Genomic DNA, 72,089 nt, shown 5'->3' with positions numbered 1-72,089 from the left:
TAAGGCTTTTTAGGCCTAAACTTTGGAGATCTGGCCTAAATCCTACCTGGTGCCCACTAGTAAAGCGCTTACTACCTATAAAGAATTAAGTTAAAACGGGAGCGATTTCCGTAGTATAAACTGTATAATAAAATTAAGATATTATATAAGGAAAAAAGGTAAGGAAGCAAGGAGAATGGGTATATATTATTAACTTAGTTGCTTAGTTAACAAGTTACTACGGTCCTAGTAGAATTTAGTAGATTTAGTAGAATTTTGCAGAATTTGGTAAACTTGGTAAAATTTGGTAGAATTTAGTAGACTTAACAGAACTTAGTAGAGGTTATGGATATTACTAATATTGCGGGTGTTGCGAATATAGGATAATCTTGCGGTGGTAGGTAGAATATAGCAGAATGCGGCAGATTGCGGCAAAATGCGGCAGGTAGCGTATATAAGGTATTATAGGGTAGTCCCGTAACAGAAAGTATAGAGTCCCTATATTAGGCTTCCCTAGTCAGTATAGGCATGCTTTACTAGAAGTTTAAGTTTAATTAAAGTTATTCGGTTTCCGAGGTATTATAGTAAAGTTTTACCGTATCTAATATCTATTGACCTAACTGTGCCGTTTATAACTTTGCAAAGCCATAATTATATATATACTACGCTGCACCCCTACAAAAGGAGTGGTTAGAGTAGCTGTTAGGTAGAATACCACTAGTAACTAGGTAGGTTAATAGAATCTTATATACTACTAGCGCCGAAAATACTTTATTATTAACGCTAAATAATAGATCTAATAGAGGCCGGGAGTTACGGTTAAATAACTGTATTATTGCGGCCATAGGGTATAGACGATCTCCTAGTACAGCGGCGATCTAGATATTGACGCCATTATAGGTTTTATTTATCTTGCTCTGTTTTAGGTAAAAGACTATTAAATAGCTATTAGGGGCGATCCTAATATTATTACGGAGGGCCCTTATAGTGCTAAAGTCCTTAGCTTTCCTATTTAGGTACGTAATCTCTCCTATATATAGGAAACCCGTAAACGCTATTATAAATGCCGCGTTTATGTTTATATCCGCCTTATAGAGTTTAGAGGTAATAATCTTGTCTAAAATATCCTTTATAATCGGTAGTTTAGTCTTTTTAGTAGATAGGAATAGTAATATAGCCTCCGCTAAGGCCCTTTTAATAGTATAATCTTTAAAGGCGGTAATTAAGTAACCTAGGTTTATATAATAAGATTAGATTATAGAGATATAGTTAAAGAGGGTTTCTAGCTTAATCCTACCTATTAAAGGGGCGGCTATACTAAACGCTTGTTAGGCAATCTACTCCCCTAAGTTTATCCTCTTAGCTAGATACGGTAATAAACCGTTTAGGGCTAAGAAGGCCTCCTAGCTCTTAATAGCGGAGAAATAGCCTTTCCTTATATTAGCTGCTAAGCTATACTATATAAGTAGTAAAAAGTAATAAGACCTACTAATCTTACTCTAGAAGGTTAGGGGGGGTTAATTAAATAACTTTGGGTTAACTATAAGAGTTAGCAGCCACCTAGAGGAGAGATATTATTTTTCTAGCAAGAAGCCTTTATTTATCCGGTAAGAAGCCGTCCTTTATTCGGTAAAAAGCCGTTATTTATCCAGTAAGAAGCCGTTATTTATTTGCCACTTAGGGCATAGTAATAATAATTTCTCGCGGTTAAATCGCGAGAGAGTATTAGTAAGCCTATTATTGGCGCTGGAGACCTATATAGTTATTATAGTAATATTATTTATTATTAAGGATATAAGTATCTTTTAGAGTAATTGGTTTCTAGAAACTTTTACAATATTATTCTAGATGCCGCTGTAAGTAACTATATTATCTATATAAATATAAAAAAACCTATACCGCCAGACCAATAACCACTTTTTAAATGCCTTCGCAATAGTATATATCTCTTTTAGGTTAATATAGTTATCCGCCTAGTCTAGTAGGGGATAATAGCTAAAGGCCTAGGCCTAGGGTAGGGAAGCCGCGTAATTAGGCTAGTAGCCGTTCTCTCCGCTAAAGTAAAAGCCTCTATAGCCTTTAAGTAATAAGGCGTCGGTAAACAAGTAAAACTGCGGCCTCTCCTTATTATTAAAAAATAGTATACCGTTACTTAATATAAGAACCTCAAGCTAGAGGTTAAGGTCTTTTTTTAGCTCTAGGGGGAGGCGCTAGGGCATATTTTTTAATAACCTAGTAGGCCATTTTATTATAAAGTCCTATAAGGAGCGAGAGTACAAGCGCCTAAGGCGGATAACTCTTATACACTATGCTAGGCGGCCCGCCAGTTATTAGGCTTGCTATAATAATAGCTAGCCCTTCTAAAGGGCTTCAGTTACCTAATTAATAGCTTTCTATTGCTTAGCTAGTAAGAGTTTTATCTCTATTGCTATAGTGTTAATAGTATAACCTAATACTTCCGCCTCCGTATCTTTAATATTCTTTATATTATTTTAGGGTACCCCTAGCTGGTTAGTAACCGAGAGGTATACCTCCCTTAGTAACGGCAGTATAGTTAGACACTTAACCATGAATATAAAATTATTAAGGTAGTGCTTAATAGCGGAGTTAATCTATTATGCTAGGATCTAGTAGAGACCTTTAGCAAATAAGTTAAAAAGGAATGGGGCTGTTCGTAAGCTAAATGGTAGACAGTATTTAATATATATAACTCCCTTCTAGATAAAGCCGAGTAGGTAATATAACCGCACTAAAACGGGCACCATCCGGAAGGCATCTTTAATGTCTTATTTAACTAGGTAGCAGCCTCTACTAGCTATAATTATATATACTAGTATAGTCTCTATCTAGGTATAGTGTAGTGCTACCTAGGCTGGGTCAATAGAGTCATTAACTAAGAAGCCCTTAGGTAAAGAGAGGTTGTAAATATAGCGGAAGCCGCCATCTGCCTTAGGCACTAGGCCTAGGGGTAAGGTAACTACAGAGTTAGTGGCCTGTATACGGCCTAGGGCTAGGTTAATAATAATCTTTTTAGAGATAAGGTCTTTGTTATTATATAAGGAGAGGTGGTTTTTATAGATATTAGGTAGTATAGGTAACAAGGGACCTATCTCCACCCTATAGGTAAGGATGCCTTATAAAATTGCTAGGAGATTTCTAGGGTACCTATAAAGGAGCGTACTCTAAGCGAGAGATCTTAGAGGTAATAGTGAGTTAGCCAAAAAAGTCATTTATAAGTAAGTTTTAAAAAGAGGTACTAAATTAGGCCTGCCTTAGAGCCTTAGCGTCTATAGCAGGTCTATCTAGATAGTTAAATCTAGGAAGATATCTTTATCTACTATTAAATCCTAGGTCTGACTACTTACGGCGGTAAGCTACCTAGGGCACGACTTTAATGGGTGGTTTTTGTCGCATTTAGAGCATGCGTAGCGGTAACGATATAGATCTTCTTTATAAGCCTACTGGTTATTCTAGCTGTAATAGGGCTTACTAGAGGGGAGGGGAGGGGAGGTATTCTTTCGCGATCTTTTTAATGCTATACCACGGACTTCAAGTCCCTGGCTCTATGCCTTTATATTAGCTGCCCGGTAGTATAGGGCCTTAAACTAGGTAGGTATATCCTAGTTACTAGGCTTAAGCTAATTGCGATCTATAATATACCCATAGTAGTTAAGCGTAAGGTCTAGAATAGAGGTCCAGTTATAGGTCGCGGAGTAGTTATGGATATTATTTATCTAGAGCAACATTCTTATATAGAGGTTAGTTGGGCATATATAGAGAGTGCTTATAATTACTACGTAGTTCGTAAATCTAGTAAACTAAACCTCCTTATTCTTGTAGACCTTATAGCTAGTAGTAGGTCTCTTTAAAATAAGCTTTCCGTTTTTAATAGTAGCTATATTAAAAAGGTCTAGGCGGCTAGAGTGTACCTATAGACGGGCTAGGTTCTTTAGGTGGAAGGATCCTTTCTATATATTATAAAGGTCTCTTTTAGCTAGGCTAGGGAGGTTAAGCTTAAGCGTGCCTAAGCCTTCCGGTAGGTTATAGGACTTACCTAGTTTATCTACCTTAGTAGTAGAGGTGTGCTTTAGTGGAGTAGGCTGCTTTAGAGCGGCTAGCCTTGCCTAGTAAAACTCCTCTTCCTATTCCGTCTTTTGGATCCGTGCTTATTCCTCCTACTCTCTCTTTTAGATCTCTAGGTTATAGAGTTATTAGGCCCTCTTATCTTATTTTCTAGCTCTTTCTTCTTCTAAAGATAAAACTATAGTATATTTAGTAGATGGGATGGTTATAGATAAAAAGGTAGATAATAGGGCGGTTAAGCAAGGAGTTTTTAAACAGGTGCTATTAGCTAGAAAGTCGGTCATGGGCCTTAATAATTATCGCCACTATGAACACTAATCGCAAGCAATCTATGATGAAAAGAATAACCTATTGAGTGCAGTTGCAAGCGATGATGTTATTGACCGTGTTGAACATCTGGTTGAATACCTAAGTTGTAGGGTTTTCGGCCAAGCAATGTATAGACACGTGACATCAATTGATTTAATGTTAAATATCCACCAAATTCAATTGCTTTATCCATGCCTCGTGCTTTTAATGGGGTAAGATCTTAGTAAGGCCGTTGGTAGGCATCTTATCTATAGGGACCCATTAAACATTAATCTTTTTATCTTAAACTTCCTGTCTTAGCTAGTGCTAATAGACGTTAATATATTGAAGCTTAGTGTCAAGCTTTAGTATATCCTGTCTTAGGAGTCATACAGTCTATATATTGTCGCAGAGCACGGTAAAATCGCGTTCTAAATTAAAGCCTATTACTTTAAAGAATCGTTGCTACCAGATAATTTTAACGGCAGTAGTAGATAGGGAGAGAAGCTCTACTTTAGTAGTTAAGCGTATAATAGATTGCTATAGGGTTGCTTTCTAATTAATTAGTCCTCTAAATAGGATAAATAGATATCCTTAAGAGCTCCGTCTAGTTTCTGTATAGTCCGTAAATGCTACGTCAGATACTCCGTAAAAGGTGACGTCTTCTCCTTCGGGGTTTCTAAAGTAGACGTAGGCTCTAAATACTTTGCCAGAGTATTTAATAGCTGTAGATTTTATTCCAAGACAGTAAGTAATAGCTTGGTTTGCTACATTAAGGTGTTATTAATTTGGATTAGTAAGGAATTCGGCCAGCTTAGAATGCGTCTTAGTAATATTAGGTCTTCTAAATACGGCAAGGTGTGTAAGTAACCCTACTCGTTGCTGGTAGGCTAGGGTTCTTTAAGGGTTCGTCTGCTGGTTGGATGGAATTAGTTCTTTGGTAGGAAATAGTAACTTAGGGAATCTTTCTGGTGGTTGAATATTAAATCGATTGGCTATCTTTTTGATATAGGAGTCTTAGTATAGCTAGAGCTTCCTACTTGCTCGATCTTAACTAATTTAAATACCTAGGAACTACTGTAGGTCTCCTAGTGCACGGATCTCGTATTGGTGCAGCAATTTTGCTTTAAATTCTTTAAGTTTTAAAAGGTCCTTCTTGGCAAATAGGACGGCAATATTATCTACATAGAAGAAGATAATAAGTCGTCCGTTGGTAAATAGGCAGTTAGTGCCTAGTACTAGTTCTAATCCGAATTTAGCCAGTATATTGGTAAGCTCTTTATACCAAAGTAGTGGTGAGATTTTTAATCTATATAGCGCTATAAGTAGCTTTAGGATATATCCGTTTTAATTAAATCCTTCTAGGTAGTAGCAGTAGATTGGTTTACTAAGCTTGGCGTTTATAAATGCGTTTACAGTGTTATACTATTGAATTTCTAGGTCAAATGCGGCTGCTATAGCTATGAGAGCACGGAATATTCGAGCAGCTAGGGTTACTGCATAGGTCTCTTCCTCTATAATCTGTAGGTCTCCGCAGACGTATAGTCTAGCTTTAAGCTTCTGTAGGTAGCCGTCGCTATTAAGCTTATATTTAAAGACCTATTTTAGTAAAAGGATCTGCTTGTTACCTGCTTCTGCTTTTGGTACAGTCTTAAATGTCCCTCGGCGTTTTAGGTCATTGTATTCTTTTTCTATGGCCTTTTAAAAGCTAGTAGTTAAAGGGTACTTTCTTAGATCTTTGAGATTCTTTAGTTTAGGAGGAAGGTTGTCCTGATGTAGAGATGAGGATCTAGTTCGGTTAATATCCTTTACTAGTCCTGTGGCAAATCCAGCGTAGTAACCAAATAGGGTAGATAGATTGGTTAGTGCTGCTGTATGCGCTTAACGTCGAATTCGTTTTGATTCTTCTGGTAGGATAAGGTTAGCAGAAGGTTTGGCCAAGACTTTGTTAGCTCGTAGAGCTGTATTGATTGCTCTGTTGGATGGTTTTAGGGAGCTTAGCTAGGTAGGGGTTGTCTTAATTATATCCGGGATGTCGTCTTGAAGTCCTTGTGGTAAGGTGTTCGATTTTAGTAAATCTAGAGATACCGTTCTACTAGGTGTTGGTAACTGCTCAGTATCCTTTGTATGAAGCTTTACTAAATCATTCAATTTAGATATAGTCGTTTAATCTATACCTGAGGTAGATCTTTAAGGGTCCAGATTAACTGTGTATAGGATTGATTCGTCCTTAGATTTGTCCTTGTGTAGAGGTTCTAGTAGACTGATTGTCTAGAGGGTGTCTTTTAATGCTTTCCTTAGCAGGTAGTTAATATCTTAACCCTTGGGGTTATAGAACGAGGTCTTGTTAAATATGACGTCTCTAGTTCGAATGACCTTGTAGAGACTTGGAATCCAGATTCAATAGATATTGGTTAAATCGTAGTTAACTAGGTGTCTAATTAATGTATAAGGAGCTAGTTTATCTCCCCTTTTGATTCATTTGTCTAGTGTATAGGTTTTATAGCTATATACGTGTATATAGGTAAGTGACAGTGGCTTACTGTAGGCGATCTCGTACGGAGTTTTCCATCCTAGTTGCTTATTTGGGGTTCGATTAAGTGCGTAGCCAGTAGTAAGGAAAGCCTCTAGTTGTAGAGATAGGGGTAAGGATGCTTCTAGCTGCATAGCCCTTGATCGATCTATAAGGGTTCGTCTAGATCGTTTAGCTCTGCTATTTTGTTCTTCTGTATACGGGGCTCGGCATTTAAAAGTGATGCCTTTGTCTGCACACCATGTATATAAGGTGTCTCCTATTTGTCTAAAAGCACGTTTGTTATCGCTCTAGAAGAAGATAACGTCTTGGTGGAATCGTATTTTGATTAAACAGTAGGTCTTGTGGATGGTAAGTAGGACGGTAGCTTTATTTTTATTCTTGGCGGTGAATATAAAATTAAATTTGGAATACGTGCAATAGAAGTACATTACGTATCTATCGCCGTTATACCCTGGTTCTCTAAGGGTAATAATATTAAATACTACCCGCTTGAATGGTCGAGTGGCTAGAAATTCGTGTTTTTGTCTTTGAGAGATCTGCTGCGTGTGCTTTGATATTGAGCAGACTTTGTATTTGATTTTGAGCGGTGCTCGTTTGTCGATTAGCTCTTCGAGCTCTGCGCCATTGATGTGCTTAGGAAGCTGCTCAATAGCGTTAGGTCCTGCATGGCCAAGTATTTTGTGCTATTTTGTAGCTATAGCTCCGACTGGTTTACGGGCCATTCTGCTTGGTTGATGTCTTCTTATTAAGAAGGTCGATTGATTTGTCGAATCTAGGGTATTTATAGGCTCTCGGTGCATTAGTGCCCAGTAGCCCCCTAGTCGTTTTGTATAGTATACTATTTCGCCAGTTGCTAGACGGTATAGTAAGTTTCGTCCTAAGTCGAAATGGATATCGTTATCAGTAGCTCTTAATAGTGCTATAATATTTGTGAATATGGTAGGTACTAATGCTATATGGGATAGCTTCATTTTTGAGCTCCTAGTAGGTGTATTAATAGTAATCGTTACTATTCTGTAGGCTTAAATCTTTTTAAAATTTCCGCTAGCAATTAGGTAGTCGTCTTCTGTAGCTAGGTGGGAGAAGGTAAAGTCTTCTTGGTTATTACAGACGTGGGTATTTGCACTAGGGTTAAGTATCTAGGTGTTCTGGAGCTTAAATGGAAATTAACTAGTACTAAACGCGGCAGCATGGCTAGTAGGTGTCTTAGACGGTAGGGTTTTAGAATTAAAATCTATTGTAGATTTTGTGTTCTTCTTTGCTTCCTATTCTCTTTTTTAAGATAAGGTTAATGATGCGTTTAATCTAAGGTATAGATAAAATTGCTTCTTCTACTTTCTTTTGGATGTTTGGGTTTGGTTTCTATCCTTGAGGGCGCTTCTGCTCGACGATGTAGTAGCAGCTGCTGAATCGATGTTTGAAGCCGCATATGTATTCCTTATTCCATTTTGAATTTGAATTAGAATTGGAATTGCCTAGGGTTGTAAAGGTAGAGTTATTAGTAGGGGTAGTAAAGGATGCTACTTGCTGCATGCGGTAGTGCTCCTTAAATTCCTTAATTAGATCGATGATAGATGGGGTATCTTTATCCTTCCGTTCTTTTTTAATAAGGTCTACTTCTAGTGCTCCTGCAAAACTAGAAGAGATGGATTTAATAGCTTAAATAAAGTTATAGTATGGCCTAAATCCTTATATATCTGGTAGCTTTAATTACTCTGCAAGCTTATAGACATTTCGCCAGTTATTTAACTATTTATCAATGCTCTGCTTTTTATTGTAGACTTTTAAAGCCGTGTACTGATTTAGGACGTCTCGTTTTTAACCTAAGGTAGTAGGGGCTAGTGTAGTCTTAAGTGCTTGAAGCCGTTCGTGTACCGTGTTAAGGTCGTTAATAAGTAGAAGGTAGGCTACTAATATAGTGCGAATGATATAGTTACTGATATCGTTTATAGCCCATTTTTGCTTCTTGTATGTGCGAAGATCGTCTTTATATTTAGTATAGAGCTAGTTATATGTGGTGAGCTGACTTGGGTCTAGCTTTGCTATTGATGTAGCCGTAGGTAGTATATCCCTTGGTGTGGGACGACTTGGTTGTGCTAGCTTTAGACGCTCGCCTTTTTTAGATGGGTTAATGTGCTCCTATACCTCGTTAGTTTTAGCAGTGTCTTGGATAATAAAGAACCACTGTGTCTAATCAAAAGGCTGGTTGAGGATGAGGTTGACTTTCGATTCGCTTGTGGTTGTCATTTTTAGGATTTAACAGGTTAGGTAGGGTCCAATTGGCGTCTTAGCAAAAACCTTATTTTGATGTTTCGAACTTTTGATTTGATTCGTCAGTTCGTTTGTTAGTCGGGTACGTACGTTAACTGGGGTTGATTGTCCGTTCGTTTGATAGGTGAAGAAGCTCGAGACACTATAAAGGTAGAAGTAGTGACTTCTTAAATAAAGTAGTAGATTAATTAGTTAGCAGGTGGTGCGATCCGGGCTTATAACTATAAGCTTTATAGTGCGAAGAATTGAATAAATAACTTGATTGTGAATGTAGCTCTAGAGGCTCTATATATATACGAAGAAGGTAGAAGTAATGGGGTAATAGATAGCTGAAATGGGAACGGTAATCTGCCACTAATATTGATCTGCAACCACTATATTGGGTGGCGTTGACGCCATCTTGGAGCCTTCTAAGCGGTGATCTTGTGTCTTAACGCAGTGTCGGTAGTCGGTTATAAGCATACTAGTAGCATCTAAGCTATTTTCTGAATCTTAAAATGATTAGATATTTATAAACGCTAGAGACTAGTTTGACTTATATACCTAGGCTTAATAGGAGCTTAGTAAGGTTACTAGCGTCCTACCTAATACCGCTAATATAAAGGAGCTAGATAAGCTGGCTAAGAAAATAGCTAACTTACGGAGCATTATTAATTTAATAAAGCCCTCCCGTCGCCTCTTTAGTAAAGAGTATAAGTTATATAGTAAACATATACGCCGAATAAATCTCGACGCCCTAGTTAAGAAGTTACTACCTAATATTGGCGGTACTACTTAACAGTACTTTAACCGGTGGATTGCCGCAGTTAAGAACCAATTTAAGGTTAATGACGCTAACTACAACTGTAAGCAATGCATGCGCTAGGCTATTAAAGGTCTTATAAAAGAGAAGACAATTACCTAACTGGTTTATCGCCGGTTAGGCACTAAGGATAAGGGTCCTTTACTATAGGATGAATTTAAGACTATAGTCTAAGACTAGATTAGGAACCCTATAGTAAGACGCTTTAATAACGCTATAATATACTATATGGCTGTTATAAAGGAGAACTAGAGGTTTGACGTCTTCCTAGCCTATATATATAGCTTAAAGGACCTCTTCTTATATACCCCTTTTGTTAATCCTAAATAATAGGTAGACTTTTAGTTCTTATGTCTCCCAGCCTACCTATAAGTAGAGCTCTTCTGCTAGAACTTCGCCTAACGGGTAAGAACTGCTAAAGACCTCTTTAACAAAATCCGCTGTGTAGAGCAATTGCTCGATACTATAAAGCTCGTAGAAGATCGCGTAAGTAGCAGCGGCAAATTATTGTGTACGAAGCGCGGTCGTAGTATAGGCTCTATAGACTTAGGCTTAGGGAACAGAACCTAAAAAGGGCGACGCTTTTCTAAGTAAACTCCTAGGGAGACTACCTAAAAGCCAAATGGCTTAGGGGACCCCCTAGACACTGGTGCTATATAGGCGAGTTAAAGGACCATAGGCGGCCACTGTAAGGAATACTGGAAGTAGGCTAATAAAGAGAAGTTAGCTTAGGCTTTAGAAAACCTAAAGCCCTAGTAGTATATCTCTCTTAACTGCAACTAGGGCCTAATATAGAGGGAGAGAAGAAACGCATTGTAGTATATATTATAATAGATACGCCCTAGGGCGAAGTCCGCCTATATACTTTATACGACAATAGGTGCTAAATTAACCTCATTAATTAAGATGTTGTCCGTAGGTTTAACCTACCTATACGCTACGCGCTACGTTTACGTAAACCTATTATATATTTCCTTAATAGCAACCAGATAATAATTTAGGATACTTATAATCTAATAGTTACCACTAGCAACTCCTAGGGTACCTCTCGTACTATTAGCCCGCAGACCTTTTAGGGCGGCTTATTTAATAGTTATAATATAGTTCTTAAATGGGATTGGCTTATAGAAGCAGATCTATTAATTAGCTTTTATTCTGGATAGTTTATCTAGGGTACTTTAGACCCTAAACGCCTTTAGATAGTCACCCTTAACACTCTCCTGGTAGATATTAAGGCTAGCGAAATAGTCTATTTGCTATAACCAGAAGACTCCTTCTTTACGCCAGTTGTAAATATAATAGAGGACCTATTATTACTGGTAGTGAGTACCTGTGTAGACCCTTCGGATATAGAGATACTGGTTATAAATATAGTAGAGGACCTGCCGTTACTAGCAGCGAGTACCCGTAAAGACCCTCTAGTGCTAGCGCAGATTACCTATATATAAGGGGGAGGTAATTAAAACCCCAAAACTATTAAGTATACTATAGCAGAGCTATATATACTCTTAGTGTAAGTATACCTATAAAACGCATATTGGCCGCACCTTTCTTTTTACTAGCTCCCAGAAGTATACTACTACGTAATAGTTGCTTTGACCTCTGTGGCCCCTGGCCTACTAGATATATATAAGGAGGAAATTAATATCTTCTCTAATGAACTAGTAAGCATACTACCGCAGAACTCTAAGTATAACTATATGATCAACTTAGAAGAAGGCAAGACGCCACCGTAAATACCCCTCTATAACCTCTTATAAAAAGAGTTGTAGATCTTATAAGAGTACCTAGATAGTGCTCTTAAAAAGGGCTAGATTAGGCCCAATAAGTCGCCTGCTAGAGCGCCTATCCTCTTTATACTAAAAGCAGATAGTATAATACGGCTATATGTTAACTATAGATGCCTAAACAAAATTACAATTAAAAATTGGTACCCCCTACCGCTAGTCGGTAAACTCTTTAATAGGCTTAGCTATATAAAGATATTTATAAAGCTAGATCTTTATAATACGTACTATAGGATTTATATTAAAAAGGGAGACGAATAGAAGACCGTATTTAAGACATGCTACGGTCACTTTAAGTACCTAGTGATGCCCTTTAGTCTTATTAACGCCCCTACGATTTTCTAGAGCTATATTTATAAAGCTTTAGAAACCCTAGTAGATACTATTTATATAGTTTACCTAGATAATATTCTTATCTACTTAAATAACGAGGACAAGCACGTTAAGCACGTTAAGTAGGTACTATAACAGCTCCGCGCTTAGGGCCTATACGCCAAACTATTAAAATATATCTTTTATACTAAGAACGTTGAGTTTTTAGGCTTTATTATCACCCCTAGGGGTATTATAATGGACCCTAACCACGTAAAAGCTATTAAGAAATGGCCTAAACCTAAGTCCTATAGGGATATCTAGGTCTTCCTTAGCTTTGCCAACTTTTATAGGTGATTTATCTAGAACTACTCGGATACCGCATACCCCCTACACGCATATCTTATATGGGCACATCATAACCCAACGTTAAATAGGGAGAAGAAGAAGAAGCGTAAGTTAAAAGGGCCTACTAAATGGCATCAGCCTTGGTCCTGGCCCGATAACGCACAGCAGGCGTTTTGTAAGCTACGCGCTACGTTTACATAGGCTCCTCTACTTCGCCACTTCAACCCTAATCTACCCCTAATAGTAATTACTAACGCTTCCGATTATACCTATAGTGGTATACTTCTGCAGCCTTTAGGGTAGGGAGATTAACTCTACTAGTACCTAATTACTTATTACAGTTAGAAGCTTACTAGCCTAGAAGTATAGTATAATACGTATAATAAAGAACTACTCGCTATAGTGCAATGCTTTAAAACGTGGCGCTATTACCTTAAATACGCCGCGCATGTAACGCGCGTGCTCTGCGATTATAATAATCTTAGGTACTTTATAACCACTAAGAGCTTATCTACTTACTAGGCCCAGTACGCCAAGGAACTAGCTAAGTTTAATTTTAAGATTAAATATAAGCTAGGTAAGATAAATCCTACTAACGCACTATTCCGGCACCTAGATTATACTAAAGGCTTTAAAAATAGCAGTAAGAGGATAATCCTTAATACTATACTGCTTATATTATAGTAAAAGTTACGGGTTATGGGCCTTATAGGCGGCCCTAGTGCTACTATATTAAACTAGCGAGTAGTATATATATAGTATATAAGCGACTCTTGCGAACTTAGCGCCGGTAAACTAAAGCGTCCTACTATTTTCTTTAAGACTACTCTAACTAACCTAATGGCGCTTAACCCTAGGGAAGACCCCTTAGCCTAGGCTACGGTCCCCCGCGATAACCCAGTGAGTTACCTATGTATTATATATTACTTCACTAGTACCAACTTTGCGTAGAGTCTCGTGCCACGGCAAGAAGTAGTAGTAGCTACTTTAGCCAAAATGGCGTTCACGGAACAATCCCCCAAGTTACTAGTTAATTTTATTTATGGAGTATAAAAAAGGGACGCCTTTATACGCTCTATATATAATTAGTTAACCTAAAAATAAGTTCCTACCGGTAATAAGAACTATACCCTTAATAATTAAGGACTCCTAAGGCAAAATAATAAGGTCTAGGTGCTAAATTGTATACTACTATAACAGGAGATCCTTAAGCGGAATTATAACGATCCTATAGGCGGCCACTATGGTTTTAACCGTACTTTTAAGGTAATTGTATAAAAGTATACTTGGAACGGCCTTACCTAGGACCTCCGTAAATACCTAGATAATTATAATGCCTACTAACGCTCTAAATCGCGCCGCTATAAACCCTATAGTAAGCTATAGCCTTTTTAAGCCCCCACCCGAGCCTAGCGGTATTATTTACTTAACTTTATTACGGATCTCCTAGAGTCTAAGACTCCTAATAGCGTAGAGTATAACTTCGTCCTTGTTCTTATAGACCGTTTTATAAAGCTAGTGCGCTACTATCTAGTGCGTAAGATAATTAATGCTACGCAACTCGCAGAACTCTTATTTAGAGTCTTTATATAAATAGGGCCTTTAGATAATATTATCTTTAATAAGGGTAGTGTATTTATAAGCGAGTATTAGAGCACTATATACTACTATCTCTGCGTTTAATGTAAACTTAGTACTATATTCTACCCGTAGATAGATAGTTAGACGGAGCGTCAGAACTAGGAGCTTAAGGTATACCTATATATATTTACAAACTGGGAACAGTCTAATTAGGCCTTTCTACTTAAAGAAGTAGCCTTTGCCTATAACTTTAAGGTCTATACCATAACAAAGCGTTCCCCTATTAAGCTCGCCTATGGCTAGCTACTAAACGTCCTAAATAGAGTCCTGGATAGCGTTTAAGACGCCTAGTAAGATAGGGAGGGGTCTAAGTTAATAAATATCTAACTCGCAGAGACGTATCTATAACGCCTGCGCCTTATATATAAGGTAGCGGCGGCGTCAATAATATATGCCCAAAAGCTTTAGGTAAAATACTATAATCGTTACCACCTGGCCAAGTATTTCGCCGTTAGTAAACGAGTCCTGCTTTCCTCTAAGAACATCCGCACGAAACGCCCCTATAAAAAGCTTAACTATAAGTTTATAGGACCGTTTTAGATCCTAGAGCGCGTAGGGCAACAAGTATATAAGCTAGAGCTTCTACCTACTATGGCACGGCTCCACCTAGTCTTCTATATCTCCCTACTAGAGCCTTATAGGTTACGCTCTGGGTTTTAACCCCTGGCAGTAAAAGAGCTTAAGGAAGGCAACTAGGAAGTAGAAGCAATTATCGCCTACTAAAATTATGCTAGACAACTATAGTATCTTATTAAATGGCTAGGATGGCTAAATAAGTATAATAAATGGAAATATAAGACAGAACTTAAGAATTGTTAATAACTGCTAGATAAGTACCGTAAGCGGGACACCCTAGCCTTATAGCCGAAGCGTAGGCGAAAAGTAAGCGCCGCTGTTAAAATATAACCTGTATTAAAGCGAAATAGAGGACGTCTAAAGGGATTAAAGAATAAGTAACGATTGCTGTGACTTGTAGGCGAGGCTACGGTGTATACTGGCAACGAAGCTTAATTTAGAAAACACCCTTCCTAGACCTAATCCGTTACTTTATGCCAGCTAAGCAGATTGCTTATATATTAGAGAATAGGCCTATTTATAACTGGGGTCTATTTAACTAGGGTCCACAACCTGCTAGTAACCCGCTAGTGGTAACCTATACTAATAACTTATACTATTCCACGTATATGCTATACAGATAACGCGCAAGGCTAAAGTATAGGTTAGTAGCGGATTTAACGGGTATATAGCCTTGCCGTCCTAAACCTGGCTGCATATAAGTAACCTATAACCTACCCATAAAGTATATACGGCGCTACGCTAGTATAGCGTAAGGCTAAAGTAGGGTTAGCGGCGGATTTAATAGGTATATAGCCTTACCGTTTACGAATCTAGCTGTATACGAATAACCTATAACCAACCCACGAGGTACTAGCGACCTGCCTATATAAGTAAGCTTTTAGAATATTTCTGGTCTACCAAATTTAGGCGATGGTATTGAGCTCTACTAGCTCTACTTGTTAAATAGACTAATTAGGATTTTCTATGCTGGGTATACAAAATTACTACTAGCTTGGTTAAATGTGGGGGAGTCTTAGCAAGGCAAATCTGACTAATTAGACAACTTTAACCGCTGGTCGAAGTTCCTTAATATCTTCGCGCCGTGTACGTGTATTACCCGTCTCTCTATACGCAAAATCAAAACGCTCTTTCCCCTCTAAATTTTTTCCTTACTAAGGTTTTTTATAGGGTTTTATTAAGGCTTAAGCATATAAAGGATTGGGGACGACCCTTTTTAAAGGGGGGGGCATTATTAGGTAAAACCTAAGTAGATAGTTATATAGCCGTAAGGTACGGGCGACCCTAGGGCAACCTAGGGGTGACTCGCCCGTAAGGCACGTGCTCTATATATACCTACGGAAAACCCTTCCTACCTCGCATACAGACTCCTCCTTTTCCCTTAAGGATTCGTCTCTGTCTATACAATATACCCATTATTCTATCATTGGACTCCCTATCTATATCCTTACCTCATACTATATAATAAAGGAAACTAGACTAGTAGAAGACATATATATATAAAGGAATAATAGTGTACTATAAGGAACAAAAGAGTGTTTAATTAGAAGCTTTACGTTTTATTATAACAACGTATACTAAATTTATAAAAACGCTAAATATAGCGCGAGCTATTAGCTATAGGAGCTAACAACCTTAAAGTATAGAGGAACTAATAAACTAGTTTATAGATCGGATATTAAGGACGATAAGTTTAATATAGGCGAAACATTTTATAACAATAAGGCAATAAAGGCAGTTTACTAAAAATATATAAACCTTAAAGATGTTATATAGGAAGTAGAGGATAATTCCACTACAGAGTAGGGAACATTAGTAGGGATTAAGACCCCACTAGATATAATGTCTATTACTTTACACCACCCTAGCACATTTCGCTGTAAGTGCCTTATTAGCGCTGCTAATTATTTAAAGAACGCTGTCTGTTTTACTAGGCAAAATGGGGTTAGTCTCTAACGGATCAACACGCTTAGAAAGACGCCCATATTAAAATCAAATATAGCTTTTCAAATTAAGCGATTATAAGGGATTTTACCTATATACTAATTTCTATAGAGGAGCAATTAAGCAATTATCAAATTGCTAAATAAGTGTTTAATTCCTTTCTTTAAGTTCTCACCTAAATCTACTACTTAGTTATGCCCCCTTTAGCTGCAATTATATCGCGTATATATTGCCTTATAGATATAACAAGTTGGTATAAATCTTCTTCCGTAATCTTATCCTACTTCTCCTAAATTACCTATTATATCTGCTCCTCCGTATAAGGCTTATTGCAACGCTAGGTAATTTATTCCTTTATTATCTTCTAAAGAGCTTTAATTAGGTTAAGATTAGGGCTATTTAGAGGCCAATTAAGTAGTTAGATTTAGTTAGCCGTAAATTTAGCTATAGTAGATCGAGCTTTATATACGGGTGCGCCGTCCATTTATATAATAGATAGGGTAGGATTAAATAACTAGGGGGGGTTAATATATATATAGTACTCCCTATTATAGTATTCGTAGAAGTTCTTTAGGCTTAGGTAAATATAATCTTAGAAGCCTTAAGCTATAATATTACCCCATTCCTACTTATTCCAAAAGACTAAAGGCCCTTTCTTAATACCTATAAAGTAAGCCTAAATTATTATATAAGGTATATTGCGGAGTCTTAGCTAAAGGTAGTAGGGGTAAAATTATTTATAAGGCCGTCAAGTTATAAAAACACGCTAGTGGCCACTATAGTATATTACAGATTCGTCTATCCATATAATCTTAAACTAGTCTTTAATCGTCTATAAGCTTATATAGTAGGCGAATGCAAGTCGCTCTTAGCGCTGCCTTTAGGTAAGCTACAGTTTTAGGTAAGCAACACATTACTAGAAGCTTTCCTTTTTTAGTAATTACCTAATTATAGAGTTGGAAGCGTAGTGTCCTATTTTAGCAGAGAGCTTAATATAGGTGGCAGTACGGGCCCAATTGTAAGATTTAATAAAGTTAACTAGGCGTTAACGCGTAGGTATATTATACCCAAGGCGATTTCTAAAGCCACTATATTACGGAGTTAATAGTTTATTATAGATGGCGTATATAGTTAATAGAGGCTCTTATAAAGTAGTTACGATAGTAGTAAAAGGCATAGAGAGAACGTTTTAGAAGGCTTTAATTATATACTATATTTTATATAGTACGGAGCCACATTAGCAAAGATCGCACGCCTATACAATTACGCTCTACCAATACTCATTAATATAGCGGTAGTATTACTTAATCCTCTGGTCTTTGTGCCGTAACTCTCTTTAGGCTTTATATAAGGTATTCTAAATAATTTAATTATAAGCTCGGCGCTCCTAGCGATTAGGCGTTAAAGGAGATACTTAAGGAGAGGGAGATACCTAAGGGAAGGGAGATGCCTAAAAGGAGGGAGAAAATGGTGCTGTAGGTACATCTAGTAACACTATATTAAGTATTATAGTTGCATTAAAAGCAGGTCCAGTAAAGGCCTAAAAAGGCGAAATTAAACGGAAGATAATATTAGAAAAGCTAGGTAGAGCTCTTTAATTTGGCTAAATATTGCGTTTAGTATATAAGGGAGGAAGGGTAGAAGAATATATAGGGGGAGGTATACTTAGGGATTAATTTTCGTCTAAATTCTCGTTGGAGGCTATATCTAAAGAAGTATATATAGATCAGTATTAGAAACGATTAATTCTAGTATAAAAAGGGCTAATTTTAATAAGAGTAATATACTGTCCTTTTATATAACCTTAAGCTCGCCATACCTACCAAAAGTTATCCCCTAAGTCGTCCCCTAAGTCGTCCCCTAAGTCATCCCTCTAACCTAATTACTTACCCAACCGCTTACTACCACCGTCACCACCTCTCTACTTTGTTATAATCTCTACTATTACGGATAAGGCCGCTTAAAGAGGCGTATAAGTCTTTCTATATAAAGAAACGCGTTAAGTATTAAGAATATTAGTTAGTAATATAAAATTAAGAAGAGCCTCGTCACGACCGTACCAGGAGAGCACCTGATCGTAGAGCTGAAGAAAATGAGTCAAAGGCGTTAAAGGCGTCGCGGTCGCATCACGAGTTGAGGTTATTCGGATATTTCCATTTGATATCGCCGATCGATCCATATACGGCTAGTAGGAGGCTTGATCGACACGCACTTACAACGAGATGTGACAAGGTGGTGTATAAGACGTAAAAGAAGTAGGACAGCGAACTACTTCGGCACTTAATAAAGGCAAAAGGCTAAAGGCTTAAGATTCTTAAGAAGAGATAAAAGACGACCAAGAATCTTAAAGTAAGATAAGATAAACCTAAGGACCTATAATAAATAGGAACCGATAGAGTAGGGCAGTAGCTTAGTCTAAAAATATATAAATAAGCTTGGGACAAAGTTTCCCACAAGCACAAGATTCTTAAGACAAGATAAGTAAGATTTAAGATTCTTAAAATAAGATAAGAACACTAAGTAAGCCTAGTTAGACTAAGGTAAAAGTAAAGCTTAAGTCAGAAGCAAGCTTAGGATTAAGAATCCTATAAAACTAAGATTTCGAAATATAAACAAGGGCTATTAATAAGATTAAAAAGCAAGACAACTTTAAGGATCTACTTATAGGGCAAAAACCAAAGGAAACTATAATAGAATTTAGGATAAGAATCATTACATAGTAACAGCAAAAGTTAAATTAGAGAACTAATACACTAGGACATACTAAGGATAGAGCACCTATATAAAAAGTTACTAATAGACCTAGGATAGGTACACTAAGAGCTAAGTGGCTTACTAAACTAGAAAATAAAGAGAATTTAGGGATTCCAACTAGGTTCAAAGAACGATATACTAAAGGCTATTATAACGCAGTAATAAGAAGATACTTCCTTACGGACAAACTGTATATACTTTAGTAGCTATACTAAAAGTAGTATAGATAAAGGCATAATGATAAATAGGAAGATTTCTATATATAGTTAGATAAAAAAGTTATCTAAAACCACCCAATTACGGAAAAGGCGATAAGTTATATTAAAGGGGCCTTAATTATAACGTTAAAGGATCTAGAGGAGCGTTTAGAGGACTAAAGAAGCAAGAGATGTATCTTAGTACCTATAAATAAGGTTATAACGCTTAGATTAACACAATAAAGGTTTAAACTTAAGGATAAAGACAAGCTAAGAGTTAACCTAAGATACTAAGCATATTATACGTTAGTATAGATTGCATATATAGATAATACGTGCAATATATATAGAGCACCTAAAAATAAGTATAGGAAATACCCTATAAGAATATATTAGATAATAGAAGAGAAAAAGTATAGAAATATTAAGTATATATATAGCTGGCACCTAATAGAAGTTTAGGAGTTAGGGGACTTAATACTTTAGCCAGGAAAATTCCTTATAAAAAAAATACCTAGACGGACAATAATAGTGGGAATGCTTAGAGAACACATATCTATAGCATATTAAAGATAAAAAGCGGACTAAGTCTTAGCTAAAAGAGGACTAAGTATAAACGGGATTAAGTAGCTAATAGTTAGAAAAAGTAGAGGCCTATAGAACTAAAGGGAACTAGTAGTAGAGCCTTAAACCCTTAAAGGAATTTAAGAACAACACCTAAATCTACAAGTTAAATAGCAAGATTAATAGTTTAAAGCGTTAATAGATAGTAAAGTAATAAGGAACTATATCTTACTAATAGTAGTTAAAAGAATGGGATTACTATATAGAAAAAAAGAGCACCCTTACCTATTAGTAACAATTTTAGGAAACCTAATAGCCTATAGAGGAGGTATTATTAATCTTAAAACAGGACCTATTTAGCTAACTATTAAAGGGAGATAAATTAAGATGTCCTTTAATATACTACTATTAGGGAACAATAAGGCAGTATTAGGGATGCCTTAGTTATAGGAATATAATCTAAAGATTAATTAGATTATAGGTTAAGTCAATATTAGGGATACTTAATAACGTAAGATGTAATAGCAGGCTAAGTTAGTATAGTACTAAGTCAGAGTAATATATAAAGAGACTAAGCGAGGCTTAAGTTATATACTAAAGAGATACCACAAGTATAGTAAAAAACTATAGTTACTAGAGAGTGAAAAGCTGTTAAAATATATAGTATAGGACTGTAAGATAGAGTTAGAACCAGGAACAAGTTTAAGGTTCTTTTTAACTTATAAGCTTACTAAAGAAGAAGGTAGAGCATTAAAAGAGTTTATCTAAGAAAATCTATAAAAGGGATATATTAGACCATTGCAGTTATTAGCGGGTTATCTAGTACTATTCGTACCAAAGATAAATAGCAAATTAAGGCTGTATATTAACTATAGACAGTTAAATAGTATTACTAGAAAGGATAGGTATCCTTTACCCTTAATTAGCGAAATCTAAAATAGGATAGGCAATGCGCAAATTTTTACAAAGATAGATCTAAGATAGGTATACCATTAAATCAAAATTAAGAAGGGCGATAAATGGAAAGCAGCCTTTAGGTTAAAGGAAGGACTATATAAACTATTAGTTATACAATTTGGGCTTATAAACGCACTAGTAATGTTCTAGAAACGTATTAATAATATATTAGGAGAATACTTAGATAAATTTATTATAGTATATCTTAACGATATTATTATCTACTTAATAACTAAGGAAGAATACGAGGAATACGTTAAATAGGTCTTAAAGAAACTATAAGAATAGTAGATACTAGTAGCAATTAAGAAATGCAAATTCTTTACTAGGAAGATATATTTTGTTAGATTTATTATTAAATTAGGCTAACTTAGTATTAACCTAAAGAAGATTAAGGCTATAGTAAATTAGTAGGAACTAAAGAATATTATATAGTTAAGATTATTTCTAGGTTTTTATAATTACTATAGAAGGTTTATAGCGCAGTAGTTAAAGGATATTAAGCCATTTACGCGATTAATAAAGAAAGAAGAACTATGGGTATAGGGAGAGGAATAGCGGGAATTATTTAAAAGAGTTAAAGAATTATTTACCTAAGAGCCAGTTCTTAAGATTTATTAACTAGAACTAAAGACGGTTATAGAAATAGACGTATTAGATTATATACTAGGGGCGTACTTTATATAGAGATATTAAGACGGATGGTACCTAGTAGTATATTATAGTCGGAAAATAACACTATTAGAGTTAAACCACGACATCTACAACAAGGAGTTATTAGGTATAATCGCAACGCTAAAAAAATAGAGAGCATTCTTATAAGGTATAAAGAAACTATTTATAGTTAAAACGAATTATAAGAACCTAATAGGATTCCTAATAACAAAGGAACTTAACTAAAGATAGGTTAGATGGATAGAGATACTTATAGAATACCATTTTAAGATTTAGTATACTAAGGGCACAGATAATATATAAGTAGACGCTCTAAGTTAAAAAGCTAAACTATAAAATAATAAGAAGCTATTAGGAGCTTTACTACAAAAAGATATAGATAGACTAATTAGGTACAATTATCCAAAAATTATAGCAACTTAAGAAGACAATAAAACGGATAGAATTTATAAAATACTAGAGAGCTTTTAGGCATAAAGGATCTTTAAGGTACAACTAGAAGAACAGTTAAAACACCTAGAAGAAGAAATACTGTATAAGTATAGAGAGGTAAAGTATATCCTAAAAAGCATAGCAGAACACTTTATAGAAGATTTTTATAAAGGGATAACTTAAGGACATAATAGAGCTAGGGGCTTAGTGTTAAGGCTCTAAGAGGAATATAGTATTAACGGAATCTAGGGGCTAGCATAAAAAGTTATTGTTCGTACTAACTTAATAGCACGAGTGAGTTAGATCTAGGGGCACGAAATACGTATAGTATCGTATGCTCTTTTGGATGATGGTGACTGTCGATTGTATGAAGCAGACTACGTGGTCTATATACTGATGCACCTCCCCCCTAATTAGTTAGTGCTTTATAAGTGCACCAGACGCGTAAGCGAGTGGTTGGTGCACTGAACGCGTAAACGCGTACCTGGTGTACCGAACGCGTAAGCACGCGGTTGGTATAGCAGGTGCTGTAATTATACAGTTATAAAGAAATATCTAGATTACTAAAGGAATAAACTAATAAGGCATAAGCTATATAGAGGGCTATAACCTATTAAAATACTAGAAAGACTATAGGAGGTTATATTATAGGACTTTATTATTAAATTACCAAAGTTAAGAGATCCTATTACTAAATAAGATTATATCGCGATTTTAGTAATAGTAGATAAGCTTATAAAGTAGGGATACTTTATAGTATATATAGAAGAAATATTAGTAGAAGATATCGCTAAAATCTATATTAAGGAAGTATTTATAAGGTACGGAGTATTAAGTAAGATTATATTAAATAGAGATCTAAGATTTATAGTAGTATTCTAAGAGGTATTCTTAGTGGAATAAGGAGTTAGAGTAGCAACTTTTACTATATATTATCCACAGACAGACAGCTAAATAGAAAGATTAAATTAGACACTAGAGTAGTATCTAAGGCATTATATTAATCACGTACAGAATAATTAGGTATCGCTATTACTAATTATATAGTTTATATATAATGCAACACTATAAGAAGAAATAGGTATATTACCATTTAAAGCAAACTATAGATATAAACTAAGGACATTACTATTACTATAGTAAGTAAAGAAAATAAGTAGTATAGCTAAAGAAAGAATAAAGACGTTAATAAATCTTTATATAAACCTTATAGAATCAGCAAAGGAAGTATAAAAGAAAATAAAAAAGTACTATAATGCTAAGAGATTTAAAGGACTAGATCTTAAGGAGGGAGATAAAGTATAGCTATTATACAAAAAATTTAAGAGTTAACGACTAAGTAAGANGTTAGACTATGTTAGACTAGGACCTTTTAAAATTACGTAGAAGATTTCACCAGTTATATTTAAATTAGACCTACTAGCTAAAATAAAGATCTACCCTATACAGTATATTATAATACTAGAGCTAGTATATAGGAATATTAAGCTACTAGTTTATAAAGCAGACATATATAAAGGGTAAGAAAAAGATAAATAGTAAGTTTTAAAGATTATTAGTTATAAGGATATTAATAATAAAATATAGTATAAGGTTAAGTAAATAGGCTACACTAAGACTACCTAGGAGCTACTAGAAAATTTAAAGAATACTATAAGAAAGGTATAGGAGTATCGGAAGAGATTAGGTTAGGCAGCATTAATAAAAAAGGATTATAAAAAAATAAGTCACCTAAGGGGGACCTAAGAAGAGTAGTTGCTAAGCTACTTAGATCTATTTCCTTCTTAATTAAAGGAGAGTCCGTTTTCTTATTACTAAGCTCCTATAAACCCTATTCTATAAGTTTCTACTTCTTAAAATAAACCTTCTTACAAACTTTCTTAAGATGGATTAACCAAGTAGACGCCGCTAGACGAGACTTAAGGGCCTATTACTAAGTATTAGCAGCCTCTTATTTAGCGTTCTAGGAATAGTATAACTCTACTAGAGTAACAGATAGTTTATTATTTAGTTATGCAGTAATAGATTAAATATAAGACCTTAAGACAAATTAATTAAGGAATAAGACAACTATTAAGAGTAATAGGTTATATATATTTAGTATTAGAGATAGAGTAAATGTTATAAGACGAATAAATATTTGCTTTAGTATACTCTAAGTAAGAGGATAGTTATTATAAGGATAGGTTTACCAACGTAATATAAACTAACCCCTTTTTTAGGCAACGAGAACACGGAGACGGTATAATCTCGCTAAGAGATAATATTATAGCAATAGTATAAATACAATAAGTGGTTAAGGAAGAAGAAATTGCTTTAGGTATAATAAGTAATAATATTAACTAAATTAATTAGATAGATATTATACCTCTAATAAACAACTTAGAGATATTAGGAATCTTTAAGGATAAAAATAGATAGAAGGGAAATAGTATTATAAACGCTTTAAGTATAATATTATAACTACTAGGAGAAGAGTTAAAAGAAGCTAGTTAGTTAATTTAAGTACAGTCTAGAATAGAGCCGATAGAACTATATAATAAGGAATAGTAAGTAAGGTTATATAATATAATTTATATAATCTATAGGATCTATATAATCCGTAATAAAGTAAATAGAGTACGCGTATATTATATATAGGGAGGATTTTATAAGAGTATGGTTGTGTATTTAAGGACCCTTAATCCCTACCTAGATNGTTCCTTCCTTATAGTAATTCTTAGAATATAATTAGAGTTAATCTATTAGGCAACTACTCCACTAGTTATTATTACGTTGTTAACTTTAATTTATATCACCTATATACCTAGCCTAATAATAAGCCTATTATAGTACTTACTATAAGGTTCCGTTACACTAGGTAAATAGTTTCTTAACTTTTTTTAAATACCTCTTCCTATTCTTTTCCCTACGCCTATAGTTTTTCTTTTTTTGTTAATTGCGTAAATAGTTTAATATCCTTTAACTATTACGCTATAAACCTTCTATAGTAATTGCAAAACCTTAAAAACAATCTTAACTATATAATATTCTTTAGTTCCTACCAATTTATTATAGCCTTAATCTTCTTTAAATCTATACTAAGTTAGCCTAGTTTAATAATAAATCTAATAAAATTNGTCTTCCTAGTAAAGAACTCGCATTTCTCAATTACTACTAGTATTTGTTCTTCTTATAGTCTCTTTAAAACCTATTTAATATATTCTCCGTACTCTTCCTTAGTTATTAAGTAGATAATAATATTATTAAGGTATACTATAACAAACTTATCTAAGTATTCTCCTAATACATTATTAATACGTTTCTAAAATATTACTAGTGCGTTTATAAGCCCAAATTGCATAACTAATAGTTTATATAGTCCTTCCTTTAACCTAAAGGCTGCCTTTTATTTATCGCCTTCCTTAATCCTAATTTAATGGTACGCCTATCTTAGATTTATCTTTATAAAGATTTATATATTACCTATCCTATCTTAGATTTCGCTAATTAAGGGTAAAGAATACCTATCCTTTCTAGTAATACTATTTAACTGTCTATAGTTAATACAAAGTCTTAGTTTACTATTTTTCTTTAGTATAAATAGTACTGGATAACCTGCTAATAACTATAATAGTCTAATATATCCCTTTCGTAAGTTCTCCTAAATAAACTCCTTTAGTACTCTACCTTCTTTTTTAGTAAGCTTATAGATTAGAAAGAATCTTAAACTTATTCCTAGTTCTAATTCTATTTTATAGTCCTACGCTATATACTTTAACAGCTTCTTATTTTTTAGTAACTATAGTTTCTTACCATACTTATAGTATCTCTTTAGTATATAATTTAATCCCTTTTCTATTTCTTTATAGGTTGCTCCTACTTAGTACTATACTAACTTAGCTTATTATTATATCTTACGTTATTAAGTATCCCTAATATTAACCTAACTTATAATCTAATTAATCTTTAGATTATATTCCTATAACTAAGGCATTCCTAATACTACCTTATTATTCCCTAATAGTAATATATTAAAAGACATCTTAATCTATCTCCCTTTAATGGTTAACTAAATAGGTCCTATTTTAAGGTTAATAATCCCTCCTCTATGGGCTATTAGATCTCCTAAAATTATTACTAATAGGTAAGGGTACTCCTTTTTCCTATATAGTAATCCTATTCTTTTAACCGCTACTAATAAAATATAGTTCCTTATTACTCCACTATTTATTAATACTTTAAACTGCTAATCTTACTATTTAACTTTTAAATTTAGGTATTGTCCTTAAATTCCTTTAAGGGTCTAAGGCTCTACTACTAGNTCCCTCTAGTCCTATAGGCCTCTACTTTTCCCAACTATTAGCTCTTTAATCCTATTTATACTTAGTCCACCTTTAACTAATACTTAGTTTGCTTTTTGTCTTTAATATATTATAAATATATATTCTCTAAGCATTCTCACTACTATTATCTATCTAGGCATTCTTCTATAAGGAATCTTTCTAGCTAAAGTATTAAGTCCCCTAACTTTTAAACTTTTATTAGATGCTAGCTATATATATACTTAGTATTCCGGTATTTTTATTCCTTAGTTATCTAATATATTCTTATAGGATATTTTTAATACTTATCCTTATGTGCTCTATATATATTATATATATTATCCACGCATATAGTTTATACCAATGTATAATATACCTAGTATCTTAGGTTAACTCTTAGCTTGTCTTCGTCCTTAAGTTTAAACCTCTATCGTGTTAATCTAAATGCTGTGACTTCATTTACAGGTACTAAAATACGCCTTTTATTTCTTTAGTCCTCTAAACATTCCTCTAAATCTTTTAATATTATAATTAAGGCTCCTTTAATATAACTTATCGCCTTTTCTATAATAGGGTAATCTTAGATAACTTTTTTATCTAGCTATATATAGAAATCTTCCTACTTATTATTACGTCTTTGCCTATACTACTTTTAGTATAGCTACTAAAGTGTATATAGCTTGTCCGTAAGAAAGTATCTTCTTATTACTACGTTATAATAGCCTTTAGTATATTATTCCTTGAACTTAGTTAGAATCCCTAAATCCTCTTTATCTTCTAGTTTAGTAAGCTACTTAGCTCTTAGTGTGCCTACTCTAGGCCTATTAGTAATTCTTTATACTAGTACTTAGTCCTTAGTACGTCCTATAGTATTAAATCTCTTATCTAATTTCTGTTCTTGCTATGCAATAATTCTTACTCTAAATTTGGTTATAATCTCTTTTAGTTTTTATCTTGTGAGTAAATCCTTAAAGTCTTCTTACTTCTTAATTTTAGTTTATTTAATAGTCTTTATCCTTACTTAGAAGTCTTAGTTCTATAGGATTCTTAATTTTAAGCTTACTTCTATTTTAAGCTTTACTCCTACCTTAGTCTAACTAGGCTTACTTAGTGTCCTTATCTTATCTTAAGAGTCTTAAATCTTACTTATCTTATTTAGAGAGTCTTATGCCTATAGGAAACTTTATCCTAAGCTTATTTATATATCCTTAAACTAAGCTATTACCTTACTTTATTAGTTTCCATCCGTTATAGGTCCTTAGGTCTACCTTATCTTATCTTAAAAATCTTAATTATCTCTTATCTCGTTTTAAGAATCTTAAGCCTTTAGCCTTTTGCCTTTATTAAGTGCTAAAGTAGTTCGCTATCCTACTTCTCTTACGTCTTATAAAGTAATAGACATTATATCTAGTGGGGTTTTAATCCCTACTAATATTCCCTGTTCTATAGTGGAATTATCCTCTACTTTTTTTATAATATCTTTAAGGTTTATATACTCCTAGTAAGCTGCCTTTATTACCTTATTATTATAAAATGTTTCGCTTATATTAAATTTATTATCCTTAATATCTAATTTATAAACTAGTTCGTTAGTTCCCCTATACTCTAAGGATTTTAGCTTCTATAGCTAATAGCTTACGCTATACTTAGTATCTTTATAAATTTGGTATACGTTATTATAACAAAACGTAAAACTTTTAATTAAACATTCCTTTATTCCTCGTAGTATACTACTATCCCTCTATATATATATATCTTCTACTAATCTAGTTCCCTTTATTATATAGTAACTCTAACTATCTTTATAATCCCTTATAAAGTAACCTTATTTTCTATAATTTATATAAACTCCATCTTTAAACTATTAACTTTACTATAGAGTCCGCCTAAACGTCTTCTACTACTAAGATCCCTAGTTTAGTCTTTGCTCCTTAGTCCTATAATTACTAAATCCTTAACCTCTAGGTTTTTATAGCTTTTTACTCCATCTCTTATAGGCTTTTTTAATACTACTTAGGTCTATTAGCTCTACGCCATACTATAATTTTTAATTTAGCTTTAGTTATTACATACTCTACGCCTTATATAATTATAGAATTCTATCCTAACCTTTCTTAGCCTATTCCCTTTAGTAGATCCAATTATTAATCTTAATTACTTAATCTATTAATTCTTTTAGGGCGTCTATATCTTCTATTAGAATAATTATATTCTAGACTTTAGCCTTAAGTCCTTATTTATACTATACTATAAGCGCCCTATTATTCCACTTAACTTATATAGCTAACGTCTGGAACTGTGTTATATACTTAATCGCTAAAGTTTATTATATAATATCTTAGAGTTTTCTTCCCGCCGTAGTTACTGCCTTTAGGTCTCTAAATATTTATGTAAGTTATTACGTAAACCCTTTCTAGCTTAAGAATATAAACTATACCTCCTAGTTAGTAGTCGTTATTCCGTTTACTTATATCTCCGTAAAGTAAAACTTAAACTATTTAAGTGCTCTTCCTAATAGAAATAGTCCTATATAAGCTATTTAATCTATAGGTATTAGCAGCTTTGCCCCTTTTTATATAACTTTAAAGTATATTTATATAAGAAATCCTTTAAGCTTTAATCTCTCTCCCGAGTACCTCTTAATTAATAATAGCTTAATCCTTACCGCTTTTATCCTATTAACCCTTTCTTCTAGCGCTATATTATTTATTATTAACTAGTTAACTACCTTTTATAAGTATCTAACCGTTATAGGTTGCTATAAGTTAGTATCCGCTATACTAGTATTACCTCCTAACCTTAAAGTAGTTGCCGCCGTTAATGGCGTTATAGTAGCTGCTTTTAGTAGTATATTATTTAACTTTCTATATTTAAAACTATAACTAGGTAGTAATTATATAATAGAACCTTATAGTAGAAACTATAATAGGCTTATTATTGGGCTAGGTATATAGGTAATACAAATTAAAGTTAACAACATAATAATAACTAGTAGAGTAGTTGCCTAATAGATTAACTCTAATTATATTCTAAGAATTACTATAAGAAAGGAACTATCTAGGTAGGGATTAAGAGTCCTTAAATACACAACCGTACTCTTATAAAATCCTTCTTATATATAATATATATATACTCTATTTACTCTATTGCGGATTATATAGATCTTATAGATTATATAGATTACGTTATATAGTTACTATTCCTTATCATATAGCTCTATTGGCTTTATTTTAAACTGTGCCTAAATTAACTAACTAGCTTCTTCTAACTCTTCCCCAAGTAGTTGTAATATTATACTTAAAGCGTTCGTAATATAAACTATATTACCTTCCTTAAAGTCCTATATAGGAGCTTATTCTTTATTTATATGCCATTCCTATACCATTTAAGCGTATGCTAGTTTACTTTATAATAGTTCCGTTAACTACTTTATTTAATTAGCGAATTTATATACGTTAATTAGTTAAATCCTTTTAATTATAGGTCCTATTATATTAATTTTAGATTATAGTTTAAATCTAATTTAAGGGTTTTATCCGTAGGTTGTGTAAAACGGCGTTACGCCTATTAATTCGTTTTATATATTATTCGCAATAAACTTAGTTAAAGATAGCCACTTTTTCCAGTTATTTTATAGGTAGGAGTAATATATTTATAGGTATTATTTTATAGTCGCGTTTATAATTTTAGTTTAACCGTTTATCTCTAAATAAAATACAGTTAAGAGTTATATTTATATACTTAATTATTTATATAGGGTTTACTAGAAGTCTAAAATAAACTAGCTTCTATAGTTAGATATTATTAAATTAGAAAGTCTATATAACTTAAAGACGTACTTAATAAAATATTCGGCTACTAATATTACATTAATTAAGTCTATAGGAATTATATATCGCATTTTTATAAAACGGTTAATAATTACTATAACATTTATAAACCTATTACTATTAGATAGGTTAACTATAAAGTTAATTAAGATATCTCGCTATCTTTATATTAGAATTAGTAATTGTTAAAGTACTTCTTACTTCTTTATATAAGAGGTCTTCCTATATACGCACATTCTATATATTTAAACGTATTTTTATATATAGTTATATATTATAAGCTAGTACTATACTTGTTAGATAATCTTATAGGTCTTTATATAGCCTAGATACCCTATTATAGGGGAATTGTATATAAATTTAAGTATCTTAAATTATAAGGGTTTAGAATTTAGGATTACTATCTTTTATTAATAGTATTGTGGTGGTGTAGATTGGACGTCGCCTACTGTCTTGGCATTTTCCTATATTTATAGAGCCTTCGGCTTCCTTCCTTCTTCCCTTATTATATACATAACACGACTCTACCAGTTACCGGAAATACACTCTTTTCTTTCTTTCTTACTGACTGTTCTACTGACCGACCGACCGACCAACCGACTGACCGACCGACCGACAGACAGACTGACTAACAGCACCGTGACTTTCCTATCTTAGAGAGGTCGTACCCTCCCACATATTTTAATACCTCCCCCACTAAGAACGTTGTCCCCTAACGTTCTACAATATAGAAGAATAGCAAAATAAGAGTATAGCAAAAGCAGAATAGATAAAGGAAAGCATATCCCTAAACAAACGTAGGTAACTATATCCTTAGCCTTCCTATAGAACTGTTCTACGGTGTCCTTTTGTTACCTATAGCTAAGATCTAACCTTCCTACTAGTAGCAACTAGGACAGCAGTAAACCAGAAATAATAGCGGCAGTAGTAATAGTAGCAATAGTAGTAACAGCAGCAACAGTAACGGTGGTAGCAATAGTAATATGGCAGATAGTTAGCGCGGTAAAATAAAATAGAATAGTCGGCGGTAGAACACGCTAACAGTTAGTAAGCAGTAGAATATCCAGCAGCAGAACTTTTAGTAGCAGAAATCTCGGTAGCGGCAGACGGTCAATAGCAGTCAGTCAGCAGCAGTCGGTTAATATAGTAGTAGCAGTAACAGCAGTGACAGAACAGTTAATAATAGAACGGTCGGTAGCAGTTGGTCGGAGGCAGCTAGTCGGGTGGCGGCGGGGCGATTAAAACGGTAGGGTATGGCGGTTGGGAGAGCAGCAGTAGAATAGTCAAAACAGCATTAGGCCTAGAGCAGGTCGGTTAGAACAGTTAAACGGCATAAAAAATTTAGCAGACCTGGCAGTAAAATAGATCTAGCAACGACATAGATCTAGAACAGTAGAGACAGAGCAGTCGGTTAAGACAGTAAGGACGAAATAGCTGGACGGAATAGTGACAGCAGCAGCGGTAGCGGCAGGGTAGTTAATTAAGATAGTAGAGATTCTGGCTTAATCTAATTATTTAGTTGGCTGTTTAATATTAAGACTCTACATCTAGCACTGCATCGGTCTGCATCGTACGCAGCTTCTTAGTTAAGGCTCCGCCCGTGGCTTTGTATTAGGCCCTGCATCTAGCTATATGTCTGGCTATGCGTCTGGCTATACATCTAGCTATGCATTAGTAACTCTACATTGCATATTCTGCGTCCATATCTACGTGTAGGTCTACATGTCTGCTTTAACTGCTAGCCGAAGACTATCTAATCGGTCGGCGACGACGTGCTGCAACTAATTGTTCGGTTGTTCGATTAAGGTAGAAAGTCGGCCCAGTTAAAGGCTCTAACTGTCCTGATTTGAATGTAAAGACGGCGTTTAGCTAATTAAGATTTAGTAAGGCCCTGGCTTGACTTAAGGTGTCTTCTGCTATATATACGGCTAAGGCTTTGCACCCGTAGACAATTGATTAAAACTTCCGCATAGACGTACGGTTGGTCAAGGCTCCGCATCTGCCGTTCAATTAAGGCTTCTCCTATATAGGCGTCCAGTTAAGCTGCCGTACTGTTGTCCAATCAGGGCTCTGCACCTATATACTCTATATCCGTAGACTCTATATACGACTCCGTGTAAGACTCTGTGTAAGGCTCCGTATCTATATCTGCAGGAAAGATCGTTCTAGTTAACCAATCCGTAGGCGTTGGGACGGGCGATCAATCAATAAGGGGGTGGGCAGTTAAGGGAAGAGACTCTCGCAGAGGCTCCAAAACGTTCTTCCGGCCGTATACTGATCTCCTGGTTAGGCCTAGTGCCTGCATGCCTGCGTGTCTACCATTATAGGATCTTTGACTGCTGATTGAAGACGTCTAACGGCAACGGGTAACTAATTTGATTTAACTATAACCATACAATTGCCTGACGTTTAAATAGGGTATTAGGTCGGCCCGACTAAAGGCTCTAATTTAACGACTTAGCTTATATAGGCGGCGTTTGACTAATCAGGATTTGACTAGCTTGACTTAAGGTGTCTTCTGCTGTATATACGACCTAGGTTCTACATCCGTAGGCTCTATATCTACGGATAATCGATCAAGACTTTAGCTGTGCAGTCATTCTGTTAAAGCTTTACATCCATGTAGTTAATTAATTAGAGCTCTGCATCCGTAGTCAGTTAAGGCTCTTAGTATCCACTAGACGTCTAATTTAGAGACCTATTTTAAGACTTTCTTATAAGCATAAGCGGCAGCTTCTAGTAGACCATTTTCGCAGGCCTAGTGCTTTTTTAGGATGTCCTTTGTAGCTGCTTCTTTACCCTTACTGCTGGCTATATACTTACGTATCCTTAATCTTCTTCTAGCTTAAAAACCTTCTTAGGGTTATCTTCTGCTTTTAGTCTCTTTGTTATTGTCCTACTAGCTCTACGCTTTATCTAAGTCGTCCTTAGTATCTTTAAAGCTATTTAGTAACAGCTTCTTAGTTATTGTAACTACCTCCATTATATATCCCTTGCCCTTATATCTATAATATAGTCCTTTTATTAAGACAATCCCTAAGAAGTGCTGGCTTCTACACGTCCAATGCCTACTTCCCTTATAATCCTTAACAAAGTCCTTTACTAGCTTAGCCAGACACGGCTTAATCCTATCTTTAGTCACATAAGGATAGCTTAGGCCTAAGGTGGTTAGCTGTGCCCTATATATAATCTTTTATAGAGTATCCTTGTCTTCTCTTATCTCGCAGTGCCTCTTTATATACTACTTTACCGTTTCCGCGGTGCTTGTTTTCTAATATTATGCTACTGCCCTTATACAGGTCCCCTCCTTGCCGTAGTATCCGTTCTCGTCGTACAGCTAGCGCAGTACTAAATTCGGATGGCAGTGACAGTTGTGCTACGATCAGTCGTCGTTTAATTAAGGAACAAGGTCGGCCCGGTCAAAGGCTCTAATTTAACAACATTTAACTGATTTAATTTAGTAACGGCGACGTGCTAATATCAAGGCTCTGCTTAATTTAATTCCTCGACTAGTCGTGGCCCCTATATAGTTAATCGTTTGACCAAGGCTTCCGTGCAGTCATTTAATTAAGGCCCTACGTGTAGCTCTACGTTATACAATCGGCTCTATATCTATGTAATCAATTAAGGCTCTTAGTATCCGTTCTTATCGTGTAGCTGCATCATCGAGTTCTAGGGGCGGTGTAGAGTTCTGCCAGCTCTATTGCTAATTGGACCAATTAGGATTTTCCATCCCCGGGATAGAAAATCGCTATTAGCTCGATAATAGGCGGTAAGCTGAACTAACATCTCTGTAGCAGGTCGTCGTGATTAACGCATCTTAACGCATTATAATTAAGAAAATAAATAAGAAAAGGAGCTTTAGGAAATACAGTAATTAAGCAGATAAATAAAAATCTTTTTATACGGCCGTTACCTGCACCCTCTCCCCCACCTTAGAACTTAACTATCCCTTAGTTAAATATTCTACACCTACTGCGGAGCCTGCGGGTTAATAGCTAACCTGGTTAAGCGTCCGTCTCCAAGACCATCTCTAAGGGTTAAACAATTCATTCTTCTTCTAAGCTTTAGCCGTCTTATCCGTAGGCCGTGACCTAATCTAGATAGAATCTCCTGATCGTACATTCTTCTACGGCGGAGCCTGCGGTACCTACTACGGAGCCTACTGCGAAGCCTACGGCTTAATGATTGTCCTAGCCGTACAGCTGTCTCTAAGGGTCGGGCGAGTCTGCGGACGTTGCTAGCTGGGCGTTACTACTAAGTCTATAGGCCGTACTTAATAGCAGTCCTCCCAGTTCGTACGCATTTTGTTACTGTTCTTTAGCACTACTCCGTTATAGAAAGCCGGTTGCTGCGTCTGTTCTTTCCTTAGCCTATTTAGGTTAGTTCCTTAGTACGTACGTAGCCAGTTCTTAATACCCTTTAGCTGTCCTTTATTGCCAAGCCGCGGGAGTTCCGGTCTAGGTTAATCGCGTATCCTAGCTGCTAGTCTTCCTTAATTAGATAAATGCACAAATCCTTACTAAACGAGATCCTTTAGGCCTTGGCATTTAAATTTAGTAAAACGGTGACCTCCGTATCTAAAACAGGTCTGCCAGCCTTGTCTTCATGTGCCTTGCTAACCCTATACGTCCCACTACGGCCGTCTAAAGGCAGTAGAATCTTGCGGATATCGACAGTCCTGCGGATATTAAGAACCTTACGGATATTAAGAACCTTGCGGATATTAAAAGCCTTGCAGATATTAAAAGCCTTGCGGATATTAAGAGCCTTATAGGGGTCGAGGGTCTTACGGAGGTTGGGTGTCTTACAGAATAAAGGGAGCTTAGGTGCTGTTCTGCCAGTCCTTATATCTTTATGCTAGGCTTTAAGCTATAGCCTAATCCGCGGTAGGTAACTGCTACTATATTAGAGCTCCTCCGTATACACCTAGTCTAGCCAGGTTAAGAAGTCTTCCTTCCCTTTAGCAGTTAAGCTCATTTCTTTGCTGCCGTAGCTCTTGTATTAGTTGGATATTTAGGAGCTCTTTTTCTAAAAAGACTTCCATTCACTCGGCGCCCTCTATAGCTATTAACTTTAACTCTATAGCCTCCTTTAGTCTTTCAAATATAAGGGTACTAGGCTCGTCTGCTACGGCCCCTATCTTCTCTATTATATACCTACGGTATTTAATAGGGAGTCCTCGCATAAACCACCACCCCTTCTCTCGCTTAGTAAGGTTTCCTGCGGCTACTGCTTTAGCTAAGATACTAGTGAAATTTTGCATATAGTAACGTAAGTCGCCCAGTTATTCTGTAGATATTTAAATATAAGCTTCTACAAAGTCTCTTATCTCCATGCGTTAGTAGTAGTCCTTAGCTTAATATTTAGTCCTAAGCCTTCTTATAAGCTCCCTCTAGTTACCAATTACGAACTTAGGTAGGCTTCGGATCTATATCCCTATCTAGTAATCGCAGTACTCCGGAAGGCCCTAGTGCTTCTCCTTACTCGTAACGTAATATTAGGCGTATAGTCGTTTATATTGCTTGATAAACTGTAACACATCCTATTCTATAAAGTACGGAGTTCCAATAGTCCCTAGGGCTAGCATAGGCTGGGTCATAACGTAGATCCTATCCTAAGCCGTTAACTACTAGTTATAGGGTAGTGCATCTAGAGCTTCCTCGGGAGCTTATAGGTGGTCCTTACAGCTCACATCCTTCGTCTACTAAGGGTTATCGGTCCTAGGTGTTATAGGTGAACGCTGCGGTAGGTCTACTTGTATAGCTATAGTCTTAACAGAGGGTGTCCTAGATAGCTGTCCTGGCGGGACCTTAATAGGTATATACTGCGGCTGGTCTACTTATACAGCTATATCCCTAACGGAAGGCACCTGCTTCTTGACGCCTAAGGGGGGGTCTTCCTAGAAGAGTACGGAATCTTTATTACCTACTGCCACCGGGTCTCGGTACGTCCATCTATTTTAGCCTATCGTTATTCCACGCGGTAGGGTGCTACTAAGCCTCTTGCTTTTACTTATATCTACTTCTTTACGGAACGCCTCTAGAGCTACTGCTGATATAATCCGGATAACTTAAAAGAGGATAAAGCTAAGCTAGAATAGAAAGCTTTTAAGGATAGATCTAATCTCGTATGCTTGCAACCTTGCTCGGTATTATCTCCTTTGTTCGTAAATAGCAGTACTAACTTCCTTTGCTGCCAAATGTCTTAAATCTCATTTCCATCTAATTAATTAGCCCTTAGCTTGTTGTCTTTATATCTTTAATAAAGGTCTGGCCATGCTCGGTAGTAGATCTTAGTAACTCTAACCGCCGGTTAAAGTTGTCTAATTGGCTCGCTGGTTCGCCTAATATCCTTACACATAACTTTCCGAGACCCTTCTCTTCCTATAACCAAGTTAAGGTGGCAAAAACATCCGATTTAGGTCAACAGACTTACAGTCTTTTACTTCTTATTGCTACTCTTTGGCCTATGTGTTAAGTCTAGCTATCCTGTCTTTTTCCGGTACTGCCTAGTTCCCCTTACTGTTTAATATTGCCTGGTTCTCTTCTATTATCTCATCTATCTAGCTGGCGGTTCTTCCGCAGCTAGTCGTTCTTCTATAGCTAGCGGTTCTTCTATAGTTGTAGGATGTTCCTACGTATCTCTTATATGTCTCCTGTGTGTCTCCTATATATATAGCACTAGACTTCTAATCCAAAGAGCTTGCCGTCGTCCCTATGTGGAATGCCATAAAATATATAGGAGGGTACGACCTCTCTAAGATAGGAAAGTCACGGTGCTGTCAGTCAGTCTGTCTGTCGGTTAGTCGGTTAGTTAGTTAGTCGGTCGGTCGGTCAGTAGAATAGTTAGTAAGAAAGAAAGAAAAGAGTGTATTTCCGATAACTGGTAGAGTCGTGTTATATATATAATAAGAGAAGAAGGAAGGAAGCCGAAGGCTCTATAAATATAGGAAAATGCCAAGACAGTAGGCGACGTCCAATCTACACCACCACAGTATAACCGATTATTACGGATTTTATATTTAGCGAGTGTAATATCCTTATATTACCATTTCTCTGTTTAAATTGCTTCTATTATATTTACTATCTAAAAGTTATTCTTATATTTGTGTTCTATTAATTTATTTCTATTAAGCTCCGCGTCTAAAAATATAGGGTATAATTTTTTAAAGCGTTTAGGGGGCAGTAAAATTTATAATTAATTTATAATCCGTTCGTTAAAGTCGTTTATAGGTAAGTCCTATAATTATTATATTAATAAGTTAGGCTTTTAATTAAGTTTGCTAGGTTAGTATATAATCTTAAAGTTAAATTATAAAAGGTATTTAGCCTAATAAATTTACCGTTATATTAATTGCTTTATAGTTATAAAGTACTATAGGTTTTTATAGTCTATTAATACGCATATTAAAAACAACGATCCTTTAAGTTCTAGACACTATTATTTAAAGCATTTAATAATTATAAGCAGTTCCTTATTATATATCTTATAGTTTAATTTAGTAGGGTAAGTTTCCAGGAAAGAAAGGCTACTAGGCGTAGCTTACCGTTCTTATTATATTATAATAATACTCCTCTTAGTACATAATTAGATAAGTCTATTTTAACAATGCATTTAAGGTCCAGATTAAAGTAGGTAAGAATTAAAGTAGTTATAAAATAATACTTTAGGTCATTAAAAGCTTATTTATATTTAGTAGTCCATTTAAATCTTATATTCTTTTTTATTAAGCTTACTAATAGCTAAATAATTTTTAAGAAGTGATTAATAAATTAATAATAGAAATTTGTGAATTCTAGAAATCTTTAAATATCTTATATACTACTAGGACTTTCCTAGTTTATAATTATAGTAATTTTCTTAAGGTTTATTTTAATTCTATTATGGAATATAATTAGGCCTAAGTATGTAACCTTAGATGCGTAGAACTTACATTTCTTAATATTGCATTATAAGCCCACGTCTTATAGGCGTTTAAGGACTATTTAGATGTGCTTCTAATACTTAAAAAGCAAAGATAAATAGATTAAGATATTATTAATATATATAATAACAAATATATTAAGGAATTCGCGAAGTATATTATTAACGTATTACTAAAATATACTAGGACCGTTCTTTACACTAAATAGCATTACTAGGTATTTAAAAGGTCCCTATTATATACAAAAAGCTATATACTTTTTATTTCCTTTATAAACACAGATTTAATTAAAGGTAGTAACTACGTTAAGCTTTATAAAGTATTATCCTTTTACTAAGCAGTTAAGCGTTTCTTAAAGCAAAGGAATTAGATATTGGTTTTAAATTATAATTATATTTAGGGCTTAATAATTAATATAGAACCTTAAGCCTTTTTTAGGTTTCTTAATAAATAGTATAGGTAAGGTAAATAGTAATTAATTAGGGTAAATAAATCCTTTCTTTAGGTGCTCTTTAAGGTATTATTATATTATAAGCAGCTCTTTTTACAATATGCCGTATAACGGGCTAAACTTTAGCATTATACTAGGTTTAAGTTCTATGTTAAAATTATATTTATCTTAATACAGGGGTAATTAGTTTATAAATTATTTCTTAAACATATTAATTAGATTATAATTATATAATTATAGCACGTGGTACACAGAACGCGTAGTTACGCGTTTAGTGCACCAACTACTTAGGTGCTGACTAATTAGGGGGAGGCGCGTTAGTATATAGACTATGTAGTCTACCTTAATAGAAAAGACAGTCACCATTTATCTAAAAGAGTATATAATACTATACGTATTTCGTGCCCCTAGATATGACTTAATTATATTATTAAATTAATATAAACACTGATTAGTAAGCGCGCACAGATCAGTAATTACTTAATACCTCCCCTAAGCGATACATAATAGCGACCACCCGTTTAATCCTAGTATAACCTATTAGAAGGTTAAAAGTTAGGGATTACGGACTATTACTAACTCTGTATACTTATTTAAGTCTTAATACGGTTTCCTAAAAGTGTAATAAACGCGAATATAGACCTTTATAGAACCCCCTACCTTTAAACCTTAAACCCCTATTCCTACTACACCCTCTCTTAATACCCCCGACCTCTTTTCGGACCCTTTACGGAAACCCCCCGCCCTCCTATAAATGTTACGGACCTGTTAACCGCCTTTACGGACCACTATAAGACCTTTTCCACCTGCTACGTATTATACTATACAGTATGGCAGATATAAGTAAGCAGATTAATAAAGGTTAAGAGAAATGGAGCTAAGGAGTTGACCTTACGTCTATAACTAACATTAACAACTATATTAAATATAAAATCCTTAAATACGGATATTTTAAGCTTATAAATAATGACCTATAGAAGTAATATAAGGAAGACTTTATAGACTTTACGGAAGCTATTTTTAAAGCTTATAACCCTACTACTATCTATAACCTACGAACCCTTTTATGTTACTAAGGCGTATAGGTTAAAAGGGATAAACGAGTTACTGTTGTGCGGTCTCTATACAATATACTACGTAAGGAGGACTAAACGGAATAGACTAAAGAGTAGATCTTAGATTATATTAAAACCAGTAACCTCTTTGCCTCCTTTAAACTTAATAGAATCTTTAGCCTTATAGCTAACCTATTTAACCAAATTTGTTCTATAAACCTAAGTAGTATTAAAATTAATCTTACTGGCTAAAGGATACCTAATACTTAAGTTACGGACTATAATACTACCGTAACCTAAATTATGGACCGTAATACCCCTATAAACCAAAATACGGACTAAACCCCTTCCGTTACTTAAGTTATAGATCCGCAAACTACCTAAATAAAGACCTATAGTAAGGAGCTAGCTAACCTAGCTAAGCTCTATACCGACGAATCCAAGTACAGCGNTAAAAACGACAATTTTAACTTTAAACTAACTATCTTTACGGACCTTTGTTAGAAGGCTGATATTCCTAAATAGGAGTTTAGCTAAGCCTACTCTCCTATACTGCGCGGCCTAGCCCTTAACTACTACTACACCAACCTTAAAAGTAACCCCCTTAGTGTCCCCTTTATCAAGCTATATAAAGCTATACGTAACTACTTTAAAGGGCCGGAATATAAGCGTAATATCCTTACCCAATAGAATGCGACTAAGCTACGGACCGTAATTAATAAGAATACTAAAAAGTCGATTATAGAGTGCCTATAAATTCTTATTAAAGACCTCCGGCACCTATAGTACAGCCTTAATATTAAGCTACAAACAGACGACTTCCTATATAATAAACTTATTACAGCCTACTAGGAAGTAGAACCCTATAAATACGCCTACTATAAGCCTGCAGACACTATAGCTGGCCTTATTAATAATTTGCGGTCCTCTATTATAATATATAAAGTTTTAAATCCCCTAGGTAGTACTTAAGCCTTTATTACGGACCTATAAAACCTATAAACTAACTTAGATACCTACTTTACGGACCGCTACTACCGCTAGCAGTATCTATACCGACTAAGTCCTACTCGTAACCCCCGTAGTAACTCCTGTATAAAAGTATACCCCTATAAATAAACTAGCTAGAAGTGCTTTATGTGTGGTAAGGAAGGATATTAGTCTATAAGGCATACCTAGGAAGAACGTAATAAGTTTAAGAAGAGATTTAATAATCGGATTAACTAGTTCATCTTAAACTATAAAGGAGAGGAAGTAGAGGAGTCTCTTAACGAGTTAATAGAAGCCCTTATAATTAACTTTAACTTAAATACTTAAGAATATAAGACCTTAGAGACGTTCCTAACCACTTTTAGACCCTTTACAGATAGCTAAGCCTTTAATACTATGACCACATTAGCTAACCGCTCCTTTATACACTTAATTACGCCTAAAAACCATTCTATAAGTACCCCCGTTACAAATATTATAGATTATAAGCAGGACCTATTTGCATATATTACTATAGAACGCTATACCCCTAAGGAATTCTATAGCGTTATAATCGACATAGGTGCCTCTAAGAAGTCTACTATAGGCTATAGATAATACCTTATATATAGGACCACTATAAATAATAATACGGATATTAATATTATGTAAACTAGGGCGGTAAACGTCTAATTCGGCATTAGCTTAACCGCATTAATTAGATTAGTTAAAGTTAAGACTCTTATTAGCCTAGTTAACTTCTACTTAGTAAAAGCGGATACCCCCTTCCTACTCTGTCTTGTAGACATAGATAGGTTATAGGTATACTATAATAATATTACGGACACCCTAATAGGCCCTATAACTACCTTAGGAAGTAAGTATATTACCTTACTAATTATATAACAATTTAGACACCCGTTCCTTATATAGGGAGAGACTCTACGGACATATATTTAGGAATCTTTTAATTATAACCCGTACTACCTTACTAGTATAGAAATCCACCACCTATACCGCCGTTTTGGCCACCTATTAGCTAAAAAGCTGTATAGAGTCCTTAAACGCTCTAGATATGACGACGTTAATAGGAAGGCAATTAACCACCTAACTAAATACTGCTCCTACTACTAGAAATACGGACGTTTTCTAGGCTGATTTAAGTTTACCCTTTATAAGGATCTTAACTTTAACCACTTAGTATACGTAGATATTATGTATATTAACGGCAGCCTAGTACTATATATAATTAATAAGGCAACCTATTATTAAGCCGCCTACTAGTTATAAAATATATCTATAAAGTATATATAGAATATTTTACGGACCTGCTAGATTAATATATATATTAGACCTCTACAGTATATTACCTACGACGCCAGTAGGAACTTTATTAGTAAGGAATTCTAGCTATATACTACGGCTATAGCTATATTAACAAAAGCTATTCTAGTTAAGGCGTATTAGTCCGTTAGGCTTATTAAGTAAGCTTACCTAGCCTTATAGAGAGCTTAATAGATTATTATAGACGAATATAAGGATATTTAAAAGAAACTGGCTCTATAGATGGCCGTAAAAGCCGTTAATAATACCGCTAGCCTAAACGGACTAGTACCTACCCTTTTGGTTTACGGAGCTTACCTAAGGATAAGCAACCTAGGCCCTTCTGCCCCGTCTATTACGGAATAAGCAGCTATAATACGGAAGGTAATAGCCAAAATAGTCAAATTATAGGCCAAATAAGTAGTTAATAGCGCCCTATATTACCGCAACGGACTAGATATAACTTTAGTTTATAACCTCCTGCTTAATTCTAAAGTCCTTATATAGTGTAAAAGCGGTAATTAGATAGGACCTTACCGTTTACTAGCCGTAGAAAACGAAATATACTATATATAACTCCCTAGCGAACCGACCAGCTTCAGGAGCACGTCCGTAAAACCCTACTTTTGGCCCAAAAACACCTATAACGTTAAACCAGACAAACTAGAAGCGACTACCAAATCAGATAAACTAGAAGCACCCTTGCCTACCCTAAAAGTCCCCTAAAAACCTACTAAACCTACCATAAAGCGTGGCCGAGGACGCCCTTAAAAGCACTCCGTAACTAAGAACCCTATAATAAAGAATTATCTAACCTCCGCAGGAATATCCGTAAGGCAATCTCTGCCTACGGATATATTAGTTCTAGTATAGGAAATCCCGTTTACGGACTTATAATATAAAGAGATTAACGGACTACTTAAAAAGGGTATCTTTATAGTTATAATAGAGAGAGACGTTCCGCAAGGCGTCCGTATATTTAACTTACGCTTTATTAACAAAATTAAGCACCCTAGTACTAATAAGGCCTTTAAGAAATTAAGGCTTATTATATAAGCTTATAACGACTAAGGAAAGGACTTAGTCCTTATATAATCGCCTATAATTTAACGAGTTAGCTAACGGATTATACTTATACTTACGCCTAGCCTATAGTAAAGTAAACCTATAGCCCTCTACTTACGGGATATCTTGTAAGCCTATATACAGTCTAATACCTACCTAAGTAAAGATATATTTATACGACTACCCTATAAGCTTAACCTATAACTAGGAATAATTTTATAGGTTCTAAAACTTCTCTACAGAGTACCGGAAGCTAGAAACCACTAGTTTAAGATATATTACTAGCACCACGTTAGTAAACTTAAAACGGAATAGTTGACCTATAACTCCTGCCTCCTATATACCCAATTAAATGGCCTTAGTATTATTGGGCTCTAAATAGATAATACCCTCTTTTTAGTAAACTAGACCTTTGCGGACGCTAAAGAAACTAAACTATAAAAGGCGAAGTTCTTAGCAAAGCTATAAGAGTAATTAACTAAGTAGACTCCGATTAAGTTTAACGGAGGCTTAATTATATAAAAGGGCAACCTAATTAAGCTAACTTAGGAGCGCCAAGCTAAAAACCTAAAGCCCGTTATAGTAAGGCCTATAGACCTTACTAGCTCCCGTAAAGAGACCCGTAAAACTGTAAATATAAAGGATTAATACGTCGCCTAACGCGTAAGAGGCACCTATATTGCTATAGTCTGCCAACTTAAATCTACCTATAATTTGTTCTTTGCGGCCTAGGCAGTAGATTTATAAGAAGAAAATATTAAGTAGCTTAATAAGCGCATCTAGTGGCAAATTAACAATGCAGCGAGGGGACTTACTTTCGTACTACTAGACCTAAATTCCCTTAACTTACTAGTATTTACGGACGCCTCCTTTACTAATAATAGGGACCTATTATTGCAAATCGGCTTTGTAATTGTACTTACGGACCATAATTAGGATATAAATATCTAATATTAGTCCTTAATTAAATGCAAATAAGTAACCCGTAGTGTACTGGCTTCTAAACTATATATACTAGCTTATGGCTTTAATATAGCAGCCGTAATTAAATTAACAATCTAGAAGATCCTATAATTAGAGCAGTTACCCCTAGTTATATATACTGACTTAAAGTCCCTCTATAACTGCCTAGTTAAACTAGGTATAATATAAGAGAAGAGACTTATAGTCGACCTTATGTGCTTACGTTAGGCCTATAAACGATATAAGATTATAAAGGTTAGATAGATTAGCGGCGGAAATAACCTAGTAGACGCTATAACTAAGGTAAAGCTATATTAAGCCCTTAAAACCCTAATTAACATAAATAAGCTTAGTCTAAAGGTTATAAAATAGGTAGAACGAGACTAATAGAGTACTTATGGTTTGTTTACGGCCTGTTAAAAGACTATACGGCTTATTATACGGCCTATTTTACGGTATAGGTGGAAAACGGTAAAAAGCTGCGGTGGAACTTGGTGGACTCACGTGACCTACTAAATTCTGCCATATTCTGCAAGGGTAGTTAAATTAACCAATTACGATTTTCCATCCCCGGGATGGAAAATCGCTATTGGCTTGCTTAGCACTAGCGCCTTGGCGGCCCTTAAGATCTGACTTATAGCCAGCTTGAAGCACCATTTGGAAGGCAGCCTAGACGGCACCTTAGGGGAAATTTCCTATATATTTTCCTTTGTGTTTTACGGCTCTATTAAAGTAATTACGGAGGTTAGATATAAGCGAGTCATTTCCAAGTGCCGCTAGTGTATAATTATAGCACGTGGTATACCGAACGCGTAGTTACGCGTTTAGTGCACTAACTACTTAAGTGCTGACTAATTAGGGGGAGGCGCGTTAGTATATAGACTACGTAGTCTACCTTAATAGAAAAGACAGTCACTATTTATCTAAAAGAGTATACGATACTATACGTATTTCGTGCCCCTGGATATGACTTAATTTTATTATTAAATTGATATAAATAATAATATTCTTTAGGTATAAGAGGTTGGGGGTTAATATATTACTTTAGTTCTAATACCTTTTTAATATCTTCTAGTGTTATAGCAAAGATCTTATAGTCTTATTTTTTTACTAATAAATAAAAGGGTGTAGCTTGTATTATATAAAATTTAAGGGGTTTTAATATATTATCTTCGCATTCTTTACTATAATTAGCAGTTATAACTTTATTATATTAGTTTGGGGTTTATAGTAAGAGTAATTTGTATTATATTAAATTTAAATAGTTATATATATGTTTATAAGGTAAGTGGTATTTTGAGTAATAACTTCGGCAATAGGTTATACGAAATTTTAGTATTTCTTTAACCTAGCTAATTAAAGGGTTATATCATTTTAGCCATTTATATCTAAGTATTACTTTATAATATTTTAAGGGTGTTATAAATAGGGAAATATATTTAAGGTATTTACCTATTTATATCTTTATAAAAATATAGTACGTTAGTTCGTTATATATTAAAGGCTTACTATTAAAGCCTTATAGGCCTTAAGGCTTATTAAGTTTCTTTAAATTTAAGCATTAAGTTTTTACGTAGTTTATATTAATAAGGCCTATATTAATAGCTCCGCTATTTATAAGGATTTATACTTTCTTCTATTCTCTAAGTTTTTAAATTTTGCTAAGTATATTAAGAGAGTTATATTATATATTAGCGCTAAAAGAGCCTAGACACTTATACTCTTCCACTTCTTATATTAAGGCGCGACTTAGCCTTAGAATAATTTATTTTCTAAACTAACTAAAGGTAAGATACTCTATAGTAACTAAGTATAATTTATAAAATAAGTATAATTTAAGGACTAATATAACGAAGCCTTATAGGAAATACTACAGTAGACTTGTTAATGGGTTGGGTATATAGGTATAAAATAGTCAATAATATGTAATATAACTAGCGGAGTGGTTACCTAATAGATTAACTCTAATTGTATTATAAGATTCACTATAAAGGAGAGAACTATCTGGGTAGGGACTATGGTCCTTTAAATACATAACCGTACTCCTAAGAAATCCCCTTTATATATAAGGTATATATTATATATATTATATATACGTTCCCTTTATATACTGCGTATACTACGTATAATATTATATAACCTTAGTTACTATTCTTTATTATATAGCTCTATCGGCTCTATTTTAGACTATACCTATATTAACTAACTAGCTTCCTTTAACTCTTCTTTAAGTAGTTATAATATTGTACTTAAAGCGTCCGTAACACTATCTCCCTCCTCTTTAGCTTCGTCCTTAAAGATCTTAAATATCTCTAGGTTGTTTACTAGAGGTATAATATCTATCTAATTAATTTAGTTAATATCGTTGCTTATTATGCTAAAGGCTCCTTCTTCTTCGCAGGCGCAATGTTATACTCGCACTATTACTGCGATATTGTCTCTTAGTAAGATTATACCGTCTCTATATTCTCGCTGTTTAAAAGAGGGGTTAGTTTATATTACGTTGGCGAACCTATTTTTATAATAACCGTCCTCTTATTTAGAGTGCACTAAAGTAAATATTCGTTTATTCTATAATATTTACTTTATCTTTAATGCTAAATATACGTAACCTATTACTCTTAATAGTTGTCTAGTTCCTTAACTAACTTATCTTAAGGTTTTATATTTAATCTACTGCTACGTAACTAGATAGTAAACTATCTTAAGCCCTAGCCGAGTTAGAATATTCTTATAACGTGGAGCAGAAGGCTTTTAAAGCTTATATCGCGGCGTCTACTCAGTTACTTTATCTTAAGAAGGTTTATAAAAAGGTCTATTTTAAGAAGTAGAAGCTTATAAAATAGAGTTTATAGAAACTTAGTAATAAAAGGATAGACTTTTTTTTAACTATAAAGGGAATAGATCCGAGTAGCTTAGCAACTGCTCTTCTTAGGTCCCCCTTAAGTAACTCATTCTTTAGTAATTCTTCTTTATTAATGCTGCCTAACCTAATTTCTTTTAATACTTTTATACCTTTCCCCTAGCATTTTTTAGATTTTATAGTAGTTTCTAGGTAGTTTTAGTATAGCCTATCTACTTAACCTTGTACTATGTTTTGTTATTAACGTCCTTATAACTAATAATCTTTAAAACTTACTATTTGTCTTCTTCTTATCCTCTATACATATCTTCCTTATATATTAGTGGCTTAATATTTCTGTATACTAGTTTTAGCATTATAATATACTATATAGGGTAGATCTTTATCTTGGCTAGTAGGTTTAACTTAAATATAACTAGTAAAATTTTTTATATAATTTTAAAAGGTCCTAGTCTAACATAGTCCAACTTCTTACTTAGTTGTTAACTTTTAGGATTTTTATATAGTAGCTATACTTTATCTCCCTCCTTAAGATCTGGTCCCTTAGATCTCTTAGCATTATAGTACCTTTTTATTCTTTCTTATACTTTTTTTACTAATTCTATAAGGTCTATATAAAGATTTATTAATATCTTTATTCTTTCTTTAGCTATGCTACTTGTTTTCTTCGCTTATTGTAATAATAATAATATTCTTAGCTTATACCCGTAATTTACCTTAAACGGTAATATGCCTATTCCTTTTTATGGTGTTATATTATATATAAACTATATAACTAGTAATAGTAATACCTAATTATTTTATGTATAGTTAATATAGTGTCTTAAATACTATTCTAATATCTAATTTAACCTTTCTATTTAACTATTTGTCTGCGGGTAATATATAGTAGAAGTTACTGCTCTAACTCCTTATTCCGCTAAAAATACCTCCTAGAATACTGCTATAAATCTTAAATCTTAGTCTAATATAATTTTACTTAGTACTCTATATCTTACAAACACTTCTTTAATATAGATTTTAGCAATATCCTCTACTAAGATTTCTTCTGTATATGCTATAAAGTAGCCTTACTTAGTTAACTTATTTACTGTATAATTACAGCACGTAGTATACCAAACGCGTAGTTACGCGTTTGGTGCACTAACCACTTAGGTGCTAACTAATTAGGGGGGAGGCGCGTTAGTATATAGACTATATAGTCTACCTTAATAGAATCGACAGTTATCACTATCCTAAAGAGCATACGATACTATACGTATTTCGTGCCCCGGGATATAACTCAATTGTATTATTAAATTAATATAAACACTAATTAGTAAGCGCGTATAGATTAGCAATCACTCAACACCTCCCCCTAAGCGATACTTAACAGTAACCACCTGTTTAGACTCCTGGTACAACCTACTAAAAGGTTGGAAGCTGGGGATTACGGACTATTACCAACTCTGTATATTTATTTAAGTCTTAGTACGGTTTACCGGAAGTTTATAGACGCGAATATAGACCTTTACAGAACCCTTTACCCTTCCGCGAACCACTACGGACCTACTAATTACCTTTACGGACCGTTATAAGACCTTACGGAAACCCCCTACCCTCCTATAAACTGTTATAGACCTATTAACCGCCTTTACGGACCACTATAAGACCTTTTATACCTACTACGTACTATACTATACAGCATAGCAGACACAAGCAAGCAGATTAATAAAGGTTAAGAGAAATAGAGCTAAGGAGTCGACCTTACATCTATAACTGACGTTAACAACTATATTAAATTTAAAATCCTTAAATACGGATACTATAAGCTTTTAAATAATAATATGTGGGAGTAATATAAAGAAGACTTTGCAGACTTTACGGAAGATACTTTTAAGGCTTGCAGTATTATACCTATCCGTAACCTACAAACCCTTTTACGTCACCAAGGTATATGGGTTAAAAAGGATAGGCGAGTTACTATTATACGGTCCCTGTATAACACACTATATAAGGAGGACTAAACGGAATAGACTAAAGAGTAGATTCTAGACTATATTAAAACAAGCGGACTCTTTGCCTCTTTTAAACTTAATAGGATCTCCGGTCTTATTAACAACCTATTTAACTACATTCGCCCTACAGATTAAAGAAGTCTTAGAATTAATCTGACGGGCTAAAGTATACCTAGTACTTAAGTTATAGACCATAATACCCCCGTAAACTACCTAAGTAAAGACCTACGGCAAGGAGCTAGCTAACCTGGCTAAGCTCTATACCAACGAACCTAAGTATAGCGGTGAAAACGATAACTTTAACTTTAAACTAACTATCTTTACGGACCTCTGCTAGAAGGCTAATATTTCTAAATAGGAATTTAGCTAAGCCTACTCTACCATACTGCGCGGCCTAGTACTTAACCACTACTATACTAACCTTAAGAGTAACCCCCTTGGTGTTCCCTTTAATAAGCTATACAAAGCTACACGTAACTACTTTAAAGGACCGGAATATAAGCGTAATATTCTTACCTAATAAAATGCGACTAAGCTACGGACCGTAATCGACAAGAATACTGAAAAATCGACTATAGAGTGCCTGCAAATTCTTATTAAAGACCTTCGGCACCTATAGCACGGCCTTAACGCTAAGCTTTAAATAGACGACTTCCTATATAATAAACTTATTACGGCCTACTAGGAAGTAGAACCTTATAAGTACGCCTATTATAAGCCTACAGATACCTTAGCTGGCCTTATTAATAATCTACGCTCCTCTATTATAACGTACAAAGTCTTAAACCTACTAGGTAGTACTTAAGCCTTTATTGCGGATATTTGATATTTATAAATAGACTTAGACGTCTACTTTACGGATCGCCGCTACTGCTAGTAGTACCTGCATCGACTAGGTCCTACCTGTAACCCCTATAATAACTCCTATACAAAAATATACCCCTATAGATAAACTAGCTAGAAGTGCTTTATGTACGGTAAGGAAGGATATTAGTCTATAAGGCATACCTAGGAAGAATATAATAAGTCCAGGAAGAGACTTAATAGCCGTATTAACTAGTTCATTTTAGAATACAAAGGAGAGGAAGCGGAAGAGCCTCCTAATGAGTTAATAGAAGCCCTTATAATTAACTTTAACTTAAACGCCTAGGAATAGGAGACCTTAGAGACGTTTTTAACCACTTTTAGACCTTTTACGGAAAGCTAAGCCTTTAATATTACAACCGTATTAGCCGACCGTTCCTTTATACACTTAGTTACGCCCAAAAACCATTCCGTAAGTACCCCTGTTACGAACGTTATAGATTATAAGTAGGACCTATTTATATATATTACCACAGAACGCTATACCCCTAAGGAATTCTACGGCGTTGTAATCGACATAGGTACCTCTAAGAAGTCTACCGTAGGCTATAGACAATACCTTATATATAGGACCACCACAAATAATAATACGGACATTGATATTACGTAAACTGGGGCCGTAAACGTCTAATTCGGCATTAGCTTAACCGTATTAATTAGACTAGTTAAAGTTAAGACTCTAATTAGCCTAGTTAACTTCCACATAGTAAAAGCGGATACCTCTTTCCTACTCTGCCTTACGGATATAGATAGGTTATAGGTTTACTATAATAACATTACGGACACCTTAATTGGCCCTATAACTGCCCTAGGAAGCAAGCATATTACCCTGCTAATTGTATAATAATTTAGACACCCGTTCCTTATATAGGAAGAGACTTTACGGACCTACATTTAGGAATCTTTTAACTATAACCCGTGCTACCTTACTAGTACTGAAATTCACCGCCTATATCGCTGTTTTGGCTACCCGTTAGCCGAAAAGCTATATAGAGTCCTTAAACGCTCTAAACACGACGACGTTAATAGGAAGGCAATCGACTACCTGACTAAATACTGCTCCTTTTACTAGAAATACGGACGTTCTCTAGGCTGATTTAAGTTCACCCTTTATAAGGACCTTGACTTTAACTACTTAGTGTACGTAGATATTATGTATATTAATGGTAGTCTAGTATTATATATAATTGACGGGGCAACCCGCTATTAAGCTGCCTGTTGGTTGTAAAATATATCTATAAAATATACTTAGGATATTTTACGGACCTGCTGGATTAATATATACCTTAGACCTCTTAAGTATATTACCCACAACGCTAATAGGAACTTCATTAGCAAGGAATTCTAATAGTATGCTATGGCTATAGCTATTTTAATAAAAGCCGTTCTAGTTAAGGCGTACTAGTCTATTAGGCTTATTAAGTAAGCTTACCTAGCTCTACGGAGAGCTTATTAGATTATTACGGACGAGTGCAAGGATATCTAAAAGGAACTGGCTTTATAGATGGCTGTAAAAGCCGTTAATAACACCGCTGGCCCTAACGGACTGGTACTTACCCTCTTAGTTTATGGAGCCTACCTAAGGATAGGCAAACTAGACCCTCCTACCCCATCTATTACGGATTAAGCAGCTATAACACGGAAGGTAACAGCTGAAATAGTTAAATTACGGGCTAAATAAACTATTAATAACGCTCTATACTACCGTAACGGACCGAATACAACCTTAGTATATAAACTCCCGCTTAATTCTAAAGTCCTTATATAGCGTAAAAGCGGCAATTAAACTAGACCCTACCGTTTACTAGCTATAGAAGACGAGACCTGCTATATATAACTCCCTAGCAGACCGATAAGCTTTAGAAGTACGTCCGTAAAACCCTATTTTCGGCCTAAAAACACCCATAACGTCAAGCTAGACGAACTAGAAGTACCCGCTGAATTAGATAAACTGGAAGCACCCTTACCTACCCTAGAGGTCCCCTAGAAACCTACTAAACCTACTAAACCTCCTATAAAGCGTGGCCGAGGACGCCCCCGTAAGAACCCCGTAATAGAGAATTACTTAACCTCTATAGGCACATCCGCAAAGCAATCTCCGCCTATAGATATATTAGTTTTAGTATAGGAAACCCCTTTTACGGACTTACGACGCAAAGAGATTAACGGACTACTTAAGAAGGGCGTCTTTACAGTTATAACGGAGAAAGACGTTCTATAAAGCGTCCGTATATTTAACTTACGCTTTATTAATAAAATTAAGCACCCCAGTACCGATAAAGCCTTTGAAAAGTCAAGGCTTATTATATAAGCCTATAACGACTAGGGAAAAGACTTAATCCTTACGTAATCGCCTATAATTTAACGGGTTAGCTAACAGATTATACTTATATTTACGCCTGGACTACAGCAAACTAGACCTATAGCCCTCTACTTATAAGATATCTCGCAAGCCTATATACAGTCTAATACCTACCTAAGTAGGGATATCTTTATACAACTACCGCTTAAGCTTAATTTATAACTAGGAACAATTTTATAGGTTATAAAACCACTTTATGGAGTGCCGGAAGCTGGAAACTACTGGTTTAAGACATATTACTAGCATTACGTCCGTAAACTTAAGATGGAGTAGTTAACCTACGACCCCTACCTCCTATACACCTAATTAAATGGCCTTAGTATTATTGGACTCTAAATAGACAATACCCTATTCCTAGTAGACTAGACCTTTATAAACGCTAAAGAGACTAAACTATAAAAGGTAAAGTTCTTAGCAAAGCCGTAAGAGTAGTTAACTAAGTAGACTCTAATTAAGTTTAACGGAGGCTTAATTATATAAAAGGGCAACTTAATCTAGCTAACTTAGGAACGCTAAGCTTAAAACCTAAAGCTTATTATAATAAAGCCTATAGACCTTACTAGTTCCCGCGGAGAGACCTATAAGACCGTAAATATAAAGGACTAATACGCTGCATAGCGTGTAAGAGGCGCCTATATTGCTATAGTCTGCTAACCTAAATCTGCCTATAACTTATCCTTTGCGGCCTAGGTAGTAGATCTATAAGAAGAAAATATTAAGCAGCTTAATAAGCGTATTTAATGGCAAATTAATAATGCGATAAGAGGATTTACTTTTATACCGCTAGACCTAAATTCTATTAGCGTAATAGTATTTACAGACGCCTCCTTCGCTAATAATAGGGACCTATTATCGCAAATCGGCTTTGTAATTGTACTTACGGACTATAATTAGGACGCAAATATTCTATACTAGTCTTTAATTAAATATAAATAAGTAACCTATAGTGTACTAGCTTCTAAACTATATGCACTAGCCTATAGCTTTAATATAGTAGCCGTAATTAAATTAACAATTTAAAAGATCCTATAACTAGAGTAGCTACCCCTAGTCTTATATACTAATTTAAAGTCCCTCTATAACTGCCTAGTTAAACTAGGTACGATATAAGAGAAGAGGCTCATAGTTAACCTAATATGCTTACGTTAGGCCTATAAACGACGTAAAATTACGGAGGTCAAATAGATCAGCAGTGGAGATAACCTAGCGGACGCTATAACTAAGGTAAAGCCGTGCTAAGCTCTTAAAACCCTAATTGACATAAATAAGCTTAATCTAAAGGTCGTAGAATAGGTGGAACGAGACTAACAGAGTACTTATGGTTTATTTACGGCCTATTAGAAGGCCGTACGGTTTATCTAACGGACCGTAAGGAGGACTTACGGTCAGCTAAGAGCACCGTTTAGAAGGCAGCCTAGAAGGTACCTTAGGAGGGATTTCCTATGTATTTCTTTCGTGTTTTACGGCTCTATTAAAGCGATTACAGAGGTTATATACAATTAAGTCATTTTTAAGTGCCGCTAGTATATAATTACAGCACGTGGTATACCAAACGCGTAGTTACGCGTTTGGTATACTAACCACTTAGGTGCTAACTAATTAGGGGGGAGGCGCGTCAGTATATAGACTACATAGTCTACCTTAATAGAATCGACAGTTACTACTATCCCAAAGAGCATACGATACTATACGTATTTCGTGCCCCAGGATATAACTTAATTATATTATTAAATTAATACAAACATCTACTATTACTAAGATTACGTTATACTATTATCCGGTAATAGGATCTTTTAACTTTAGTAACTTAATAATAAAGTCCTATAATATAACCTCCTATAGTCTTTCTGGTATTTTAATAGGTTGTAGCCCTCTATATAGCTTATGCCTTATTAGTTTATTTCTTTAGCAATCTAAACACTCTTTTATCGCTTTTCTTGCGATACTTTAGATTCCGTTAATAATATATTCTTTTTAAAGTCTTAATACTAAGCCTATTGCTCCGTTGTATCCCTAAGTTATTCCCTTATAAAAGTCTTCTATAAAATACTCTGCTATACTCTTTAGGATATACTTTACTTTTTAATTTTCGTATATATCTATCTGTAGATCTTCTAGCTATACTTCTAAAATTCTTTATACCTAAAAGCTTTCTAGTATCTTGTAGATTCTTTCTAGTTCGTTATTTTCTTAGGTTGCTACTAGCTTAGGGTAATTATATCTAAGCTATTCATCCTTATCTTTGCGTAGTATTATTCCTAATAGTTTCTTATCGTTCTATAGTTTAGCTTTTCTACTAAGTGGGTCTACCCTTGTATTTTTAGTTCCTTTAGCGTATTAAATCTTAAAATAGTATTCTATAAGTATTTCTACCCATTTAACTTATCTTTAATTAAGTTCTTTTATTATTAGAAACCCAGTTAAGTTCTTATAATCCGTTTTAACTATAAATAGTTTTTCTATACCTTATAAGAATGCTCTTTATTTCTTAAATGCTATAACTATACCTAATAACTCCTTATTATAGACGTCGTAGTTTAACTCTAGTAGTGTTATTTTTCTATTATAATATAATACTAGGTGCTATATATCCTTGTACTTCTATAGTAAGTATACTCCTAATATATAGTCTAATATATCCGTCTCTATAACCGTATCTAGTCCTAATTAATAGATTTTAAGGATTGGCTCCTAGGTAAATAATTTCTTAAGTTCCTTAAATAGCTTTTTTTATTTATTTCCCTATACCCATAGTTCCTCTTTCTTTATAAGCCTAGTAAATGGTTTAATCTTCTTTAACTATTATGCTATAAACCTTCTATAGTAATTACAAACCCCTAAAAATAACCTTAACTGTATTATATTCTCTAGTTCTTGCTAACTTACTATAGCTTCTAACTTTTTTAGGTTTATACTAATATATCCTAGTTTAATAATAAATCTAACAAAATTGGTCTTCCTTATAAAGAACTTACATTTCTTAATTGCTAATAGCATCTGTTCTTCTTATAGTCTCTTTAAAACCTATTTAATATATTTTCTGTATTCTTCCTTAGTTATTAAGTAGATAATAATATCGTCAAGATATACTATAACAAATTCATTAAGGTGTTCTCTTAATATATTATTAATTTGTTTCTAAAACGTTGCTAGTGTATTTATTAACCCAAATTGCATAACTAATAGCTTATATAGTCCTTCTCTTAACCTAAAGGCTGTCTTTTATTTATTGCCTTCCTTAATTCTAATCTAATAGTACGCCTATCTTAGATCTATCTTTATAAAGATTTACGCGTTACTTATCCAATCTTAGATTTTACTAATTAAGGGTAAAGGATATCTATCCTTCCAAGTGATGCTATTTTACTATTTATAGTTAATATATAACCTAAGTTTTCCATTTTTCTTTAGTATAAATAGTACTGGATAACCTACTAATAACTGTAATAGTCTAATGTATCCCTTTTATAAGTTTTCTTAGATAAACTCTTTAAGTGCTCTTAACTCCTCTTAAGTAAGCTTATAAGTTAGAAAAAACCTTAAACTTATTTCTAGTTCTAACTCTATTTTATAGTCCTATACTATATAATTTACTAGCTTTTTACTTTTTGGTAACTATAGTTTCTTACTATACTTATAGTATCTTTTTAGTATATAACTTAAGCCTTGCTCAGTTTCTTTATATATTACTCCAACTTAGTACTATATTAACTTAGTTTATTATCGCATCTTACGGCGTTAAGTATCCTTAATATTAACCTATCCTATAATCTAATTAATCTTTAGATTATATTTCTATAACTAAGGCATTTCTAATACTGCCTTATCCTGTCCTAATAGTAGGATATTAAAAGACATCTTAATTTATCTCCCTTTAATGGTTATCTAAATAGGTCCTATTTTAAGATTAATAATCCCTCCTCTATAGGCTATTGGATCTCCTAAAACTATAACTAATAGGTAAGATTGTTCCTTCTATCTATAAGGTAATCCTATTCTCTTAACTACTGCTAATAAAATATAGTTCCGCGTTACTCCACTATCTATTAGTGCTTTAAACTGCTAATCTTACTATTTAACTTATAAATTTAAGTATTGTCCTTAAATTCCTTTAAGGGTCTAAGGCTTTACTACTAGCTCCCTCTAGTTTTATAGGCCTCCACTTTTCTTAACTAATAGCTACTTAATCCTGTTTATACTTAGTCCTCCTTTAACTAATACTTAGTTTATTTTTTTATCTTTAATATACTATAGACACGTATTCTCTAGGCATTTCCACCACTATTATCCGTCTAAGTATTCTTCTGTAAGGAATCTTTCTAATTAAAGTATTAGGTCTCCTAACTCCTAAACTTTTATTAGATGCTATCTATGTATATACTTAGTATTTCTATATTATTGCTTATCTGGCGCCTAATATATTCTTATTAGATACTTTTAGTACTTGTCCTTTAGTGCTCTATATATATTATACGTATTATTTATATATATAATCTACAATAGCGTATAGTATACTTAGTGTTTTAGGTTAACTCTTAACTCGTCTTTATTCTTAAGTTTAAACCTTTATTATACTAATCTAAACGTTATAACTTTATTTACAGGTACTAAGATACGCTTCTCACTTCTCTAGTTCTCTAATTATTCCTCTAGATCCCCCAACATTATAATTAAGGCTTCTTTAATGTAACTTATAGCCTTTTCTATAATTAGGTAGTCCTAAATAACTTTTTTTATCTAACTATATATAGAAATCTTCCTACTTATTATTGTATCGCTGTCTATACTACTTTTAGTACAGTTACTAAAGTGTATATAGCTTATCCGTAAGAAAGTATCTTTTTATTACTACGTCGTAATAGCCCTTTATATATTATTCCTCAAACCTAGTAGGGATTCTTAAATCCTCTTCATTTTCTAGTTTAATAAGCTACTTAGCTCTTAGTGTGCCCGTTCTAAGCCTATTGGTAATTCTTTATATAGGTACTCTATCCCTTATATAACCTAGTATACTAGATCTCTTATCTAGTTTCTATTCTTACTATATAATAATTCTTCGTCTAAATTCTTTTATGGTTTCTTTTAATTTACGTCTTATAAGTAGATCCTTAAAGTCCTCTTACTTCTTAATCCTAGTGCTAGCGTTTTAGTCCTTTTGCTAACCTTTACTCGCAATTTCTTTAATAGTCCTTATTTGTGTTTAGAAATCTTGGTTCTATAGGATTTTTAATCCTAAGCTTGCTTCTATCTTAAGCTTTACTCTAGCCTTAGTCTAACTAGGCTTACTTAGTATTCTTATCTCGTCTTAAGAGTCTTAAATCTTACTTATCTTGTTTTAAAAATCTTATATTATTAGGAAACTTCGTTCTAAGCTTATTTATATATTTTTAAACTAAGCCGTTGCTCTACTCTATTAGTTATCGTCCATTATAGGTATCAGATAATCTGTATTCTCTGTGGCGTAGGATATGCATAAGTCACGTGCATGGGGCCCGTGCTTTATAAATATCTTTATCTAAGCCCAGGGGCCCTAGGTTAAGACACGATCAAGATTATTAATTAATTAACCTATTTCATTAATGAATAGCTCTATATGAGTTATTTAACAGTTATGAGCCCGGCCCGCCGACATAAGAAGCTATTCAGCTATTACTCAATCATTTGAAGAAATTCTACCTTATCGTTAGACTCTGACACCTTATCGTCTTAAGACGACCCTGATTGAAATCCTACCTCAATTGTCATAGGACGAGATTCCACGAGATTCCATGAGATTCCACGAGACTCCACCTTAATCGTCAAAGAACGATCCTGACGATAAGGACGATCCTGCGACAAGGATGATCCTAACGACGTATTCCATCTCAATTCCCATTTACCTATTAGTCAAATGACTCCACTAAGGTCGAGTTCGTCTACCACGATTATTCTCAATAAGCTAGAAGACTGGGAGTAATGGATCTGGCAACTACAAGCCCTTGTGGATAAACAAATTTAGGCCCACGTTGACCCAGCTAAGGAAGCACCTTAATAAGGTCTACTACAAGAACCACCCCATCTAGAAGTCACAGATTTTAATAAGAATGCAACCTTATATGCACAGCTCTCGACGAATCAGCAGAAAGCGTACGATAATAGCAGACGATACTACAACTAGGATATAAAGTATTTCCTAAGATAGGAAGATTATCTTTAACAGATCCGCACCCAGATTACGTCCATAGTATTAATTTAAAAGAAGCTACTACTTAACCCTTCTCTCACAGTTAAAGAATGGTTGACTCGCTTAAAAGAAGACACTAAGCCCTTAAAAAACTTTATAATAAGGAAGGTATAACTATAGTATATAGAATTACTTAAGGGACTTAAGTAGATAAAGGTTACCCTATAGCTTAACTAATGGGAATATATAATAAAGATGGCAGAAAAGCATGACCTTTTATAGATAACTAATAGGATCTAGCTTATGGACCTTGTAAATGTAATATAACCTATAAGCGAAACCTATTTTGTTATATATACTAAACAGGCCAATAATACCAAAAAGGCTTACTTATTAGAATACCGTAAAGTAGTAATAGAGCTATGGGAAGCATTCGCAAACCTTTTAAAAGTCATACCATTCTTAACTACCAGAGGGGGTATATTTAACATAGACTTCGTAGGAGAGTCCGAAGAGGATATCTCTATTACTGCTAAGGTCTAAAAGGGAAGAGGGAATAGCTTATCTTGTAGTTAAAAAAGGGCAGAGATAAAGTTAACCGAAGAGACGTCTTTTAAGAAGTCGAAGAACCTAAAATACCTAGCATGCGATATAAGGGGATATACCCTTCTTAACTGTTGGTATTTATTTAAGCGTAAGAGGCCTAAAGGATTTAATGCCGAGGGTATACGTATAAAGAAGGTGCGTAAAAAGGTAGAGCATAATAAGGATCTAACTACCTAAGTGGAATAACTTAAGCTTAAGGAATTAAATGCTGATAAAGCTTAATAATAATAGGACGAGAGTTAGGAAGTTAAGATTAAGGGAGAAGCTAATGCGATATTCCTAGAATTGTATTATATAGGTTAAATCCATCTACTAAAGCTATTGACTATTCTTAACTTAGGAACCACTCTCTATATCTTTAATAACCTCTCTTATTTTTATAACTTTAGGAAAGCTTTAAGACTTAAATACATTATCGCCGGCAGCTTAGAAGTGCCTATACTAGGCTATAGTAATATTACTATCCAAGTCACAAAACCAGACAAGAGTAAGGGAATCCTATGTCTTAAGGACGTTGCCTTTTATATGGACTTTAATATAAATCTAGTGTTATTCCGTCTACTTTAAAAATAAGGGTACTATTAGGATAATAAAGGAGAGAATAATCTTTTAGTTTAAAAGGATAACTTAGTTTTATATTAAATAGAAGAACATTATAGATAACAGACTATTAAATACGTCTAACTAGGAAGTCTATTAGTGTTTAATATAAGCCAACTGCTACGCTAACGGAAGTATAGAGTATTATTAAGAGACGCTTGTCTAGATTTAAAAGGAGATATATATTTATAGCATCTGCGTCTAGGTTATCTAGGACCTATAAGCCTTTATTATTTAGGTCTTAACGCCTTAGAAGTTAAGCTTTAAGGCTTAAAGATAACGGAATGTTAATATTGCAGTTTTGCCAAAATTAAGCGTTAGGTCTTAAGAAGGTTCTTAGAATAAAAAATTAATAAACCCTATTTTAACCTCTATATTAACTAGACTAACCTTAAGGAAGCGTATACCGGATTTATACGAGTTATACTTATCTACAACACCTACTTAGGAAGATCCTTCCCGTATTTTATAACGACGCATAGTAAGGAGAAGGAGACACTATAAGTGCTTAAAGATTTCATCTAGTGGATTTGTCTAAGGTATAACCTTAAGGTTAACACTATTAGATTAGATAATAAGCTAGGGAAAAGGAGAACCCTTAAATGGCTATGGACTTAAGGGATTATATTTAAGCCTTTAGCGCTATATACCTAAGCTTAAAACGGTACCACCAAACGCTTAGGGGGTGTAATTATTAAAAGAGCACGAGTAATAAGAATTGCTACTAATCTACCACACAATCTATGGAACGAGATAGTTAACTGCGTAGTTTACCTTCGAGATCGAACGCCACGGGAAAGTAATGGATGGAAATCGCTATATAAGAGGTTCTATACCTTCCTAGCTAATAGGAGACTAAGAAAACCATAACTGGCGCACCTAAAAGCCTACGGCTGTAGGGCGTATGCGATAATGTCGGACGCCTAGCTAAAGAAGAAAAGGCTAAGCAAGCTAGATCCACAAGCCCATATTAGCTATCTCGTCAGCTATAACTCTACCAATATTTATAGAATCTAGATCCTATATAAGGGTATTATTATCTCTATAAGGGACGTTATCTTTAATAAAAAGACGTTCTTTGACGGCAAGTAAATAGACATCTTAGAGGACCTACATACTAAATTAGACACGCTAATTAAGAAGATTTAACTACTTAATAACTAGACTAAGAATAAGGTCCTTCTAGAAGACGATAAAGAAGTATTTAAACTGTTAATTTAAGAGAAAGACGATAACGTTAATAAGCTAGTTTAAACCTTTAATAAGTTAGCAGATCTTAAGCTTATAAGAGCTCTCGAAGATATATACTGTATACTACCTCTAATAGAAGAAGACGAAGAATCTCTATGTGCCTTTTACGTTAAGTATCCTATAAAGTTAGATGTATAAGGTACTAATTAAGATATCGCTTATTAAGTAGGAGATGCGTTTAATATTTAGGGGGTATCTAACGACTTAGTTAAAGACTTATTTAAGGAAGCCAGTAATAATAGGTTTAAAGACTTTATTACTAAAAGGATTACGTTAGCCTATTACGGCGCCTTCTTAATAGGAAGGAAGTTTAACCTTGATAGTTAACTTAACGACAGTAAGCTAAAATTAGGTAGAATACGCGATGTTAGATTAAATAGGAAGAATTTACCTCCGCTACCCTAGTTAATCTAGGACCTTAATATATATCCTTTTTGAGATTAGTTTTAAGAGGCTTAACAAGCCTATCTCTAATCTTATTATTAAATAAGGTTGTTTTAAGAAACAAATAAGAAGCACGTAAAGGGATAGCAGGTCCTTAGCTTAATGTAGGTGTTCGTCTATAAGACGGATAAGTACGGATTTCTCCAAAAATGTAAGGCACGCTTAGTAGTCTGCGGAAATTAATAGGCCCTAGGAGACCTACCTACAAGAGCCACTATATTGGCTAGTACGACCTTCCAAACCCTTATAGCGATTACTATAAAATTCGACCTAAAGACGATATAGATAGATACAGTTAATACGTTTATCTATTGCGATTTTGATAAGGTCGTCTATATAAAGCTACTACTAGGGTTTAATAAAAGAAAGATAGATAAAGTACTGCGCTTAAGAAAAGCCCTATACGGACTATAACGATTACCACTATTATAGCAGAAGAATCTCACGAGCTTATTAAACGAATTGGGTTTTAAAGAAGTACCCTAGGAGCTGTATGTTATGCTAAAAGGTAGAATAGTTATCTTCTTCTATGTTAACAATATTGTCTTCTGCTACCGAAAGATAGATAAGAAGAAAGCTTAAGAAGCAATTAAGGAGCTGAGCAAGGAATACTAGATAAGTACCCTTAGTAAGCTAAAATAGTTCCTAGGAATCTATATGCTACGTAATTATAGCTAAAGGCTCCTATGGCTATCCTAGAAAGCCTATATTAAGGAGATAGCTAACTAGTATAAGATAGATCTTAGAGGGCGTCTTCTAGATACTCCTATGGCAGAATTGGAACTCCTCCCTACTAATTACCATATAATCTATTTAATGCGTCCGTCCCCTAATATAGACCTATTAGTCCGTCCTATATCCCTACTAGCTTCTATAATGCTATATTAGAGAAAACTGGGTTTAGTACTCTATATAGCCACTATAACGCGTCCAGATATTGCCTTTATAGTATTATAGCTAGTAAGGTTTAATTAGGACCTAAGTTAAAAGCACTATTAAGCGGTAGATAGAGTTATCTAGTACCTATATAGTATAAGGAGCAGAGCAATCTACTATAGAGGAGATAAGGAAGGAATAAACGGTAGAGGGAGAGATAAAGGAATACGTGACTAAGGACGAGACGACGGAGACGGTAGAAGTAAAGCGCAATTATTTATCTATGCTAGTAACGCATTATTCGCGGATAACTCCGTTAATAGAAAGAGCTTGCAAGGATATATTATAAAGCTATTTAGGGGACCGATTGCCTAGAGAGCAAATAAGCAGGGTACTGTTACGACGTTAAGCACAGAAGCTAAGTTATTAGCCCTATTACAGACAGTAAAGGAAGCTATCTTCATTAGTAGGCTATTTAAAGTAATGACGTTATACCTAAACGAGCCCTTAATTATTAACTGCGATAACGTCTAGACACTCCGACTAATTATAGAAGACACGGCAAAGCTGATTACGAAGCTCTAACACGTCAACATCTATTAATACTGGTTGCGTTAAGAATACGCAATAAGACGAGTGCTATTACAATGGAAAGCGACGAAGGAGATGATTGCCGATGGACTTATAAAGGCCCTGCCTAAGCAGAGGTTTAAGAGCTTTATTAATATAATCGGAATAGTGGATATTAAGGAGCGGCTAAATAAGGAGAAGCAACTGGAGGACCTAAGGGAGAAGGTTAGGGCGAGAAGAAAGGATTTAGAGGAGATTATGGTTCAATTAACGCATTAACGGATAAGAAGGTGGTTAGCTTTGACCTTAAAGAGCTCGAAGCTAAGGGGGTGTGTCAGATAATCTGTATTCTCTGTGGCGTAGGACGTGCACGAGTCACGTGCACGGGGCCCGTGCTTTGTAAATATCTTCATCTAAGCCTAGGGGCCCTAGGTCAAGACACGATCAAGATTATTAATCAATCAACCCATTTCATCAATGAATAGCTCTATATGAGTTATCTGACAATAGGTCCTTAAGCTTACCTTATCTCGTCTTAAGAATCTTAAGCCTTTAGCCTTTTACCTTTATTGAGTGCTAAAGTAGTTTACTGTCCTACTTCTTTTACATTTTATAAAGCGATAAACATTATATCTAGTGGGGTTTTAATCCCTACTAATATTCCCTATTCTATCCCTTGAAACGTCAAAATGGGTCCTTAGGTTATCGATAAGAACTAACCAATTAGATTAGCTGAATTCGGTACCCGTACTCAGAAATATGGTGGTCCCAATTGGAGAGGTTCGAATTTGGGCAACGGTAGGGCTTAGGAGGAGCTGTTTCGCAGTCTTATTTGGGGGGACATCGCATTGAGTCTTCTGAACAAGGTCTATATTAATTCTAGCACAATTGGAAGGCATGGTGGTGGTGTAATTGATAATTGAATTCTACACGCGTTGATTTAAAAACGGTGTTCCCGCACGGACCACCTACTCTAAGGTTCCTGACGTTGCAAGGGATAGTAGAATTATCCTCTACTTCTTATATAATATCTTTAAGGCCTATATACTCTTAGTAAGCTGCCTTTATTACTTTATTATTATAAAATGTTTCGCCTATATTAAACTTATTATCTTTAATATCTAATCTATAAACTAATTCGTTAGTTCCTCTAAACGTTAATAATTTTAACTCTTATAGCTAATAGCTTACACCATATTTAGCGTCTTTATAAATTTAGTATACGTTATTATAATAAAACGCAAAACTCTTAATTAAACATTCTTTTGTTTCTTGTAGTACATTATTATCCCTCTATACGTATATATCGTCTATTAGTCTTATCCCTTTTACTATATAGTGCCCTTAACTACTCTTATAGTCTCTAATATAATAACCTTATTTTCTGTAATTTATATAAGCTCCTTCTTTAAACTATTTTTCTTGCTATAGAGTCCGCCTAAACGTCTTCTGTTATTAAGATCCCTGGTTTAGCCTCTACTCCTTAAACCTTTAATTACTTAATCCTTATCCTCTAGGTTTCCATAATTTCTTATTTTATTTCTTAGATTCTTTAGTACTACTTAGGTCTATTAGCTCTACGCTATACTATAGTTTTTAACTTTAACATTGTTGTTATATACTCTGCGCCTTATATAACTATAAAACTCTATCCTAACCCTTTTTAGTCTACTCTCTTTAGTAGATCCTATTATTAATTTTAATTACTTAGTTAATTAAATCCCTAAAAGTTTCCGTATCTTCTATTAGGATAATTACGTCCTAGACTTTCGCTTTAAGTCCCTATTTATATTATACTATAAGCGCTTTATCGTTCCATTTAACCTATATTACTAACGTTTAAAACTACGTCGTGTATTTAATTACTAAAGTCCTCTATACTAGGTTTTAAAGCTTTCTTTTTACCGTTATAGTTACCTCTAGGTCTCTAAATATTTGCGTTAATTAGTCTATAAACCCGTTCTAACTTAAGAACATATACTATACCTCCTTATTAGTAGTTATTGCACTATATTCTTATACCTCTATAAGGTAAGACTTAAACTACTTAAGTGCCCTCCCTATTAAGAATAGTCCTATATAGGCAATTTAATCCATAGGCGTTCCTAGTTTAACTCCTTCCTATATAACCTTAAAGTGCATTTACGTAAGGAATTCTTTAAGCTTTAACTTCTCCCCTAAAAATCGCTTAATTAAGGGTAACTTAACCTTAGCTACACTAATCCCTCCAATCCTTTCTTTAAGTATCTTATTATTGTCTGTTAATTAATTAACTATTTCTTATAGTTGTCTAACGGTAACTAACTAAGAGTTAGTGTCTTCTGCTATACTAGTGTCGTTACCTAATCTTAATATAGTTGCTGCCGTTAACGGCGTTGTAGCTACTGCTTTTAGTGGTATATTGTTTAACTTCTTTTACTATAACCTTAGTAGTAAATATATAATAAAGCCTTATAGGAAATACTACGGTGGACTTATTAATGGGCTAGGTATATAGGTATAGAATAGTTAATAACGTATAATATAACTAGCGGAGTAGTTACCTAACAGATTAACTCTAATTATATTCTAAGATTCACTATAAAGGAGAGAACTATCTAGGTAGAAACTATGGTCCTTTAAATATACAACCGTACTCCTAAGAAACCCTCTTTATACGTAAGGTACGTGTTATACGTATTATACGTACATTCCCTTTATATATTGCGTATACTGCGTATAACGTCGTATAATCTTAGTTACTATTCCTCGTTATATAGCTCTATCGGCTCTATCTTAGACCGTGCCTATATTAACCAACTAGCTTCCTCTAACTCTTCTCTAAGTAGTTGTAACATCGTACTTAAAGCGTCCGTAATAACTAAGAGGAACTATATTAGACCTTTTTAAAAGGATAAGTTTAGTAATTTCTTTAAATATATCCCTTTTTACTATATCTAAAGCATTCTCTATTTATAACTTATATTCTTTATTTATTAGTTCCTAAGGATATATAGGATTAAGTAGTGTTAAGGTCTATAGGGTTATATATAGGGCTTTTTAGTTTTAGAGATAGATTATGCTTTAGGGTATATACCGGGTTTATAAAGTTTTAAACGTAAGGTATAGTTAGCTTTAGGGAATAAGTCTATTTATTATATTAAAGGTCCTTATTAATTTATTAATATATTATAGTAAATTCGGGTAAGTCCTTTAGCAGTTCTCTACCTACTAACTATACTCTAATTTTATCCAAAATAGCTTAATAGAGAGCAGTAACTCTAGCAGCTTTATTCTAATCTAGTTTACTAATAAGGCCTAAAAATTCTAAAAAGAAGCTAGTAAAGTCTCGGTTCCGTTATTACAGGTTTTTAAGTTTAATAATAGCTGTGTATTTGCAATTAGCGTTATTATATATTTATTTTAATAAAGAGATAAAGATTTTAAAATTAATAAAGGTGTTATTATAGAAGAATAGGTCTATAGTTTATATAGCGTCTTTACTTAAATAAGACATTCTATAGCTAATCTTGCTAGCTTTAATAGGGTATTAGTTATAGTTTATTAAAAGTTTAAGATAAAGCTTAGTTATAAAGGGATATAGGTTATTTTAATTTCTATTAAACATTAGAGGGTTAGGGAGCTTTTTAGATTTTATAGTAGGTACTAGGTTTATTACAGGTATAAATTAAGCTACTATTACTAGTTTAGGGTTTATATTTAACGGGTTAGGTTTATATATAGTTATTTTAATTTTATTTATAGGTATTACTATTAGGGTCTCTAATATAAGTACTTTGGTGTTATAGAGTTCTTTATATATTACTTTAATTAATTACTAATACTAGGCTTTTAGTATAGCTTATTACTAGGCCAAGGCATCTATAAAGGACTATTATATTATAGTTATTTATTTCCTAACTAGGGCTATAATAGTTAACGTAGCGGATTTAAGTTTGTTTACTATTTTAAGTGTATTAGTATTAACGCAATATAATATAAGGGCGTAAAGAGACTTTAGGGAAGATTTAAAGGAATAATATAAATTTTATCTAAATCTAAAGATATATAGCTCTCGCTAAAAACAAGATGTTATATAAAGAAGAGAAAGGAATAATAAGAGAATTATATAATTAAATAGTTAGGGGCTTAGTAGTTAATGCGTGCGCATATGCGCATGCGGTCTTTAACGGACTTTAGTAAAATTTAATTAATCTAGCAGAATTTGGCAGAAGTCGATTAAGCTAGTAGAATTCGGCAGAATTTAGTTAAAGCGTCGGAATTTATTTGTCGAGTATTTTACTAAGACATTCCTACTATAACTGGGCTAGTCCCGTTACAATATATTAGATATAATTTTAGTAATTTTAATTTATAGGCTTAATTTCCTTTAGTTTTCCTAACTATCTTAAAGGGTTTAAGCTACTAGTAATCCAGCTTCTTCTTAATACGTTTTATTTAGATATTTTTTATAAATAGTAAGACTTTGTCTCCTATCTTAAATTCTTTTAGCATATATTTTTCGTTATAATACCTTTTTTATACTGCCTAGGCGTCTAATAAGTACTTTTTAAGTTCTTCTTTACGAATTCTTATTTACTTAATTCTCTTAGACACTACTAGTGCCTCCCTTTTAGGAACGATGTCCTTAACGTTCTATAGGTTATTTACTTTTACCCCAAACAATACTTTATAAGGGATTATTTTTATACTACTATAGATGCTTATATTATATATATATTACGCTAAAGCTAACCATAATGTCCAATTATCCTATTAATAATTAATATAGCAGCAGAGGTAATATTCTAATAACGTATTTAGACGCTCCATTAGCCTATCTGTTTATAGGTAAAAGGCAATACTTATCCTTTACTATATTTTTAATAAGAGACAGAATAAAGACTAAAATGCGCTATTAAATACAATACCTCTATTAAACACGATTTCCCTTAATATGCTAAATAAGAGCTACCATTTTAAAAATAGGTCTGCCAATTCTGCTACCAAAATAGTTATTATAACAGTAAAGTACCCTAAAAACTTTATATATCTATTAACAATTACTAGGATAGCATTAGCAACCTTTTCCGTTCTTATTTTAGTAAGGAGTAAGCCTATTATAAAATCTATTGTTAATTTTAATATAGGTCCCTATGGAATAGAAAGTACTAATAACTTACTACATAGGCAATATCTAAATATCTATACCCTTTAGTATATATTACATCTTAATATATAGTCTTTAACCTCTTCTAACATTCTATCCTAAAAGTATTTCCTTTAAACGGCCTTAAGGGTTATTATAGAAAACCTTTACATTTTTATTTTAAACCACTTAGTCCTTTGGGATATATATAGCACCCTTAAAGCATAATAGACCCTTTTAGTCTTGCTATTATAGCTTCTTAGTAACTCCAGCTAAGTGTTATAGAACACCCCCATGACACCTTATACACGCCTACCTGCTTCCACCGTCTATGAGACCGTAATTTACCGCGACCTATGGCAATCTAATGGCAATCTGCTATATTCTGCCATATTCCACTAAGTCCTACTAAATTCTGCCATATTCTGCCAAGTTTTACTAAATTCTGCCAAGTTCTGCCAGGACTATATCCTAAATCCTATCCTGCTCCGTATACGTGTTAACTAAGCAACTAAGTTAATAATATATACCCTTTCTTCCCGTTTTCCTACCCCCTTTCCTTATATAACGTCTTAACCCTATTATATAGTTTATGTATATAGCTTAATAATATCTACTTTGCTATATATTATTGTCGCTTATACTTACTCCATAATACTATATTACGTTAAACCTACCTTATACCATCCCGCCTAGTATATAGAACGACCTAAAAGCCTCTATATCTATAAAAGACCTATACGCTAACGTAATCGATCAGCCTGCGGCCCATATCAGCCTGCGGCCCACCCAACTTAACGCGCGACGCGTTGCTTAACTACTACTATAATGGCCACACTACAACAATAAGAAGCCCTATATCGACAGGGCAGAGTTAATCTAGCTACTCAAGCCTACAAGCAAGGCCAGTTTCAAAGCCTCCGACGCGCCACCGATACGTACGATGCACCCCGAACGACAGCCAGGCGTCGCATTGCCGGTATTGCACCATGACGCGGCACTCCTGCATTAAATCGCCTTCTTACGCCTGCATAAGAAGAATGTCTTAAGCAATGGATTCTATCTATAGATCAACGCGGAATGCCACCTATAATTATAACTGTACGCCAAATGGCTGGTATTTTAGTTGCGCAGGCGCAGCCAGCCACTTCTATATAAGTTGGCTAATGTTAGGCATCACGGTTTGTTAAGCGCGATAAAGACCTGCAATTAAAATATAATCACAAGTATGACTATTAACGGGCTAAATGTGAGGATCCTGTGCTTATTTAAGGCTGGTTTAAACGTGTTTAAGATACGAAAATATAATACGGGATTCTTAATGAAGATACCTGGAATTTTAATGAAACTGGCTTTTAAATGGGTATTATTGCAACTGCAAAAGTTGTTACTGGAACTAACCGTGCTGGTAGGCTAAGATTAATATAACCAGGCAATCGAGAGTGGGTTACTATTATTAAAACTATTAATTCCCAAGGGGACGCACTTCCACCCCTAGTTATCTTTAAGGCTATAATACACTAGGCTGCCTGGTATAAGGACAATATTATACCGCACGACTGGTTAATTGGTGTTAGTAATAACGGCTAGACGACTAATGAGATTGGCCTAACCTGGCTAAAAAATGTATTCCACAAGTATATAAAGGATCGCACGGTTGGTACGCATCGACTGCTAGTACTAGATGGCCACAACAGCCACGTATTGCCTGAATTTGATCGATTCTGCCTAGATCATTAGATAATCGTCCTTTGTATACCGGCCCATTCGTCCCATTTACTCCAGCCTTTAGATGTAGGCTGTTTCTCGGTCCTTAAGTAGGCCTACAGCCGCCTTGTTGAATAGAAAATGGGCAGCGGTGTTAACTATATTGATAAGCACGATTTCCTACCATTATATAGGCAGGCTAGGCAGGCAGTACTGCATCGGAGCAATATATAATCAGGATTCGCTGCCACTGGCCTAGTTCCATACTGCCCTGATCGCGTACTAGTATAGCTACACACTGAATATTGAACACCGTCACCCCAATATCCGCAATTAGATGTATCCTGGACGGCCGAAACACCCTATAATATCGCTGAACTATAACAACAGACGGCCCTGCTAAGGCGCTATCTTAAACAGCGCTTGTATAGCCTACCAAGTCCTATAGAGCAAGCCCTTACCCAGATTGTCAAAGGCTGCGAAATGGCAATGTCAAGCGCTGTCCTACTTGCGAGCGAAAATGAGAGGCTACGTATAGAAAACCAGCGCTAAAAAAGGAAGAGGGCAAAGCGGCGCACGTATATAGCTAGGGGGGGTGTTCTATCAGGAGCAGAAGGGGCCTCTCGTGCACAAGCTGCCCAAAGGGGGGTAGTGGAGGGGGCAGCAGAGGTAGCGACCGAGCGACCGCAACGAGCACCACGTAAGTGCAGCATATGCAAATCATTAGAACACACGGCACGTACATGTCCTAGACGTCAGACAACTAGCTAGTAGATAGTTATATGGAATACAATTATTCGTGGTTGAGTAATTCGCTGTATTTGACCTCGGTAGGGTGTTGGGTGGGCCGCAGGCTGATATGGGCCGCAGGCTGATCGATTACGTTATATTTACCAAATAAATAAAGACTCTATAATAGGCCTTTACGGATACCCTTACCCGTTAAAAAGCCCGATACTATAAGTTAATTAAATCTCTAAAAAAAGAAATTAAAGAGATCCGCTAAAATTTACCGTCTACCCTACTGTCTGCCCTACTATTACCCCTACTTGCCGCTACCGGTATTAATCTATAAATACTAGGTAGAAAGAACATGTTTAGAACTAGCTCCTTAACCCTAAATTCGCTAATTAGTGCCTTTAGAAAGAAGTTAACCAAACGCCTCCTTAATTCTCCCGCCTATTTAGGCAAAAGGAGTAAACTACGTTCCTTCCTTAACTAACTTAAGAACAAGCTAAATGGTAATATTAACCGCTACTATACCCCTAATAGCTAACTATATTACGCCATAAGTCGCTTAATAGGAGATGCCGTAGAAACTATATACCCGTTCTAGCCGAGCATTATAAAAAAAACTAGTTACTATACTAAAAGTATTGTACAACGACCCTAACCAAATTGCTATAGTATAAAGAAAACTAAATAAGATAGTATAAAGCTCTAAGAGCTTTCTATTATACTTCGCTGAATTCTACCGCTATACTAAAGAGACTAGATAGAATAAACCCGCCTTAATTAATTACCTAGTAGAGTCCCTAAACTCTAAACTAAAGGCTTCCCTTATAGTAGTTAAGCTGCTAGATACCCTTACCGCCTATACTAATGTTATTAACGGCTTATATAATAATATACTACGCCTTACCCTAAAATATACACCCTAATACTCTGCCCCCTAGCCGCCTAAGATTTATAAGGATCCGGACGCTATAGATATTAATACTAGAATACTAGAGTATGCTTTACTAGGGTTCTCTAAATAAGAATAACGTATTAAGCTAGGCCTCTGCTTTAAGTGCGGAAGTAAAGACTATATCTTAAAAAACTATTCCGTCCCTCTGCCTATGCCCTAAAACGATTTATAAACGGCTAATTTTAGTAACTACCCACTGCGCCTAACCTTAAGTCATTGCTTATAGCCTTTTTTTATCTAGTTCTAGCCCTATACCTAGTAAGTACCACTTATAAGGACGAAGCTATAACTAATATACTATAAGAACTCCGCCCTAATTACCTATAAAAGGAAGGTTTTAGAGCTAAATTGCTTTCTAGGACAACTCTATCTTAAGATCTTATTAAATGCCTTAGATATTACAAACTCTAACTCTTAGGACCATAGCATAACCATTAACTACCGCCTTTAGTAGAATAATTAATAGGCTAATACTTAAGTCCTAATTAATATAAGAGCTAGTAGCATAGGATTTATTAATAAGATCTTCGCGTAAGATAATAGTTTTACCCTAACCCTCCTTAACTAGCATATTAACGTATTTGGATTTAATGGCAAACACATAGTCTTAGGATAAATTACCTACGTAGTATACCTAAGACTCTAATACCTAAACCACAAAAAACTAATTAGGCTTTTTATTACCACCCTAAGTTACCTAGTAATCCTTAAATAACCCTAGATAAAACTATATAAGGTAACCATTAATTAGAACAACCTTAAGCTTCTATTTACCGCCTTATAATATAAGTAAGAATGCTTTATAACGCATTGCTCTAACCCTAAACTAAAATCTAGGGAACCCACTAGATTCCACTAGCATAGAAATTCTACTAAATTCCACTAATATGAGAAATCCACCGACACCTACTAAGGATCCGAAAAGTCTACTAAAT

The sequence above is a fragment of the Cenococcum geophilum genome (genome assembly GCF_001692895.1).
Source record: "Cenococcum geophilum 1.58 unplaced genomic scaffold K441scaffold_1, whole genome shotgun sequence".
NCBI classification, from domain to species: domain Eukaryota; kingdom Fungi; phylum Ascomycota; class Dothideomycetes; order Gloniales; family Gloniaceae; genus Cenococcum; species Cenococcum geophilum.
This window is presented reverse-complemented; position numbering follows the sequence as displayed.